Consider the following 62001-nt stretch of genomic DNA (forward strand, 5'->3'; position numbering starts at 1 on the left):
TCTTAGGGTTTTGTAGTTCGAGAGTTTTAATTACTGCTCCAAATTCATTGCTAGTTTTAGATCTGTTTAATTATTTCCAATCTTGTTTTAATTTTGATAAGTTACATTTTTGTTAGGATTACTATTGCTATTGTGAAGCACCATGACCAAAAGCAAGTTGGGGATGAAAGGTTGACACTTCTCTATTATAGCCCATTATTGAAGAAAGTCAAGGCATGAACTCAGCAGGAAACTGGAGGGAAGAGCTGGCGGAAAGGTGATGAAGGAGTGCTGCTTCCTTGCTTGCTCCTCATAGCCTGCTCATCGTACTTTCTTATAGACTCCAGGACCACGAGCCCAGGGATAGGACTACCCACAATTGGCTAGGCCCTTCCCCCTCAATCACTAATTAAGAAAATGTCCTAAAATCCTATCTTACGTAGGCATTTTCTCAACTCAGGTTCCTTCTTCTTAGCTTGTGTCAAATTGACATGAAACTACTCAACACAGGTCACAAGTATCTGAAAATTAATTTCTTTAAAGTCTTTGCTTTAGAGAATTATAGAGTTTTATAGTATGTACTCAAGACTTTCTGGATTTTATTGATACTTTTGCAACATTTCTGTCTTCTCTAATTTTACTGATTTGTGTCTTTTTATTCTTTCTTTTGGTTAATTTGCCAATCTTGTTTATTTTGTTAAAGAATGAACTCTTCTTTCACTGATTCCTTGAATTGTTATTTTTAATGTTCATTTCATTAATTTCTGCCCTGATCTTTACTCCTCTTTATCTACTGCTGAGGGATTTAGTTTGTTCTTGTTTTTCTTAGGCCTTAATGTTTTTCTTAGCATTAATCTATTAATTTGGGATTGCTCAAATTTTCTGATGTAGGTACTTAGAGTTATAAGCCTTCCTATTGGAGCCTTCCTTATTGTATTTCTAGGTTTCAGTATGCTGTGTTATCATTTCCTCAATCCTAGGAAATTTGGACTTTTCTCTTTATCTCTTCAGTGACCTATTTATTATTTATTTAACAGTGTGCTGTTTAATTTCCATGAGTAGTTTGTGTAGTTTCACTTGCTGTCAATGTCTAGCCCTTGTATCCCCTTCTGAAGTGGACAGATAAAATAAAAGATGCTATTTCAATTTTCCTGTGTTTGCTGAAATTTGTCTATGTGTTCTATTTTTTTTTTTAGAAAGCTCCATGAGGTACTGAGAAGAATATATACTCTTTGGTATTATCTGTTAAGTACACTTGATTTATGGGTTCACTTAACTTTGATGTTTCTCTATGTATTTTTTTTTTATTTGTCTACTGGTGCTAGTGAGTTTTTTGAAATCTCCCACTGTTATTGTGCTGGGGTTTATATGTGGCTTTGCATCTAGTAGAATTTATTTTATCAACTATGGCACATCTGTGTTTGGTGTATAAATGAGGAATTATAATATCTAATTCATGGATTTTTCCAAGTGTGGGGGAAATATCATTTACTGGAGCAATGGAGTACACATTGAATGTCTGTACCAAGTGGGACTGGAGGTAAGGTAGGAAGGCCAGGCCACGGTGTCCCCAAGGAGTAGTTCTGACACATGGAATGGCAGGGCAGCCCATGGATACTTACCTGCCAGTAAGTGAAATGGCTTTGGCAGGTGGGACCGGAAGTAAAGCCATACCACACCACGCACATACACACACACACACACACACACACACACACACACACACACACACACAGTTGGTGACCAAATTGAGGAGCTTGGGCTTGCTAGGCAAATGCTCTGTCAGTGAGATATGAGCCTCTTTATATAATGAGTTCAGTAGACATTTAGGTCAGAAAGGTGGCTTAATTACTTGTTCACTAAGGCTTGCATTTCTTCAAGTCGAAATTTCTTTCTTCTTTGGCTAAAGGCATCATTAATAGCCCTGGGAAAGAATCTAAAATGCGACTGGCTAGATACCAGCTCAGTTTGTGCCTTAGAGAAATACACTGGATCTCTGCCTGAGAACTGACTTGAAAATTAGGGAAACTCAGAGAAACAGACGATGTGTTTAAACTAGAGATACACAGATGGTATTCTTCATTGTATGCCTTCTGATTTTGAAGAAAGTGCTTTTGCTGTTGTAACTTATCATATCCAAAAATTTCTTCACTTGAGCCAGTGCTTTTAGTGGAGCTGTTGTTTGAGTCAAGGAACAATGGCTGCTGACATATTAAGCAACGGTCGTCCATGAGCCCACCAAAGTGATATATACTGACTGAAATAGTGTGACTATCATCTTTTAAGACCTGACGAATACGATCTTTGTGTGCGTCATAACCCATCCAATCCCCATAAGTTTATTTGTCCTCTTGTTTAAATATGTAACTCAAAATGTCTGCCCTTTTTTATTTTTCCCTATTCTTATTATCTGCTGTGGTATATTACATAACTTGTTTATTATTGATCTTCTTTTTCTTAGTAATGAATAGGTATTTTGTTTTTGTTAGTATTTTCTCTATAGCCCCTAGAACACAGTGGATGACAGAGTTTTTTTTTTTTTTAGTTAGTACTATTCTCATTTTCAGAGTCTCAAAGGTGTCCTTATCATTAATGAAGTGACTTTGAGCTTAGAATTTGAGATTCTCCTCAGTGTGTTTTTGGTTATTTCCCAGAGACTGATCCTTTGTTTCATTTCTAGATTCATTCAGGTTGTCATATGTCTTAGAATTTCTGTTGCTGTGAAGAGACACCACGACCACATCAACTCTTACAAAAGAAAACATTTACTTGGGGCTGGCTTATAGTTCAGAAGGTTAGTCCATTATTGTCATGGTGGAAATCATGGTGGCATGCAAGCAGACATGGTGTTGGTGAAGGAGCTGAGAGTTCTACACCTGGATCCCGAGGCAGCAGGAAATAGAGTGACACTGGGCCTGGTTTGAACATCTGAAAACTCAAAGTCCACCCCCAGTGACATACCTCCTTTAACAACTTATTCCAACAAGGCCACAACTCCTAATAGTGCCACTCCCTATGAGCCATTTTCATTTAAACCAGTGTACTACACATTTCAGCATTCTTTTCTTTTTATTGCTGACTTGTATTTCATTGTAATGAAACACTGTGGCTTATTCATCTGTTCTTTTGTTAATCCTTATTTTGTTAATGTCCAGTTTTGAGCTGTTGTGAAATCTAGGTGTTGGACCTTTTGTGAATTAAACATGGCATTATTTTTGGGGAACATATACTTGACAGTATAGTTATACTCTCTGGGTCATAGAGTAGTTCTATATCTGTATTTTGTCTTGCCAGATACTGTAAGCTTTACAAGTAAATTGTCACATTACATTCCTACTAGCAATATAAAAGCACTATAATGTTTTTTTTTTTCATATTTTTGACAGGACTTAGTATTATTAGTCTTTTTAATTTTATTGACAGTGACGTACCCATCCATCCATGTAAACGCTCATAATGATGGATTAGGCACCCACTGCATGGGCTAATTCCAACGTATCAGTTGACACTGGTGAGTATATCCATCTTAGGCTAACCTCGTAAAGCTGCAGGAAACCTTTGAAAAGATATTGTTGAAAATTCTTTCTGGTATCATCTCTGGATAGTAGGATTTGTTGGGTTTTGACCTTGTATTCAAGTAAACTGTTCCCTTGTTTTATATGTAACAGCTTGTGTAATAGCTTGTAGTCCGTGTGGATTGTCACTTGGAGGCCAAGGAGAGTGGAGTATGAAAGAGAAACCCCTCAGTTTGGCAGAGTTGGGCAAGCACAGGGCAGCGGTCTGGAAAGGGTTTGGATCCACAGAGGACTGTTGTCAAGGATTTTCTGACCAATCTTCACTTCCAACACGCCTGCCTAACAGGATAGGACCCAGTTTCCATTCTGCAGTTCTCTCGACAGTAGGCTGCCACTTGTGCTGAACTGGAAATGTTTGCATTTACATTTTTAAATTTATTGATCCTGTTGAGTTATGTAAGGTTCTATTTTATCCACCTTCGCTTGTAGTTTTGATTACATGTTTCTATATTTTTGGCTGAATTAAGTTCTTGTGTGATTGTCCTTTTATTTACATATATGCTGTATATAGTACAAATCTTCCATAAGCTTTTACTGTTTTAAACAACCAAAGTTATTTTTGAAAAAAAATTAAAGTAAGATATTTTATATATGTCCATGTATTTGGGATTTCCACAAACTTGCAGTTCCTTCTGCAGACTGTCACTTTCATCTGGAAGAATTTGCTTCTCACTACTTGCAGTGCTTGGTGATAAATTATTCAACTTTCATTTGTTTGACAATCGCTTTGTTTCATTTCTGGAGGTATTTTTACCAGATATATAATACTAGATTGACAATTGTTTTCTTTCAGAGTTTAAAAGATGTCATTTAATTGTCTTCTCATTTCCATTTTAACAAGTGAGTTGATTTCATTTCTGTTCCTTAAAAATTACTGAGCCTCTTGTCTCTGCCTATTTGAAGGTTCTTTTCTTTTTAATTCAATTTTCAGCTGTTTGACTACATTATACGCAACTATGATATGTTTTGTAATCCTTTTTTTGGTATGGTTTCCTTAACTTATTTTGTTTTCTGGTTCATCAAATTTATTGGATGGAAACATTTTCATTAATACTTAAAAGTATTTTTCTACCTAATTTTTTATTCATGTTTGGAACTGCATTGGACCTGCTTTAGATTGTCTTATAGACTTCGATACTACGGTATTTTTTTTTTAATTTTATTTTTCTTATTAGTTACATTTTGTTAACTCTGTGTCCCAGCTGTATCCCGCTCCCTCATTCCCGCCCCAACCCCACACTCCCTCCCTGGTCTCCTCCCTGCCCCTTTCCAAGTCCACTGATAGGGGAGGACCTCCTCCCCTTTCATTTGACCCTGTTTTATCAGGTATCTTCAGGGCTGGCTGCAAAGTCCTCCTCTGTGGCCTAAAAGGACTGCTCCTCCCCTGGGGGGTTGGGTGGGGAGGTCAAAGAGCCTGCCCTTGAGATCCTGTTAGAAATAGTCCTTGTTCCCCTTACTTTGGAAAACTACTTGGTTACTGAGCTACCACGGGCCACATCCGAGCAAAAGTTCTAGGTTATATCCATAGATGGTCCTTGGTTGAGTGCCAGTCTCAGAAAAGACCCTGTGCCCAGATATATTTGGTCCTTGTAGAGCTCCTATCCTTTCCATATCATACTAACTCCCCTTCTTTCATATGATTCCCTGCACTCTGCCGAGGGTTTGGTTATGAGTCTTGGTGTCTGTTTTGAAACACTGCTAGTTAGAGTCTTTCAGATGCCTTTTGCGGTAGACTCCTGTCATATGTTCAATGCACATCCCATTTGTCTTTTTAAATGAGGATTGATCATCTTCGCCTTTGTCCACTTTCTTGATTATCTTCTTTAGGTGTGTAGATTTCATTATGTTTATCATATCTTGTAGGTCTATATAAGTGAGTATATACCATGTTTGTCTTTCTCCTTCTGGGATACTTCACTGAGAATGATCTTTTCTAGATCCCACCATTTGCCTGCAAATTTCATGATTTCCTTCTTTTTGATTGCTGAGTAGTATTCCATTGTGTAAAAATACCACAATTTCTGTATCCATTCCTCAGTTGAGGGATATCTGGTTGTTTCCAAGTTCTGGCTATTACAAATAAAGCTGCTACAAACATGGTTGAACAAATGTCCTTGTTGTGTACGTGAGCAAATTTTGGGTATATACCTAGGAGTGGTATAGCTGGGTCTTGAGGTAGCACTACTCCTAATTGTCTGAGAAAGTGCCAGATTGACTTCCAAAGTGGTTGTACCAGTTTACATTCCCACCAGCAGTGGAGGAGGGTTCCCCTTTCTCTACAACCTCTCCAGCATGTGTTGTCACTTGAGTTTTTCATCTTGGCCATTCTGATGAGTGTAAGGTGAAATCTCAGGGTCGTTTTGATTTGCATTTCTCTAATGGCTAATGACGTTGAACATTTCTTTTTTTTTGTTTTTTTTTTCTTTTTTTTTTATTAATTACACTTTATTCATTTTGTATCCCCCCATAAGCCCCTCCCTCCTCCCCTGCCGATCCCACCCTCCCTCCCCTTTCTGCATGCATGCCACTCCCCAAGTCCACTGATAGGGGAGGTTCTCCTCTTCTTTCTGATCTTAGTCTATCAGTTCTCATCAAAAGTGGCTGCATTGTCCTCTACTGTGGCCTGGTAAGGCTGCTCCCCCCTCAGGGGGAAGTGATCAACGAGCAGGCCAATCAGATTATGTCAGAGGCAGTCCCTCTTCCCATTACTATGTAACCCACTTGGACACTGAACTGCCATGGGCTACACCTGTGCAGGGGTTCCTGGTCATCTCCACGAATAGTCCTTGGTTGGAGTATGAGTATCTGGGAAGTTCCCTGTGTTCAAATTATCTTGTTCTGTTGCTCTGCTTGTGGAGTTCCCGTCCCCTCCAGCTCTTACTATTTCCCACTTCTTACATAAAATTCCATTCACTCTGCCCATCAGTTGGCCATCAGGCTCAGCATCTGCTTTGACAGTCTATACTGCAGAAGCTTTCAGAGGCCCTCTGTGGCAGGTTTCAAGGTTGTTTCCTGTTTTCTTCTGGCTTTCAGAGGCCCTCTGTAGCGGGTTCCGAGGTTGTTTCCTATTTTCGTTTTCTTCTGATGTCCATCCTCTTTGCCTTTCAGGATGGGGATTGAACATTTTAGTTAGGGTCCTCTCTTTTGCTTAGTTTGTTTAGATGTACAGATTTTAGTGGGTTTATTCTATGTTGTATGTTTATATGAGTGAGTATATACCGTGAGTGTCTTTTTGCTTCTGGGACAACTCACTCAGGATGATCCTTTCCAGGTCCCACCATTTACCTGCAAATTTCATGATTTCCTTATTTTTCATTGCTGAGTAATACTCCATTGTATAGATGTACCACAGTTTCTGCATCCATTCTTCAGTTGAGGGGCATCTGGGTTGTTTCCAGCTTCTGGCTATTACAAATAAAGCTGCTACAAACATGGTTGAGCAAATGTCCTTTTTGTGTACTTGTGCCTCTTTTGGGTATATGCCTAGGAGTGGTATGGCTGGATCTTGAGGAAGCGCTATTCCTAGTTGTCTGAGAAAGCGCCAGATTGATTTCCAGAACATTTCTTTAAGTGTTTCTCTGCCATTCGATGTTCCTCTATTGAGAATTCTCTGTTTAGCTCCGTTCCCCATTTTTTAATTGGATTACTTGGTTTGTTGCTTTTCTGCTTCTTTAGTTCTTCATATATACTGGATATTAGCCCTCTGACAGATAGAGGGTTGGTGAAGATTCTTTTCCAATCTGTAGGCAGTTGCTTTGTTTTGATGATGGTGTCTTTTGCTTTACAGAAGCTTTTCAGTTTCATGAGGTCCCATTTATTGATTGTTGCTCTTAGAGCCTGTGCTGTTGGTGTTCTGTTCAGGAAGTTGTCTCCTGTGCCAATGAGTTCTAGGCTGTTCCCCACTTTTTTTCCAACTGATTTAGAGTATCTGGTTTTATGTTGAGGTCTTTGATCCACTTGGACTTTAGTTTTGTGCAGGGTGATAAATATGGATCTATTTTCATTTTTCTGCATGTAGATATCCAGTTGGTCCAGCACCATTTGTTGAAGATGCTGTCTTTTTTCCATTGAATGGATTTGGCTTCTTTGTCAAATATTGAGTATTCATAGGTGTGTGGATGTATTTCTGGGTCTTCTATTTGGTTCCATTGATCCTCCTTTCTGTTTCTATACCAATACCATGCAGGTTTTATTACTGTTGCCCTGTAGTACAGCTTGAGATCGGGAATGGAGATACCTCCAGATGATCTGTTGTACAGGATTGTTTTGGAGATTCTGGGTTTTTTGTTTCTCCATATGAAGTTGAGAAACTTTTTTTCAAGGTCTGTAAAGAATTGAGTTGGTATTTTGATGAGAATTGCATTGAATCTGTAGATTGCTCTTGGCAGGATGGCCATTTTCACAATGTTAATCCTACCAATCCATGAGCACGGGAGATCTTTCCATCTTCTGATATCTTCTTCGATTTCTTTCTTCAGAGACTTGAAATTTTTCTCAAACAGGTCTTTCACTTGCTTGGTTAGAGTCACCCCAAGGTACTTTATGTTATTAGTGGCTATTGTGAAGGGTGTTGTTTCCCTAATTTCTTTCTCAGCCTTTTTGTCTTTGGTATACAGGAGGACTTCTGATTTTTTTTTTAGTTGATTTTGTATCCTGCCACTTTGCTGAAGGTGTTTATCAGCTGGAGGAGTTCTCTGGTTGAATTTTTGGGGTCGCTCATGTATACTATCATATCCTCTGCAAATAGTGACACTTTGATCTCTTCCTTTCTGATTTGTATCCCCTTGATCTCCTTTAGTTGTCTTATTGCTCTGGCTAGGACTTCAAGTACTGTGTTGAAGAGATATGCAGACAATGGGCAGCCTTGTCTTGTCCCTGATTTCAGTGGGATTGATTTAAGTTTCTCTCCATTGAGTTTGATGTTAGCTATAGGCTTGCTGTACATTGCCTTTACTATCTTTAGGTATGTGCCTTGTATCCCTGATCTCTCCAAGACTTTAAACATGAATGGGTGTTTTGTCAAATGCTTTTTCAGCATCTAAGGAGATGATCATGTGGTTTTTCTCCTTCAGTTTGTTTATGTGGTGGATTACATTGATGGATTTCCGTATGTTGAACCACCCTTGCATGCCTGGGATGAAGCCTACTTGGTCGTGGTGGATGATATCTTTGATGTGTTCTTGGATTCGGTTTGCAAGTATTTTATTGAGTATTTTTGCGTCAATGTTCATAAGAGAGATAGGTCTGAAGTTCTCTTTTTTTGTTGGGTCTTTGCGTGGTTTAGGTATCAAGCTGACTGTGGCTTCATAGAATGAGTTTGGTAGTGTTCCTTCTGTTTCTATTTTGTGGAATAGTTTGAGGAGAATTGGTGTTAGCACTTTTTTGAAGGTCTTGTAGAATTCTGCGCTGGAGCCATCTGGCCCAGGGCTTTTTTTGGAGGGAAGACTGTTAATGACTGCTTCAATTTCCTTGGGAGATATAGGGCTATTCAGTCTCTCTACCTGATCTTGACTTAATTTTGGTAGATGGAATCTGTCAAGAAAATTATCCATTTCATTTAGATTTTCAAATTTTGTGGCATATAGGCTTTTGTAGTATGACCTAATAATTGTTTGGATTTCCTCAGTGTCTGTAGTTATGTCCCCGTTTTCATTTCTGATTTTGCTGATTTGGATAGCTTCTCTCTGCTTTTTGGTTAGTTTGGCTAAGGGTTTGTCTATCTTGTTGATTTTCACAAAGAACCAGCTTTTTGTTTCATTGATTCTTTGAATAGTTTTATTTGTTTCTAATTGATTGATTTCAGCCCTGAGTTTGATTATTTCCAGCCATCTGCTCCTCTTGGGTGTATCTGCTTCTTTTTTTTCTAGGATTTTCAGTTGGGCCATTAAGTTGTTTGTATGTGATGTTACGATTTTCTTCTTGAAGGCACTTAGTGCTATAAATTTTCCTCTGAGCACTGCTTTCAATGTGTCCCATAAATTTTGGTATGTTGTGCCTTCATTTTCATTGAATTCTAGGAAGTCTTTAATTTCTTTCTTTATTTCTTCCTTAACCCAGCTGTCATTGAGTAGTAAGTTGTTCAGTTTCCATGTGCGTGTTGGCTTTTTGTTGTTTCTGTTGGTGTTGATGTCCAGCTTTAGTCCATGGTGGTCAGATAGTATACAAGGGATTATTTCAATCCTTTTGTATCTGTTGAGGCTTGCTTTGTGACCCACTATATGGTCTATTTTGGAAAAGGTTCCATGCGGTGCTGAAAAGGTGTACTCTTTTGAGTTTGAGTTAAAAGATCTGTAGACATCTATTAGGTCCATTTGATTTAGGGATTTTGTGAATGCGTTTATTTCCCTATTTAGTGTCTGTCTAGTTGATCTGTCCCTTGATGAGAGTGGGGTGTTGAAGTCTCCCACTATTAAGGTATTAGGATAAATGTATGATTTAAGCTTTAATAATGTTTCATTTACGAATGTAGGTGCTCTTGTATTTGGGGCATAGATATTCAAGATTGTGATGTCCTCTTGGTGGATTTTTCCTTTGATGAGAATATAGTGGCCCTCCTTATCTTTTTTGATTAGCTTTGGATGAAAGTCTATTTTGTTAGATATTAGGATGGCTACTCCAGCTTGTTTTCTGGAACCATTTGCTTGAAAAACATTTTTCCAGCCCTTTACTCTGAGGTAGTATGTATCTTTGTTGCATAGGTGTGTTTCTTGGATGCAACAGAATGTTGGATCCTGTTTCTGCAACCATTCTGTTAGCCTGTGTCTTTTTATTGGCGAGTTGAGTCAATTGATATTGACAGATAATAGTGACCAATGCATGTTAGTTCCTTTTGTAATGGAGTCGGTGATCTTACCCTGTTTCATTGCTTGTTTTCTTTTCATTTTTGTTGGGATATTATCTGCATGCCCTGTTTTCTTGGGTGAAGTTGTTTTCGTTGGATTGGAGTTTTCCTTCTAGTATCTTCTGTAGGGTTGGTTTGCTGTGTAGATATTGCATAAATTTTGTTTTGTCATGGAATATTTTGTTTTCTCCATCTATGTTGATTGAAAGCTTTGCAGGGTATAGTAGTCTGGGTTGACATTTGTGATCTCTATTTGTGTTTTCTTTATTGATTCTAATTCTGTTTTCATGTCTTGCACCATTTCCTTCATCTGTTTGAATGTGGACTCCTGCTTTTCAATGATAGCTTCTATTTTTTTGTCCGTTTCCTCTTTATGTATCACTAATTGTGCCTCTACTTCTTTGGGTATAATTGCCTGTATTTCTATGAGAGCTTTGTTTATCTCTTCTTTATTTGCCTTCATTTGTGTGGACATTTCTTTGAGAGCTTTGTGCATTTCTTCTCTGTTTGCCTCAATTTTCATGGTCATTTCTCTGAGAGCACGATTTGTTTCCTCTTGGTTAGTCTCGACTTCTTTGGTTATTTCTCTGAGCGCTTTGTTCATTTCATCTCTATGGGCCTCTAATAGCTGGAGAAACATAGTTTTGAGGTCGTTTTCTTGTATATCTAGTGAATTGAAGTGTCCATTGTTTTGAAGGGTTGCTGGTGAGGTCATTATGTCTTGATTTTTGTTGGGAGTGTTCTTACGTCTGCCTCTAGCCATCTGGTTATTTATAATCCTCACTGGTTGTTCCTCGAGATTGTAGTTTAGGCTATGATCCTCTCTTTCTGTTTTCTGGACTGTTTTTTCAGGAAGATGAGAGAGGTTCACTGGTTTGGGAGTGTGCACTGTGTTTTCAGTTTTGCCTAAGTAAAGAATGTGACGCTGGCGCTATTCGCGTGCGCTTTTAGCGGGCGCAGTGTGCATGCGCGCGGATTCTCTGACTATTGCAGTGGCCTGCAAGTCACTATTACGCAGTTCTGACGGAGATCCAGGGATTGTTTCCCTGGATTACCCTGGTGGACCCGCAAGGCAGAGGCTACAATGTTGGGGTCGCTATCCCAAGAATCCCTCTGATGCCCACACTAGGAGTGTGGGTGGCGGGGATCTCGTCTGGTTGCTTCTGTGGAGAGGCCCTGGGTCTGGGGCAATCTCCCTCACTCACTCTCTTGCAGGACCAGTTGGAATGCACAGGGGTTCCCCTTGTTCACTACTCTCTGTTTTGGTCCTGCTGCGGAAGTGCACAGTAGGCTAACAGTCAGCTCTGTGACACTGGCCACAGGACTCGGTGTCCACCGTTCCTGTGTGCTGCCTCTTTGACCCTTCCCTCTGCCAGGAGGGGGTTATGTTGACTGGTTCCTGGGTGGCGCAGGAAAGAGTTAGGGTGAGTGTACTCAATCCCAGATCTCTCTGCCAGAAGCAGCCTAGTGGTAGAATCTATGTTTGCTGATCCCAAGAGAGTACCGGGTAGGGTTGAGTGTCCTCAGATCCAGAGCTTGGGTTTCTCTGCTAGGGGCCGCTGGATGAGCTGGAGAGAGGGTGCTGTGTCCTTGGCAGGCTGCCTCTCTGTCCTTCCCCTCTGAACTTCTCCTCTGCTAGGGCTAGCTTATGGAGGTGCTCTCAGGGGAGTGCCAGCAGGGGTTGGGGCTTCTCAGTTGGATCCCGGGTCCTGAGCTGGCGGCGTTTCTGTGCCGGGGGGGGGGGGAGCTGCTAGACCTTATTGTGCTGGACCCGGGAGAATCTCAGGACGTGTAGAATGATCCCGAGCTGTAGTTTGTTTGCTAGGAGCGGCTGGCAGCACTGGAGTTCTGGCACTGTGAAGCCGCTGTGTGCCTCTTTATCCTTCTGCTCCGCTGCGGCAGGGTGTTGGCAGCGTTTGGGGGAGTGCCCGAAAGGATTGGGTTTTCTCAGCCCCGATCTCAGGTTGGGGTACAGACAATGTGGTCTGTGGCAGATTCTGCTGGCCGCCTCCTGCCTCCTCCGAAGAGGGAGTAGGGATTTTGAGCTGAGCGCACAGCTGCAATCAGTGCGCGGTGCGGGAGCTCAATTGCGATGGCGGCGGGTACCCGTGGTTGGAGAGACCTTCCAGGGAAAGACTGGGTGACCCGTGAGCAGTCTGGCAACTTTCCTTCCCCGTGGGGTTTTTTTTTTGCGACTGGGACTCCCAGCCTTAGGCCTCCTTGTGCCCACTAATCAGCCTGGGAGATTGATGGTGAGAAGCAGGCTTGCAGCACCAGCCCGGAGACCCAAAGACCGCGTTAGCTGGGTTCTCTTCCGGGTTCTGGCTGGGCAGCCGAGAGTGGACCCGACCACTTCCCACGCCGTGGGAGCCTCCCCTCACCTGGGAAACACGATCAATCGCTGTTGTTTTAGGGCCCAGAGTTCAGTCTCCTGGTCACTGCACGGAGTGTGTTGTCCCGCTTCTCAGACACGGTGTTCTCCCGGTGCCGCCATCTTGGCTCCCCCGACATTTGTGATCTCTTATAGTCTCCATGATACTTGCCCAGGCCCTTCTGGCTTTCATAGTTTCTGATGAGAGGTCTGGTGTGATTCTGATAGGTCTACCTCCATATGTTACTTGGCCTTTTTCCCTTGCTGCTTTTAATAGCTTTTCTTTGTTCTGTAGATTTAGTGTTTTGACTATGATGTGATGTGATGTGTTTCTTTTCTGGTCTAGTCTATTTGGTGTTCTGTAGGCCTCTTGTATATTTATGGACATCTCTTTCTTTAAGTTGGGAAAATTTTCTTCTATGATTTTCTTGAAAATATTTTCTGGACCTTGGAGCCTGGAGTCTTCTTTTTCATCAATTCTTATTATTCTTAGATTTTGTCTTTTCATAACGTCCTTGATTTCTTGGATATTTTGTGATTGGAACTTTTCTGATTTTACTTTTTCTTTGAGAGAAGTATCAATTTCTGCAAGTGTGTCTTCAGCTCCAGAGATTCTCTCTTCCATCTCTTGTGTTCTGTTGGTCATGCTTACTTTTGTGGTTCCTGATCTTTTCTCCAAGTTCTCCAGCTCAAGGGTTTTCTCAGTTTGTGTTTTCTTTATTGATTCTAATTCTGTTTTCATGCCTTGCACCATTTCTTTCATCTGTTTGAATTTGGATTCCTGTCTCTCTATGATGGTCTCTATTTCTTTGTTTGGCTATGTTTGCCTGTGTTCCTTTAAGGATTTCGTCTATTTCTTCTTTCTTTCCCTCCAATTGACTGGCCAACTCTTTGAAAGATTTGTTCATTTCCTTCTTATGAGCCTCAAATAATTGGGTAAGCATGGCTTTAAGGTCATTTTCCTGTGCTTCTGATGAATTGGAGTATCCATCAATTTTGGGGTTTGCTGGTGAAGTCATAATGTCCTGATTTATGTTGGAAGTGTTCTTTTGCCTACCCCTGGCCATTTGCTTATCTGAAACCTTTCCTGTTTGTTTTTGGATTCTGTAGATCAGACTGGTATTGTCTCTCTCTGGTGTCTGGAGAGTTCTTCAGGAAGCTGAGAGAGGTTACTTGGCAGAGATAGGGGTATCTGGGCTCTCTGCTCTCTGGTTTGGCCCTGATTCTTTGATGTGCTCCACCAGCTCTGTGCTGCTGTCACTGCCAGGTTATGAGGTCCTGCTGCAGCTTCCCCAAACAAGTCCCTGGGTGACCGGAGACCAAAATTTTCACCTCCTGCAATGTTACCTGTTGTTTAGAAAGCCTCACCGTTGTTTTCCTGGGTTAGAGGGACTTCCACTCACCAACTCAGATGTTTAGCTCTTCCACAGCTCAGAAACTGTGTGTGCTAGTTGCCCTTTTGGCTCCCAATACTACAGTATTTTTAAAACTAATTTTCTCCTCTGGATTTAGTATAGTTGATTTTTATTAATTATGTCTTTGATTTCGCAGTTACTTTGCGTGACTTTACCTGGTCTGGTACCAACTCAACTAACAAAATTCCTAACTCCCTATAAAAAGTTTCAGTTTTAAAATTTTCATTTGGTAGTTTGTTGCTTTTTATACTCTTTTGGCATAAACCATTTGTTAGCACATTTCCCCTTTTATGTAAATTAAAAATGTAATTGAAGTGGTTATTTTAAAGTCCTCACATCTAATTCCAGGCCACACTGTTCTGCATTTCCTTTTGGATCCTGGGGCACTTCTTATTATATTATTGTGTTTCTAGTAATCATCAACTTCCTGACATTCAAGATTTGGATACGTTACAGGACCCAGGGTCATCTCTTTCCCCATGATTTCAAATGTTAATTGTCAGAAGAAATTGTTTCTAAAAGGCAAATAGGGAATTCTGCAGAAGAACCAAACATGTCTGCTCCCTTAGGGAGTGAAACACTGAGAAAATGGTCCTGAGGGAGCCTCTGTCTTCATAATCAGGCTACTGAGATGTGCAAACTAGAACGACACTTTTAATGTGTTATGCACAGGGCAGGAGCCGCCTTCTTATTAGAAACTGGAGGGGTCACTGGACAAACAGCAGCTGTAGATCAAGGATTTTTGAATACAGACAATTGCAAGATAATCTGGAGTCTGAGCTATTGCCTGGGAAGGAAGAAGTTCTGGGTATCCAAGCCGTTGTTTTCTATTCACCAGGTCTTTATCTTCCCCAGAATCCTTCAGAGGAGAAACAGTAGACAGAACATTCCTGCTTAAGTAAAGAAAGGTATGTGCCTGTATGAACTTCCCTTCTGCCTGAAGTCTGATGGGTTTGTGACTTTGAGTACCCTGTGTCTCATTTGAAAAGATTGCTGGATGGTCCCATGTTCTTAGAGCATCTCATAATAACCCCTATATAAGTTTTAGCTTAGAACATTTATTGTTACACTTAGGTACAGTTAAGAGATTGTGGGAAACACAACTTCAACTTGTTACTCTACAGTGCTGATTCAGAGCCATGATGTCTTCTTTATGTTAGAGTTCACTGCAGAGAAAATGTTCAGGTTTCAGTAACTTGTATAAAGGCTAGAGAAGGGAGGGCAAGATAAAAGGACTGACCTTAGACTCTTAAAGAGTCTCACAGTCTGATTCTGGAGGTTAAGTGAAGCCCTCTACTGTGCTCTGGAAGTTAGAGGTAATTGATAGTTCATTACTGCCCCCTGTAAACAGTTTAAACCTTCCCACCACAATTCAAACCTCTTCTTGATTCCATTTTCATGAATAGGACTTAGATTTGTGAGGACGGTCCTGTTTCTTTGTCTCCACTGGTCCTCTTCTCTGTCCCTCAGGCCTCCCTCCAAAGAAGAATGACCGCCAAGAATTCCTGTGTGACAGAGTTCATCCTCTCAGGCCTGACAGACCAGCCGGGACTCCGCATGCCCCTCTTCTTCCTGTTTCTAGGTTTCTACTTGGTTGCCATGGTGGGGAACCTGGGTTTGATCTCCCTGATAGGGCTGAACTCTCACTTGCACACTCCCATGTACTTATTTCTCTTCAATCTTTCCTTAATAGATTTCTTTTATTTATCCACCATCATCCCCAAAATGCTGATGAGTTTTATCTCAACAAAGAACATCATCTCTCATCCAGGCTGCATGACACAGCTATTTTTCTTCTGTTTCTTTGTTTTCTCTGAGTCCTTCATTCTATCAGCCATGGCGTATGACCGTTATGTTGCCATCTGCAAGCCACTGATGTACACAGTCACCATGTCTCCCCAAGTGTGTTTACTCCTTCTACTGGGAGTCTACGTGATGGGCTTTTCTGGAGGCATGGCCCATACAGGAAACATAATGAATCTGACCTTCTGTGCGGACAACCTTGTCAATCACTTCATGTGTGACATCCTACCTCTTCTTGAGCTGTCCTGCAACAACACCTTCACAAATGAGCTGGTGGTCTTCATTGTTGTGGCTTTTGGTATTGGTGTGCCCATCGTCACCATCTTCATTTCTTATGCCCTCATCCTCTCTAGCATTCTTCACATGCATTCCGCAGAGGGCAGGTCCAAGGCCTTCAGCACCTGCAGCTCCCACATTATTGTGGTTTGTCTTTTCTTTGGTTCTGGGGCTTTCATGTACCTCAAGCCACCTTCCATTTTGCCACTTGATCAAGGAAAAGTGTCTTCCTTGTTTTATACAATTGTGGTGCCCATGTTGAATCCTCTGATCTATAGTTTGAGAAATAAGGATGTTAAAGTTGCCTTAAGGAAAACCTTGGGCAGGAGAATATTTTCTTAACAGAGGAGCAGTATCATGAGCTGAAGTAGGAGGCTTGGTCAATGAGCAGTATTCATATGGAAAGAGCTGTGCTTGGAGAAGGAGATGCAAGGTTGCAAGGAGGGGTTCAAGGTCTAGTTATTTTTTTCAACTTATACAAGAAGAATTTATGACACCAGAGAGTGAGCTCAGGTCTTTATGGATGCTAGTCAATTAATCCACCATCTTGATTTGTTAGGCCCAGAAATGGCATTTCAGATTTTATATTTGAGCAAGATTTTAACAGAGCTGACCCTTACTCTCTGTCTAAACTCTTCCAGTATTTCTTTTTTAAATTAAATTTTTATTTTATTTTTAATTACATTTTTATTTTTTAATATTAATTACAGTTTATTCACTTTGTAGCCCAGCTATAGCCCCCTCCATCATTCCCTCCCAATCCCACCCTTCCTCATCTCCTCCCATGCCCCTCTCCAAGTCCACTAATAGGGGAGGTCCTCCTTCCCTTCCATCTGATCCTAGCTTATCAGGTCTCTTCAGGACTGGCTGCATTGTCTTCCTCTGTGGCCTGGCAAGGCTGCTCCCGCCATAAGGGGAGGTGGTCAAAGAGCCAGCCACTGAGTTCATGTCAGAGACAGTCCCTGCTTTCCTTACTAGGGTACCCAATTGGATACTGAGCTGCCATGGGCTACCTCTGAGCAGGGATTCTAGGTTATCTCCATGAATGGTCCTTGGTTGGAGTATCAGTCTCAGAAAAGACCTTTTTGCCCAGATATTTTGGTTCTGTTGGTCTCCTTGTGGAGCTCCTTTCTTGTCCTCTTACTATCGCCCCCCTCTTTCAGAAGATTCTGTTGGTATAATATTCTTTTGGAATGTATACACCTTACCCTTTTTCATTCAAATGCTGATTTCTCTCCCCCCACTATCTGGTTTCAATCTGGACATTGAATTGTGATACTTATTCTAAGCATCACCTATCTCAAGTTTGTGTAAACATGCCACCATTGTTCTCTAATTTGTCAATTAAAACAACCAGCCACAATGTTGAGCAATGGAGAGGATAGGGTGGGACATCCTGGTTCAGAGTGGGAGGAGAGGAAGGAAGCAAGAGGAGAGGAAGAAGTAGGAGGGGGAGTGGGAGGAGCCAGGAGGAAGGAGGAAGGAGGAGGAGGGGGAAGAGTAGCAGAATCTGGGAGAGCAGAAGCTGGAGTAGAGGTCTTGGAAGGATGTGGAGAAATGAGCTGGACCCAAGATATCGCTAAAAGCAAGTATAATGGATAAAATCTGAATGGTAGGAAACCATGTGGGCTTGGAGGTTTAGGATGGCATAACTATTGCCCAGCATTGTGCTTTAGGTTAATTAAACAAATCCTAGTCTCTGTGTGGTGATTTGGTTATACAGCAGTTTAGGATTAACCACAGCCTAACTAAAAGGTAAATCAATAGTAAACATTAATGACTAAATACAACAAGATTCCATGCAGTCTGCACAAAGTTTGGTTATGAGTCTCAGCATCTGCTTTGAAACACTGCTGGATAGAGTCTTTCAGAGGCCCTCTGTGGTAGGCTCCTCTCCTGTTCCCTGTTTTCTCCCTCTTCTGATGTCCATCCCATTTGACTTTCTGAATGAGGATTGAGCATCTTACCCAGGGTCCTCCTTCTTGCTTAGCTTCTTTAGGTGTACTGATTTTAGTGTGTTTATCCTATATTTTATGTCTAGTATCCACTTATAAGTGAGCATATACATGTGTGTCTTTCTGCTTCTGGGATACCTCACTCAGGATGATCTTTTCTAGTTCCCACCATTTGTCTGAAAATGTCATGATTTCCTTGTTTTTAATTCCTGAGTAGTATTCCATTGTGTAAATGTACCACAATTTCTGTATTCATTTCTTCATTGAGGGACATCTGGGTCATTTCCAGCTTTATTACCAATAAAGCTGCTAGGAACATGATTGAGCAAATGTCCTTGTATATTTGAGCATATTTTAGATATATGTCCTGATCTTTTTTCTAAGTTCTCCAGCTCTAGGGTTTTCTCTGTTTGTGTTTTCTTTATTGGTTCTAATTCTGTTTTCATGCCTTGCATCATTTCCTTCATCTGTTTGAATGTGGATTCCTGTCTTCCTATGGCGGTCTCTAGTTTTTTTTGTTCCTTTCTTCTCTATATGCCACTAATGGTGCCTCTACTTGTGCCTCTATTTGTTTGGCTATATTTGCCTGTATTTCTTTGAGAGATTTGTTCGTTTCCGCTTATTTGCCTCTAATAACTGGATAAGCATAGATTTAAAATAATTTTCCTGTGTTTCCAATGAATTGGTGTATCCATTGATTTTGGGGTTTGCTGGTGAAGCCATAATGTCATGGCTTTTATTGGATGTGTTCTTATGCCAACCTCTGGCTGTCAGCTTATCTGTAACCTTCACTGTTGGTTCCTGGAGTCTGTAGTTCAGACTGGGTCCATCTTTCTCTGGTGTCTGGAGTATTCTTCAGGAAGATGAGAGAGGTCCACTGGTTTGAGAGGGTGCATTGGTGTTTCAGCTGTATCTAAGGGAGGTCGGTCCACAGGTTAAGGACAGGGTGCTAGAGAGTATAGATACCTGGAATGTGAGACAGGGGGTGGTGCAGGCATAGCAGGGGTTGCTGGCTCTGGTGGTGTTCGTGGACACAATGCACATGAGTCGATTCCCTGACTACCTCAGTGGCCTGCAGCTCTGTCTGGGCTCCAGGAGTTGTTTGCTGGGACTCCACCTGTAGACCCGCAGAGCAGGGGCTTCAGTGTTGAGAACACTGTCCCAAGAAGCCCTATGTTGCCCACAAGTGGGTGTGTGGGTGGGAGGGATCTGATGTCTGGCTGCTAGAGTAGAGGGACCCTGGATCTGGGGCTCTGCAGGCACTTGCTTGAAGGCACACTCACTCTCTAGCAGGTCTAATCAGAGAGCAAAGGGATTCCCTCTGTTCTCTACTCTTAGATTTGGGCCTGCTGGAGCAAATGCAGGTGTAGGAGCTCCAGCAGCTCAGTGGTGCTGCAGCCACAGAACTTGGAGGCTGTTAAAGCGGTCCACTGGGAGTCCAGCCACAGCAGCAGAACTGGGAGGCCAGTACAGATGCCTGCTGGGAAAGCCCTGGGGAGCCCCTACAGCGGTGTGCCACTTGGGTTGCCTGGTGGACCTGGCGAACCTATGTGGCCTGGCAGACCTGAAGGACCTGTATGGCCTAGTGGAGCTGGCAGACCTGGGTGACCCAGCGGACCTGGGTGGCCCATACAGCCGGCTGCCTGCCACTGAAGGACTGGGCAGCTGGAACAGTCGCTGCCTATGAGGCCCTCCAGGACTGTGCAGCTCCTTGTTGACCCCGGACTCAGAAGGCTCGTATAGCTGGCAGCCACAGCTAAGAACTAAGCAGTCTGTGTCTGCTGTCTCAGTCACTGAGCAGGGAGTTCTATGCTAGGAGCCATGGGCACTGTTGGCCACCTCCACTGAGGAGGAGGGAGGCTCAGCAAGGGGAAGTGCAGAGGATTGAATGTTTGCCACTCTCATTCCCCAGAGAAGTCCTCAGGTGACCTGGATCTAAATGGTCTTAGCTCATGTGTTGTCCCCTCTCGTCCAGGAAGATATGTGCGCCTTGGTTGCTGCCATCTTGGATCGCCCTAATTAGTATTGTGAGCACTTTTGGCTTGTTGATTTGATCCAGAAATCAAGAAGAGGGACTTAGAGTTCAGACTGTGTGCGGACACACACCCAGTATTTCTTTTAAATAGGAAACTATACTTCTTTATTGAAAATGAGCAAATACATAGTTAACAGTCATTTTCTCTTTCATTCATAAATTATTTTTCTATAACTTACAAATATTGAGCAAAACAGAAATCTCATAATGGTAGCATGGTCAGTTTTCAAAGCCTGTGTCTCAACTTGTGAGATTCTGATGTTTATTCAACTTTTAATATTATGTAAGTTTTAAAAATAATCTCAGATCATTTATTCTTCAAAGTTGTTTAATCTGCTCTAATTTAACAGATATTGGAGACACAGAAATATTTTTATTCAAGGACAAGAAACTATCTGTTACCAAAAAGAAACTCAAGTTCAGAAACTTGAATTCATGCCTGTTTTGTTCGTCTTTATGCTATTTTTTTGTAATATTACGCTTCCTTTAGGATTTTCTTTTTAAAATAATGTTATTAAATTATTCTATCTTTTGAAATTTATATAATTTACCCTTTTCTCTCATTCTGCCAGGGCTCCTATGTACCTCCTTTATCTCCCAAATTCACGACCTCTTTTTGCTTAATTATTACATACTCCTAAGTATGTAAATGCAACTTGATTACTCTGAAAATGTGATCTGTAAATATATGATGTGAAATGCAATTTGATTATTCCTTATACTATTATTAAATCAGGACCAACCCCTTGGCCCTTGGTAAGATTTCATTTTAAAATGATGATAATCAGTAGAGTCTTTCAGAGGCTATCTGCGGTAGGCTCCTGTCCTGTTCCCAGTCTTTTTCTGCTTCTGATGTCTATTGCTTTTTCCCTTCTGAATGAGGGCTGAGCATCTTCCCTAGAGTCTTCCTTGTTGTATAGCTTCTTTAGGACTATAGATTTTAGTATGTTTATCCTATATTATGTGGCTAATATTCACTTATGAGTGAGTATATACCATGTGTGTCTTTCTGCTTCTGGGTTACCTCACTAAAGATGATCTTTTCTAGTTACAACCAGTTGTCTGCAAATTTCATGATTTCCTTGTTTTTAATACCTGAGTAGTGTTCCATTATGTAAAATGTACCACAATTTCTGTATCCATTCCTTCTTTGAGAGACATCTAGATTGATCGAGGAATCGAAGCAGAGGCTGAGACTCATAGCCAAACTTTGGGCAGAGTGCAGGGAATCTTATGAAAGAAGGGGGGTATAGAAAAACCTGGAGGGGACAGGAGCTCCAAAAAGAGAGCAACTGAACCAAATAACTGAGCCCTGGGGGTACTACAGAGACTGATATCCCAACCAAGGACAGTGCATGGAGAGAACCTAAACCCCTGGCTCAGATGTAGCCCATAGAGTCCATTTCCAAGTGGGGACGCTAATAAGGGGATCAGGGGCTTTCTCTGGCATACTCTCTCATCTCCTCCTCCTGGGGGGGGTGCAGCCTTGCTAGGCCATAGAGGAAGACAATGCAACCAGTCCTAATGAGACCTGACAAGCTAGGGTCAGAGGAAAGGGGAGGAAGACCTCCCCTATCAGTGGACTAGGAGAGGGAAATCAGTGGACTAGAGAGAAGAGAGAGGGAGGGTGGGATTGGGAGGAGATGAGGGAGGGTGCCACAGCCAGGATACAAATTAAATAAATTGTAATAAATGATAATAATAAATAATTATTGAAAAAAAACACTATAATCAATTAAAATCTTATTCTACTTACAATGATATAATGTAAATTCTCTGAAATAAAATTTTGGGGTGGTTATAGGGATTCTCAGTGGTTAAGAGCACTTGCTGCTCTGCCAGAGGACCTGCACATAGTTCTTAGCATTCAGGTTGGGCGGTTCTCAACTGCCTCTAGTTCTAGAGGATCCAACATCTTTCTCTGTCTTGTTAGTGCACCTACATACATGTCTCTCTCTCTCTCTCTCTCTCTCTCTCTCTCTCTCTCTCTCTCACTCACTCACACACACACACACACAACCTTAACAAATCAAGCAAATTCAGAGCAGTGCCCTTGAGGTCCCATGGATCAGTGTCATGATTCAACAGTGTTTGGAACAGCTCCTGGGATTTCCTCTTTGTTAGCTTCAGCAGCTTTATAGTCTCCCTAGTCTCAGCCTCATGGACCACCTCCTCTTTGTCTTTTGCTTCTGGAACCAACAATCACCATCTCTTTGTAATTAGCTCTATACTGCAGTGTGCTGGACAGTTAGCCTCTTCATTTAGGTGAAATACTCAGACTAATGGACTGGGAGAAAACTGTTTCCCAAGCAGCTGTAAAGCTGTAAAGGCCACCCAGATGTAACTCAGAAGAAATCTGTCTTTCACCGTCAGTCACTCTGTTTCCAGGTCTGTCCGTCTGTCTGTCTGTCTCTGTGTTTCTCTCAGTCTTTCTCTGTCTTGTCTTCCTGTCTCTGTCTTTCTCTGTTATCTGTGTAGCTCAGGCTGGGCATAAGCTCCTGCTCTTCCTGCCTATGATTCTTGAGTGTGAGAGGGACGTGCCACTGTGCAGAGTGAAAGTTTTTTTTAAAGTAGTAAAGGATTACTGCATCTCTATTGATATATAATAGTTTCTCTATAGAACTTGTTTATTAATAAAACAAAAGTACTATTTTTAAAATTACTTACAATGCTAGTGTCCTAAGCATACATTTTGTCTGCCTGTTCTTACCCAACCCTGACCCAAATTTCAAAATAGCCATAAATAAAAATTCACATTTAGAGGACCTGGTGACAGCAAATCTTTTTGTTGCACAAAATACATTCATCAGAGCACAATTCCCAGTCTAATAATAGGAGCACCAACAACAGGGAAGCACTGCAATTGTTGCCTTGATCTGAGTATAGTTGTGAACAAGTATAAGCTTGTCTGTTTTCTGGGAAGAGGGAAGGGTGTCAAATCCAGACACAGCCCTTGAGGTGGAACACCTGTAGTTCGGCATGAGAGCATCCGAGAGCATGACTACATTCTATCTCCTGGCTTGGGCTATTTGAAGCCGCTGTCTGTTACTGTTCTCTCTCCATCATTTGCAATGCCTCAAAACTGAATGTTACAGTTAAATGTTAATGTTTAATGAAAATGGTTAAAACAATAACTTACAACATTAAAGCAAAACTGACATTATTTCTAGGAGACGTTTAAGAACAAAAAGTAAACCTTTCACCATCTTAGTGTTGATAGCTGAAAGGAGGTTTAAAATTCTCAGGAAGTTTAGAACAAAACTCTAATCACAATGACTTGGGCTTGTGGGTAAGTAGGGATGTGGGGAATGTTTGAGAAGAGTAGTGGGAGGGAATAGGATATGATAAAATTATATTAGATGAAAATTAATAAAAAATAACTACAAAAATTTAGACTCTCTTTTTTCATGTGTACTATTATATTAAGAAGACAATAAGGTCACTGACTTCAAGAAAATACACCTTACAAAAGACGTGTCCAGACTCTGTTTAGGAAGCACAACCTCAAATAAATGATGAATGAACACTATGAATATGAAAAAGTGTTGATACTATGAATGGTCAGACAGTTGCAGTTAGAATCCGTACTGTTACATATGAAATGGAACTGGATTAATTAAGGACACTGACAACACTAAGTACTAGGAGCTCATGAGGCCCTCGTTCATTACTGATGGAATTGTCAAATGGGAAAACCACTTTAGCAAAAGCTATGGAAGATTTTGTTCTGCTATATTCAGGTGCTCTGGGTTGGATAAAATATTTCTCTGAAGTATTTACCAAAATATTAGTCACAAAGACTTGTGCAGGGATGTTTCCAGGAACTTTGCTTTGTCAGTCTTGTTGGGGCGCAAAGCTGAGCCCTCAGATGGCGGCGCAGCTGCCAATACACTGGAATGGCTACCTTAGCTCAGACACTGCAGATGCCATGAGGAAACAGAAACCCAACCCCCAGCCTGTCTCAGAAACTTGGCGACTCAGGGACCTGGCTTGTCAGATAACTGCACTTTCCCAGGTCCTTCTGCTGCCCACAAACTGACCTTATTGTCCCAGGCACAGACCCGTTTTAGCCTGCTCAGTCCATGAATCCTGTTCTATCCAAGGGGGAAAATGTCGTGAGAGGAAGGGATCTGGCCTTAAGCCTTCAGGCACACCATAAAGTATACTTGATCTCCCTGGCTGGGCTGTTTTTTTCTTGTGACATACCCTGGAAGTTTGTCTCCCAATGAGCATTTTTAAACTTTTCTTGTAGAGTAGTATTGTTTGGTGGATTTGCTGTACTTGCCAAAAAGTTTCCAAATTTGAGCTGGTCAATGATCAGTCTTCATGAGAAGGTGCAATGGTGCCATGAATGGTTCAAGGTCTAGTAATTTTTTTTTCTGTTCTTGCATAAGAAGCTTATTCCACTAGGAAATAAAGCTAAGTCTTCACGGATACTGGGCAATTGCTCTATTAGTGACCTGAATTGATCCAACAGACTTTCAATTCTCTACTTTTTTTTTTTAATTTTATTTTTCTTTTTAGTTACATTTTGTTAACTCTGTGTCCCAGCTGTATCCCGCTCCCTCATTCCCTCCCCAACCCCGCACTCCCTCCCTGGTCTCCTCCCTGCCCCTTTCCAAGTCTACTGATAAGGGAGGACCTCCTCCCCTTTCATTTGACCCTGTTTTATCAGGTACCTTCAGGGCTGGCTGCAAAGTCCTCCTCTGTAGCCTAACAGACTGCTCCTCCCCTGGGGGGGGTGTCAAACAGCCTGCCCTTGAGATCCTGTTAGAAATAGTCCGTGTTCCCCTTACTTTGGAAAACTACTTGGTTACTGAGCTACCACGGGCCACATCCGAGCCGAAGTTCTAGGTTATATCCATAGATGGTCCTTGGTTGAGTGTCAGTCTCAAGATATGATAAACATAATGAAATCTACACACCTAAAGAAGATAATCAAGAAAGTGGACACAGGCGAAGGTGATTAATCCTCATTTAGAAAGACAAATGGGATGTGCATTGAACTTATGACAGGAGTCTACCACAAAAGGCATCTGAAAGACTCTACCTAGCAGTGTTTCAAAACAGACACTAAGACTCATAACCAAACCCTCGGCAGAGTGCAGGGAATCATATGAAAGAAGGGAAGTTAGTATGATATGGAAAGGATAGGAGCTCTACAAGGACCAAATATATCCGGGCACAGGGTCTTTTCTGAGACTGACACTCAATTCTCTACTTTTAAACAAGAGTTTAACATTGCTTTGTTCTTTCTAACCATTGCTTTGCCTAAACTTTTTCCAGATTTTTCAGTTTTATGTATATTTTATATTTTTATAGACCAGTCATTCTGCAAAACAGAATTTTTTCTTTTAATCAGAAACATTTTAATTTTGTCTGAGTTATCCACTATTGGGAACTCAGAAATACGCTGTTTCTCAGGGCATGAAAACTGTCTGGGTCCACAAATGCACTCAAACCCAGGCGCTTCGATTCCAGTTTACTTTGTGTTGCTTTATGCTTTTGTTTCTTGAAACATTATCATTTTTGCTGATTTCCCTTTTTCAGCTTTGGCAACACATTAAAATTTGATTTCACTGACAATAAATCAACATAACTTGTCAAAAACATTTCTCAACATTATTATTATTGTTAAGAAGGAAGAGACAAAATTTCTTTAGGTTGGTCTTGGTCAAGTGAAAAGGGAAAAATAAGACTGTTACATGGTTCTCACTGAGTTAGATCGAGGTGATGAGGTGAATTTAGGTGGTTAATCCTTAATGGAGAAATCTGTGATTCAGGATAGCCAAGTCAGTTTCTGGGTGGCTTAAGGGAGCAGTGAATAATTTTGAAGGGGGAGTGCATTGTTTATCAAGGCAGCACCAAACATCTGCTTATTAGGAGAGACAATTTCTGGGATACCTCACTCAGGATGATCTTTTCTAGGTCCCACCATTTGCCTGCAAATTTCATGATTTCCTTGTTTTTAATTGCTGAGTAGCATTCCATTGTGTAAATGTATCACAGTTTCTGTATCCATTCCTCAGTTGAGGGACATCTGGGTTGTTTCCAGGTTCTGGCTATTACGAATAAAGCTGCTACAAATATGGTTGAACAAATGTCCTTGTTGTGTACTTGAGCATCTTTTGGATATATGCCTAGGAGTGGTATAGCTAGATCTTGAGGAAGCACTATTCCTAATTGTCTGAGAAAACGCCAGATTGATTTCCAAAGTGGTTGTACCAGTTAACATTCCTACCAGCAGTGGAGGAGGATTCCCCTTTCTCCACATCCTCTCCAGCATGTGTTGTCACTTGAGTTTTTGATCTTGGCCATTCTGATGGGTGTAAGGTGAAATCTCAGGGTTGTTTTGATTTGCATCTCCCTGATGGCTACGGATGTTGAACATTTCTTTAAGTGTTTTTCTGCCATTCTGCAATCCTCTACAGAGAGTTCTCTGTTTAGCTCTGTACCCCATTTTTTAATTGGATTACTTGATTTGTTGCTTTTTAACTTCTTGAGTTCTTTATATATACTGGATATTAGTCCTCTGTCAGATGTAGGGTTGATGAAGATCCTTTCCCAGTCTGTAGGCTGTCATTTTGTTTTGATGACAGTGTCTTTTGCTTTACAGAAGCTTTTCAGTTAAGTATACCAGAAGCAGAAAGACACACATAGTATATACTCACTTATAAGTGGATAATAGACCTATAAGATAAGACAGCATAAACATTCTAAAATCTGTACACCTAAAGAAGCTAAACAAGAAGGAGGACCCACGGTAAGAAGATCAATCCTTACTTAGAAAGACAAATAGGATGAACATTGGAAGTAGGAGAAAACGAAAAGCAGGATAGGAGCCTGACATAGAGGGCCTCTGAAAGACTCTACATAGCAGTGTTTCAAAGCAGATGCTGAGACTCTTAACCAAACTTTGGGCAGAGTACAGGGAATCATATGAAAGAAGAGAGAGTAAGACCTGGAGAGAACAGGAGCTTCACAAGGACCAAATATATCTGGGCACAGGGGCTTGTCTGAGACTGATTCTCCAACCAGGGACTATGCATGGTTATAACCTAGAACCCCTGCTTGGATGTAGCCCATGACAGCTCAGTATCCAAGTGGGTTCCCTAGTAATGGGAACAGGAACTATTTTTGCCATGAACTCTATGGCTAGCTCCTTGACCTCCTCCCACCCCCTGAGGGAGGAGCAGTTAGCTAGGCCACAGAAGAGGACATTGCAGCCAGTCCTGGTGAGACCTGATAAGCTAGGGTCACATGGAAAGGGAGGAGGACCTCCCCTATAAGTGGATTTAGAGAGATGTAAGGAGGAGATGAGGGAGGGAGGGAATGAGGGAGAGGGCTACAGCTGGGACACAAAGTAAATAAACTGTAATAAAAAAAGAAAAAGAAAAAAAAGAGTTTATTTGCATTGAATTTTAAGGATGAGCTAGACTTTTTAGTGGTTTAATGCTTCTACTTTTAGCCTTTTTATTTAGCATTTTTGGTGTCATGGTGAGACAATTTCTATTCTGCTGAGCATCTCAAATGCTAGATAGTTAGACATATGAATTAAAAAATTAAAGAATAATAGACTTGGTTATTTTATGCTAATAAAAACAATTTCTTCTTTCTCAGTCTTTCTTGAACTGTCCTCATGTTGGGTCACAGGGGAAAAATATAATTCAAACACCAGAAACCATGTAAAATAGACTCTTGGACAAGCCTGCTTGTTCAATCTCTTTCTTGTGACTGCTTCACTCAGTATAAAGAAACAGGAGTTTTACAAACGAATGGCTCTGATGGTTTTGTTGCCCTCCTGCTTGCTGGGCAAAATCGACTTAGGGTCGATGTTGCGGAAACAGCCATCGAGGCAGGGGAATAGTCTTGAGGCCTCCCTGAGCTAGAACAGAGGAGCAGGAAAGTCTGGACGTCACTTACTCATCTGTTTATGCCCTCTATGTTCCTGTTTTCTCACTGGAGCCTGCCACAGTCGTGGGGCAGCAGTTGACTGGGTAACCCAGGTTACCCAAGTGTTCAGACTCAACCTCTCTGCCTGTGTCTCTTCTCCTCATCTTTAGATGCCTGTAATTAGGGAATGAAGCACCCTCCCTAATAGTGCAACACCCGGGGAAGCTGTCACCTGGATTTTTGAAGCATTACAGTGTTCTGGAGTGATATTTCAGGGTGTAAGTGAGTCTTGAGGAAGAAGCTCCTAACCCCCAATTTCATCCATCTTCAATAATCAGGAAGGAGAAGTGCTTTATCTCTTGACTGTGGTCACAGAAAGAGGTGGTGGGGCACCAAGGAGCCATTGGTGGAAAGTGTGCTAAGCAGCTCCCCAACCAGGAAGGGCAGAAACTTTAATTTGCGCGTGACCCACATTCTTTTGGTAGAGGTTGTGGGTTTGCTGAGTTAGAATCTAAAGCAGCAGAAGTAGCTGCTTATTTATATTTCTGTAGCTTGGGTTTTGGACAAAAAACAAAGGCAAGTGGTAAATGAAGGAAAGAAAGTGACAGTGGTGCCTGATCTGTCTCTGCTTATGTCCAGACTCATTATTTAGAAAACATAATCACCCAATTATAAACAATGTGTAATCGGGCTAAAGAGACAGGAATATAAATGGTATATTATTGATATTATAAATGATAATGGAGATGTAGATAAAATCATCCTGCCTTTAGATATCTATAACATTGGATAAATTAAAGACACTGCCAGTACCAAGAACTGATCAGTGTATGAGGCTCTGATTTATGGCTGACTAAAGTGTAAAAACTTGAATATGAACATTTATAGCATCTTTATTTTTCTCAGCTTTCAATTGGAAACAATCCAATTTTTCCTTAGCGGCGAATGAACATGCAAATTTCAATACATTAATGTGGGTGAATACTATTTAGCAATGGCAAGGGACAGATACACACAGGAAAAAATCTCAGCATGAACAAACCTCAAAACTTTATGCTGAGGGAAAGAAACTTCACATTAGAGTGACAAACGTATAATTTTAAAAATAGGCCAAAATAATATAGTCAGTCAGTAGCTGTTTAGGACTGGAGTGTGGGGTGTGGTTTAGGAACTTGCTCTTCTTTAAAATTTTATTATTTTTTATTTACTTTACAGTCTGATTGCAGCCCCCTCCCTCCTTTTCTCCCAGTCCTAACATCAACTCCCTCTCCATCCCCCATTCCCTATGCTCAGAGATGAGGAGGGACCCCATGGGTACCAAGGCATCCTGGTACATCAAGTTGCAGCAGCAGCACAGGATTAGGCACATCCTCTTCTCTGAGACAAGGCAGCCCAGCTATGTGAAAGGAACCTAAAGGCAGGCAACAGAGTCAGAGACAGCCCCCTTCTAATTGTTAGGGGGCCTACATGAAGAACAAGCTGCATATCTGCTACATGTATGTAGGGGCCTAGGTCTAGCCTATGCATGCTCTTTGGTTGGTGGTTCAGTCTCTGTGAGCTATCATAGACTCAGGTTAGTTTATTCTGTAGGTCTTCTTTTGGTGTCCTTGACCCCTCCAGCTCCCTCTATCCTTTCTCCCACTCTTCTACAAAACTCCCAGATCTCTACCTATTGCTTGGCTATGGGTCTCTGCCTTTGTTCCCATTAGCTGCTGGATGAAGCCTCTCAGAAAACAGTTATGTTAGGTTCCTGCCTGCAATCATAGCAGAATGCCATTTATAGTGTCAGGGTTTAGCCCTCTTCCATGGGGTGGGTCTCAATTTGGGCCAGTCATTGGTTGGCCATTCTCTCTTTTTAAATTTAATTTTATTTATATTTTTATTTATTACAATTTATTCACTTTTTATCTTCACTGCACCCTCCCCTCATCTCCTCCTAGTCCCACCTACCCTTCCACTTCTTCCCCTATGTCTTTTTCTTAGTTCCCTGATAAGGGAGGATCTCCTTCTTTTCTATTTGACCCTAGCTTATCAGGTCTCCTCAGCACTGGCTGCATCATCTTCTTCTGTGTCCTGGCAAGGCTGCACCCCTTAGGGGAGGTGATCAAAGAGCTGGCTACTGATTTCATGTCAGAGACAGCCTCTGTACCCCTTACTAGGGAACCCACTTGGAAACTGAGCAGCCAATGGGCTTCCTTTGAACAGGGAGTCTAGGTCCTTTCCATGCATGTTCCTCGGTTGGAGTATTGGTCCCTGTAGGTTCCCCCTGGGTTTGGCTCTCTTGTTCTTCTTGTGGAGTTCCTGACTCCTCCAGGTATTTATATCTCCCTCTTCTTACATAAGGATTCTGTTGGCCATTCTCTTGATCTCTACTTCATCTTTATCCTTGTATTACTTGCAATGCAAGACAAATTTTGGGTTGAAGGTTAAGTGAGCAACTTCCTCTTCTATAAACACCTTCCAGCTTCCAGAGGGAAGCTTCTTAAGATACACAATGTTCTTAGGGAAGATGAAACACTCTATAAGAAAGGAAGCTCTTTAAGTTCAGGAAGTTAAGAACTCAATTTCTCCAGGAAGGCCCTAAAATTGATCTAATTTTTTAGAACCTTCCCTTCTCATCTGATTATAAGCAGCAAGTATCCTGGAGAGACACTCTCAGACAAGCTGAGCTGCCTTGAAGAGACAGAGGTGGACAGGCCACCTGAAAGAAGCAGAGAACAACTGACCTGCTAGGAAGAGACAGTCTCCAATCTGTTGAGATGTCTGAGAACTGTGTTGTGAGCTCCAGATTCCTAGCTTTCATGAGGTGTCATCCATGCTGTAGTTAGAACCTGGCAGTGCAGCTATGTATGAGGCATTCCTGGTCCTGTAATTCTTCATCCATAGTTTTGTAAGTAACCCCAATAAACTCATTGGTTCACCAAGTTGAATTTGGTAATATCCTTACTTTGTTCTGCCATTGATCCCCTATCTGGAATGAGTAGACATTTGCTCATGGTTTCCCCTAAAATAATGTCATACAATGGGAGGAGAGATAACTTATTATAGTACAAAACTTTTTAGGAAAATGAAATTGCCCATTTTGATTGCATTGATATATAAGTTGTTAAAACTGCTGTAATGGTTACATAATATGGGTTCGTTCATTTGAATTTCAATTATACCTCAAGAAGGCACACTTGCATGTATCTGTGTACAACTATGAGAAAACTAGGATACACAATATAAAAATAAATTCCTGAAATTCAGCATAACTGGTCCAAAGATAAAACTTTAGTTGTATCTCCTGGGAAGAGATAATAACATCTTGACTGACCTAGAAAGTCATTAATAGGTAATTTCCTAATGCTAGTCCCAGGAGCCAAACACCTTATAATATTACTATCCAGTCAGATGCTTTCTGATAGTGAATAAAGAGTCCTATTTTCCACTCATCAAAGAATCAGCACAGTTGGGCCTGTCAGTCATCTGGATAAGACTAAGTCCCCCAGAAAAAGCTATTTGATCTAGAAGAAAGTTACAATTGGTCAAAGTGCTGAGAATAAGTAACTGTTGAGTGTCCTACCCAATGCAGGACATCTATAGCTCGTCCTCCCATGCTTACGGAACACTGAAGGAGGAAGAACAGAGAGAATGTAAGAGCTGGAAGATGGGAGGAGAGCTATTAAACAGTGTCTCCTGGACATCACATGGCTGTCACAGTCATGAAATCACAGCAGCTGTGGTTATTTGCACAGTATGTGCACAAGGTCTGTCCTGTCAATAGTTCATCATGGTTGGAGGAGGAGTTTGGAAGGCTCCATCTATTCCTGAGGAATGGTAATAGTGTTGTCATCCTGAAATATCTAGAATCACCTAGGAGATCTGCCTCTGGACACTTTGTGAGATGACACTGTGTCATCTAGATTAAGGTTCCTCTGAGAGTGTCTGTGAGATTGCTGTGATTAGGTTAAGGGAAGTGAGAAGATCCATTTCCTCAGTGAGGATTCTAGACTGTATAAAGTGGAGAAAGTTAGCTGAGCACCACAATTAATTGTTTGCTGTTTCCTGAGCAATGTCACAGCTGCTGCAATCTCCTGCGGCCTTGGCTACCTCACCACAGTTCCTCTGTGGAGTAAAACCAACCCTTCCTTCTTTAAATTGCTTTTGTCAGAAGACTTCACCACAGGAACAGGAAAAGTGACTAAGACAGGAGCCAAAATAGAATTCCTCAATAATACAAAATATGGGAGAACACAACTGAGTGTGTGGGTTTCCTTTCCTGTGGATAGTCTCATGTGTCCCATAGATAGGCTCACACAAGGGTCTATGCTCAATCATAGAGTTTTGCATCATTTATTTCTTTATGTTCGGTCATATCTTCGTGCATATAAAATTGTTAACCAATTTTGTTAATAAATTAAAACTTGCTGGAGAGGTTGTGGAGAAAGGGGAACCCTCCTCCACTGCTGGTGGGAATGTAAACTTGTACAACCACTCTGGAAATCAATTTGGCGCTTCCTCAAACAACTAGGAATAGCGCTTCCTCAAGATCCAGCTATACCACTCCTAGGCATATATCCAAAAGAGGCTCAAGTACACAATAAGGACATTTGCTCAACCATGTTTGTTTGCTTTATTTGTACTAGCCAGAAGCTGGAAACAGCTCAGATGCCCCTCAACTGAAGAATGGATGCAGAAATTGTGGTACGTCTACACAATGGAGTATTACTCAGTAATAAAAAATAAGGAAATCATGAAATTTGCAGGTAAATGGTGGGACCTGGAAAAGATCATCCTGAGTGAGCTGTCCCAGAAGCAGAAAGATGCACATGGTATATACTCATTCATATAGACATGTAATATAGGATAAACCTACTAAAATCTGTACATCTAAAGAAACTAATCAAGAGGGAGGACCCTGACTAAAATGTTCAATCCCCATCCCAAACCAAAAGGCAAAGAGGATGGACATCAGAAGAAGAAGAAAACAGGAAGCAACCTAGGAACCTGCCACAGAGGGCCTTTGAAAGGCTCTGCCCTGCAGACTATCAAAGTAGACGCTGAGACTTATGGCCAACTGTTGGGCAGAGTGCATGGAATCTTATGAAAGAAGTGGGAAATAGTAAGATCTGGAGAAGACAGGAACTCCACAAGGAGAGCAACAGAACCAGAAAATTTGAACACAGGGGTCTTCTCAGAGACTCATACTCCAACCAAGTACCAGGCATGGAGATAACCTAGAACCCCTGCACAGACGTAGCCCATGGCAGTTTAGTGTCCAAGTGGGTACCATAGTAATGGGAAGAGGGACTGCCTCTGACATGAACTGATTGGCCTGCTCTTTGATCACCTTGCCTTGATGGGGGGGAGCAGCCTAACCAGGCCACAGAAGATGACAATGCAGCCACTCCTGATGAAATCTGATAGACTAAGATCAGAAGGAAGGAGAGGAGGACCTCCCCTATCTGTGGACTTGGGGAGGGGCATGCGTGAAGAAGGGGGAGGGAGGGTGGGACCTGGAGGGGAGGAGGGAGGGACTTATGGGGGGATACAAAGTGAATAAAGTGTAATTAATAAAATAAAAAATAAATTAAAATGTCTCTGCTTCTCATCAAACTACATATTGTCCTTCCCAGAAATTTCACTTGTGGTTGGGGATCGTCCTGACCAGTCTTACCCACATGACGCTTTGTCGCTCAGGGATGATGTCTTTTGTGTCATCAACACTTGTAAATAAAAATAGATTTTATGGTATTTTTGTATTAATTAGTACAACTCCGTTTTACTAACTAATACTCTTCTTGGACCCAAGTCCTTTAAAAAACAACTCTGCTTTGAAGAATTTTGTGCTTGGCAGCTCTCTAGTTCCTTTGCAGCAATTTCTGCCACTTTGTTGATTGAACACTGACAAGAAAGGGAAAAGTTTCTTTCGCAAACACCTTGACTGACAGGCAGAAACTTTCTGGCATCATTGCCTTTTAGCATGTCAACATAAAGTCTTCCGCCTCAATTTCTGTCAGTCTAGCTCTGTGTAGCTCATATTGCTTTTGGTTTTATTAAAGTGAGACTAAGATGGTTGCTTATCTAAACTCTGATGAATTATTTCAGATAGTAAAAAAGAAGAATCCCTAAACTTACAGGTTTGTGATGAAGATATTTATTGCATAATATTTATGTATAATTCTGTTACACTTAGTGAGTTTTGAGGCATTGAATATATCCATGATTATCAATGATGTGTTAATGTGCACCAAAGCTACAGGCCTTAGAACTCACTGTGAAGAAAGTTTTGATCTAATTGAGACTTAAATAAAATAATGAAATACTCAAAATAAAACTGAATTAAACTAAGTGAAGTGAAATCTATATGGGAAGATAAGCACAAGAGAGATTTAGCTCAGTTATTTTCAATTCATCCTTAAGTTCTTAGTAACATTTTTTCCTTATTCTTGAAATTTTTACCACCTTGTCCCCTAACATTTTATAAATACAGCTAATAATTGCTAAGTAAACATTCACTGGGGAATAATTTAATCTGCATAAACAGCTGCACATAATGATCGCTTCTGAGTGAGGAGGACACTGTCCCTTAAAAGTGAATGAACTGACAGATTTGTTCGCTTAGGTGTAGAATATACTTTGGATTTATTTTCAGATTTATTTGCTTCAAGTTCTTGCTGTCAGTTTGCTAGACTTGTTTTAATCTCCTGGCTGATTTTTTTTTTCACTTGTTACATATTGACATTTTTGACTCATTTCTCAGCTATTGACTATTTTGTCTAAAGGTTCTTCCTTGAAGCTGTCTGTCACTTTTCTTTTAATTTGCCTCTATTAATGTGTGACTAAGTGCTCTCTTTTTGTGTCGCCTTTACATGTACAGGCCAGAGGTTGATGTCAGTGCCTTCCTCTAGTGTTCTCCCCTTATTTTTTTTGAGATCAAGTTTTTCAGGAGCTCGCACTTTGGGTAGACTGGCAGGCCAGTGAGCTGTGGGTGTCTCCTTGTTTCTGGATCAACAGCACTGGGGTTAAGGATGTGCTTTGCCCTGAACAGCTTTTACTTGTACATTGAGGATCTGGACTCAGGTCATTGTTATAATTTTATTTCTGTATCTGTGATAAACCACCTTGACAAAAAGAGATAACAATTATGAAAAAGGAGCCCAATAATAAAGAGAGTGACTGTTGAGAAATATGCTTTATGGAAAAAAGTTGTGTTCATCTTTGTATCTAGGTTTTGGGAGGACTATGAGACAGACTCTTAGAAATTTCCCAAAAGAATTTTGCTACGTATGGAAGAGTATAATTGAAAGTCTTTGAATTAAATATACAAACACGAGAGTCTTCCATATAGAGGTATTAAAATCATAAAACAAATCCTTAGGTGCTTAATCTGGCTTTAGAAGGTTTGGAGGTCACTGGCGATGAACTCTTCCCCTCAAAGTAATTTTGGACTCTATCTCCCACTTCCCTGGTAACTCACTAATTTTAAAGATGGGAAAATACCACAATTTCACTTTTTTGAATTTGAAATATCATGTGAAGGAGGGAGGAAAGCATCATTATCACTTCCTCCCCCATTTAGATTTAAAATACTATGTGAAACTGGGAAGTGAAGGTAGCAGGGATTTGTTGAGGTCCGTTATGGAAAGGCTATTTTCTTCTGATAAAGCAGGGCATTTTATAGATTTATTATTATTTAATGTTTACCCTTAAATCTTTTACATATATGTCATATGATATTTGGTCCCAAGAATGGGATTTGAATCTTACCTGTGTCCCTAGTAGAATCATGCTGTTCTAAATACCCTAAAGATCACATGATTTCAAAGACCTGCTATTGTCCCCTCCCAGGAGTTAATACAAATGGAGCTGTCAGTCATGTATACAAGAAAACAACCCTCCAAAATTTGCAGCTTCAGGCCAGGCTTAGTGGTTCATGCCTTTAATTCCAACACTTGGGAGGCAGAGGCAGGCAGATCTCTGTGAGTTCTAGGCCAGCCTGGTCTACAGAGCCAAAGGTACACAGAGAAATCCTGTCTTGAGAAACCAACCAACCACCACCACCACCATCACCACCAAACCCTGTAACTTCAAGAAATATGGTATATCCGAAAACATGATGAAAAGTCAAGAGGAATAACTACCCCCTTAATGATTTAATACCTTACAAATCTATTCCCAAAGGCTCCCCTGCTTCACGGAAATCTTCTTTCTTCTCTGCTTATTTTTTGAGTTCTAACTCTGCATGTATATTTTATTTTTATTTTCTCTCTTAGTATCTTAAAAAAAAAAAAAACAGCTTGACAACTTTTTTTTATAGAATTAACACTTTTTTGTATGACCGAAAAGTCTCACATCTGGGTAGTTGTGTTAGAAAAACATGTTCACACAACATCTTGGTTTTGTTTTTGTTTTTGTTTTTGTTTTTTGAGATAGGGTTACACTCTGTAGCCAAAAAGCTAATTTTGCTTGCCAAATGTGGTGGTTAATATTGGAAGCATGGAAAAATCTAGAATCATCCAGGAGACAAGCCTCCAGCATGTCTAGATTATCTAGATTAGATTACTTGAGGTAAAAAGACCCACTTTAAGAGTGAATAGATTAATTCTATTTATTTTCTCAGATATTGTCTGAGGTGTGGCCATGAAAATGAACTGTCTGATGCTATCTCTTCTCTCTGGCCAGGTTTGCATTATTTCTTCTTTTTGCTATTTTCTTTTTCCTTTTATGAAAATAGATTCTTTTTCACATATTTCCTGATTACATTTTCCTCTTACTCTACTCCCAAATACTTCTCCCCTTTCTCTCATCAGTATCCACCTCCTTTCTTTTTCTCATTAGAAAACAAATAGCCTTCTAAGGGATAATAATAAAATAAAATAAAATAAAATAAAGTAAAGTAAAGTAAAGTAAAGTAAAATAAAATAAAATAAAATAAAATAAAATAAAATAAAAGTTAAACCAAAAATTGATATATTGGAACAAGACAAAACAAATAAATAGAAGGAAAAGAGCCCAAGAAAAGGCACCAGAAACAGGTATAGATGCAGAGACACACTCATTCACATACTTTGAAATCCCATAAAAACATTAAACTGTAAGCCATAATATATATATATATGTGTATATATATATATATTCATATATATATATATATATATATGAACTGAAGGGTCAAAAGAGAGAAAAATATGTAAATGGAATAAAATAAAAATAAAAAATTGAAAAATAAGATATAATTAAAAAAAAAAGCCCTGACATGACATTATGAGATAAGGAACCTCCAACGATGCTGTGGAGTTCATTCTGTTAGCCATTTATGCTGGGCATGGGGCCTATCCTTAAGAGTAGTTTGTTTTCCCAGTGATACTTCTTTGGAGAAAATGAAATTTTCATTTGTAAGTGGTTATCAATTGGAGGCAGGTTCTGGGTTCAGAACGGGGCTCCAGGACCCCCTCTGGTGCAGACGTGTGCAGGCATTATGTGTGTTGCCCCAGGCTCTGTGAGTCCATGTGCGCACCAATCTTGTTAGTTTAGATGGTTTTGCTTTCTTGGTGTCCTCTATCCCCTCTGGATTTTATACTTTTTCTGCCTCCTCTTCTTTAGGGTTCCCTGATCTTTGAAGGGAGGGATTTTATGGAAACATCCCACTTAAGGCTGAGTGTTCCAAGGTCTCTCACTATCTTTCTGTATTTGGTCCCATCGGCAGACGGAAACCTTTCTGATGATGGCTGATCAAGGCACTGATCTAGAAACATATTAGAATGTCATCAGGAGTCATTTTACTGTAACCCTTTTTGTTTTTGACCAGTAGCATTTGTTTTTTTCCTGGGTTTCTTGGTTATCTAGTCCCAGGTTCTTGGTCACCCCAAGCAGTGCTGGGTATGGGCTCCATCTCATGGAGCGGGCCTTAAGTTAAACCAGATTTTGGTTGTCTTTCTCCCATAAGTTTTATGCTGTTATTGCTCTGGTATAGATTGCAGGCTGGACACCATTGCAGATCAAAGCATTTGGGACTGGGTTAGTGTTTATGTTTCCACTTTGGTAGGGTGCAGAATACCTTTCTGTAGTAAATACACTAGAATGCAGGGGTGAAGGCTCTATGAAGCCTGTGCTTCTTTTTATGAAAGGCATAACCTTAGAGTGTTTAGTGGTTGGTTCCCAACTCTACTTGCAGTCCGTGCTCTTCCAGAAGCCTAAGAGCATGTATGCAAAACATTTTATATAATCCAATGTTGAAATAACATGTAGTTTAAGCTAAAACAAATAAAAGAAGGAAGTCAGTTTTCTTAGACTCAAGCTCTGGAAGCTGGCGGTATCGCTGAAAAAGAGAACATGTCAACCTAGTTGTTTTTTGCTTGCTGCTTGTACTGGAGCAAGTCATTAGGTAACATGGCTTTAGAGAAGCCTGTCTGAGATTCTTTTGGAAATGAAGTTGTCATGGCAACTGTCTCTGAAGCAACAGACAAAATCCCCTCAGAGCTTCCAGAGAACCTCCAACGTCTTCTCTGCACTTGGATCGGAGGAGCCTGCCTTATGCGCTTATTTTAATTTTGTTTTAATGAATTGCCTTTATCTTTCTTTTTTGGAGTGGGATTGGAATCTTTCATACTCACTCTGGGATGGGGGCAATTCTGATGAAGGATTGCCATTGTCACTATGAGCCAAGAGTGAGCAGGTTCTCACTGATATACACATGTGGTCTCAAAACATACACAGACCAGTGTGCTGTGATTTTAGGAGAAGATGGACTTCTGTTTTTCTAAAGGTTTGTCAACTTCTTCAAGACCACTTCTGTCATTATTTTGGAACAAAACCATGCTTAATGTTGTTGCTCAAACTTACCTAAATTCAGAGATTTATTTCATGCCTATGTGATCAGTCATCTTTAAATATAATACAGTCTGAACAGCAGCAATGAGCCAACTTCCCACAGAAAACTTTACTAGTCCCTATATTTATATTATTTATGAAGTCACTTCTTGAAAACGGTTTGACAATATGTGCATCACCTGCTGGTGAGAGGCAAAGTTGGCTGTTGTCTATAATGCACCTTGAGTTTAAGGAGCTCAGTGGGATTGACTGAGGATTCTGTAGTGTATTATCTGGGTGCTCTGGCATTTTAAGCGGAGAGGGATAGGTCTTCCTCATGAAGGTGCTGTGAACCATAAGGATGACAGAATTATTTGTGCATTGCTGTTGGACACTTTGTCTCCACATGAGGTACCTGGTCCAGATGTGGTATTTTGCATATAGTAAGCACTTCAGGCAGGAATAGCAAAACATTTTCCCATAGTCCTTTGTTTTTAATTGTGCATATAAAAAGGCAACATGAACGAACAAACATTATTAGAAGCCACATAATGTATTATCAAGGCTGTATGTGTATATGTGAAGGAGGGCAGACTTCTGACAGTGGATCTGTGAACCCTCTGCAACTAGCTCCCTGAGATCTCTAATCCAGAACCAAAGTCCTCAGACCCCTGTTACCCACAATGCCAGGAAAGTATGCTATTGTTTTGTGTAGAAGTCTCAGGGCAAAGGAAGGATCAGAGAGCATGTTCTGCAGTTCAGCCAGGGAAGCGAGAAAAGCTAGAGGTTTTGATCCAAAAGCAAGGAGGTAGAACAGATGGGTAGGAACTCCACCTTATTTTTCTCTCAGAGCTATTTGTGTCCAGAAGCTGTAGAAAGAAGCCATTTGGCTATACACTGAAAGGGGAAGTGGGTGCCTGTCCCACAGTGTCTTGAGGAGACTAGTTAGAATGTGAAAGAAAGGCATCTGAAGGTCAGAGTTTGCCCACTGTTCTATCTCACTAGCTTTGAGGCTTTGTACAAGTTGCTTAGGCCCAGAGTCCTCACCGGTAAAATGAGCAGCATTGTAATGCCACAGAGCATTAGACACATTCAGTAGCTATTTCTCTTCTTTTATCTTAGCTTTTAATGAATAGTTTCACACATTTATGCAACTGCTATTATCATCTAATAATTATGGTACAGGACAAGACTTTGGGTTACACAAATTCATCCTCATGCTCTGCTTACTATGATCCCCAACATGGATGGAAGGCCTGGACAAGGTCAAAAGGCTTCCATTTCTGTAGACTCACTCTGGAGACGGGACTCAGATTTTAACCAGTTTCATCATGTCTGCAGAGGGAAGGGCTTGCATAAGAGGGGATTCTAATAAAAGTTTGTGTGTCTAAATTGTCTATCCTCTCTCGGTTGCTACTCTAAATTGTGAGGACCCTCTCTGTTGTATCAACCTTTACTCTTCAAAACAAATTTCACTGAAACATTTCCCAGGATAAAAGCATTTAGGAACCATGGAAACAGAAAGACAAGAACAGGGAAGGGCCATATTGTTGAAGCTCTGCAATCTCTGGATGCTGTTTTCAAGAATGAGGAGATTGGAGTTTTCTCTCTCCACAACTCCTTGTTTCTTTCCTTGAACCTTCTTGGGGAGAAGGCTATCCAGGAAAGCCTCCTTCATGAAAGTTTGCTGCCCAGGTTTCACTGACCTACTGGTCAGTGATCTCATTGTCTCATTTCCTTCTAACATTGTCTTTCGGAGAATTTTAGGTTTTAATATTATTCCCTGAAAGCTAATGAATCTGCTTCAGATGATTTCCTTTGCAGGGTGTATGGTGTATGACTAAGCTTTTCTTTTATTGTCTGAGTCCTTCACACTGTCAGTAATTATCTGTAAATTCCTGGTGTACTTGGGCTTCATCCCTTTTCAGATCTGTTTATGTCACTAGTTTCTTGAATATATTGACAATGACCAGTTTTGGAGCTATGGCATGCATAGGAAACAGTGTTTTCTGACTCTTTTTTCAGGTAGTCTCATCAATCACTAAATGTGACATAATTTTTCTCTTTGAGCTGCCCTGTACTAGTTCTTTTTTTTTTCTTCCTTCAGATAACCTCACACTGTTTTAGTTGGGAAGGGGAACCATGTTCACTCCTTAATCATGGACTTCATGTATTTCTCATATGCTTCTTCACTCACTAATTCACCGAGAGCCGAAGGATCACAAAGGGTCATTTTGATCAGCTAATCATCTTCATAAGAGGATTTGTTGACGAGCCCAGGTGTTCAGACCCCACACCAACCCAGGAAGGTGTACCATTCCTGGACATACTGCAATTTCAGGTCAATTCTTGAAGTGGATGGTGTAGGCTTAGATTGTTCAAAAACCTACTTTATTTAGGGTTCTTAAATGCTTCTACCTCCCTTCAAACCCAGTGACCAAATGTAGGGGAGAAAGAAGGTTATTAGGAAAAGGGGGTTGTGGACCTTTTTTCATAGTTCCTTGGGGAGTTCAGCTCTTCCTTGCCTAGATACCAGCAGTCCAGTCAAATAACAAACACCCAACAGTAACAGGAATGATTAACAGAGGCATGATTCAGCAGAAACAGCAAGAGTCTTTTTTTTTCTTTTAAATTTAAATTTACTTTTTATAACTTACTCACTTTGCATCCCAACTGTAGCCCTCTCCCTCATCTTCTCCCGGTTGGTTCCACACTCCCTTTCTCTTCCCCCTTCTTCCGCTCCCCTATTTCTCAGAAAGAGGCCTGTCGAAATCACCACAAGTCAGTGAAAGTGCCAACACTCAGCCAGAGTACCATGAGAAGTTCTCTGGAGCCTTTCTCTCTGAGAAGCGAAGTGTAGAAAAATGAAGACTGGCGAATGGATATGAACCGTTGCACAGCATAGCGATGCGAAAGCAACTCTGTCTGTGGGCTTCTATGTATATTCTCTGAGTCCTCACAAGGCTATTTTTTTTTCCAGCTGGGAAAAAACAATGCCCCTCGCATGAGAGAGGGTCCAGCGAAACATCGTGCACCGTCACATGCCTGTTTTCAGTTGACCAAGATCATGTGGCCTCTCACCAGTTTGTTTTCAACTGAGGATGAACTGAAACATTTACACATTCCACATTTGGAACCAAACCAAACCAAACCAAACCAAACCAAACCAAACCAAAACACATAAAATATACCAAAACTTTCACTATAGGATGGAGCAAGCCCCTTACTCCAACATTCCAACTTCAACAATGTATTTAATATATTGTTCTTGGATAGAGGATTTAATAGATGTTCAGCTGATGAGAGCAGATACCACATTTGATTCTAGCCAAAACACCAAGAAGCAAGCTGCAATAGCTCTTACACCAAGAACAGATTTTTTTTTTTTTAATTCTGCAGCCACTGGCATTGAGGTTTTTATTGCTGCCTACTTGATTTCTTTCTTTCCCTGTTCTGTCCTCTCCTCTTTCCATCATCCCCCGATCCTTGTTCTTTTCTTTTCTTCTCTCCCTTTGCAGCCCCCACTTCATTTTTTCTAAAGACTGTCTGTGTAACTTCAGGTAGCCTGGAGCTTGCTATGTAGAACAGGCTTACTTCAAACTTGTGATGACCCTTCTGCCTCTGCCTCCTGTTCCAGGGTTGTAGGACTATGCCACCACAAATGACTTTGATTTTTATTTCTTATATTCTGCTCCTCTCCCAAATTATTTCACATCAGCTCCCCAAAGAGTCAGTTTAAAAATATAGTCTAGTCAGTCCCAGATAATTAGTTTTTCCTCTTCTTTGGGTGAGGAAGTTTTATGTACCTCAAACTTCATTAAACACCTGGGATGGGGGAAATTGTTTTCTCTATTCTTCACCACTGCTGTGTCCACATTTAATCTGAGGAATAAAAGTGTCAAAGTCTCTGAACTCTCTTTAACAGAGTTATCTACTCTTAAAAAGGGGTTATTTTATTGAGAGAGAGAGAGAGAGAGAATGTGTGTGTGTGTTTGCCTGTGTGTAGTTCAGCGATCTGCTGAGGCCAGAAACCCCCTGAAACTGGCCTTACAGGTGGTTGTAAACCACCTGATGTGGATAGTGGGAACTGAACTGTAGTCTTAGATGAGCTGCACGTGCTTTTAATGGCTGAGCTATCTTTCCAGCCAGAATATACATTATTATGGTCTTTTTTTTTTTGGTTTGTTTTTGAAACCAACTAAGGGATCTAAAAAGAGTTTTTTCCATTACTGTGGATTTTATTATATTCATAATTTTTTTCAACAAATAATCAAGCTCCAGTGGCTTTTATCTTATATGCAGAGGGAATTTTTAAACTTTTTCTCTTAATAGATTTATTCCTTTTTATCTTTATATTTTTTCTTATTTTTTTAAGATACAATTTTTGTAATTACAGAATAATTGATGTTAAATGTGTGTAGGAATCATTTTAATTCACCTCTTTATGTGACAGGGTAGACATACTTTGGAGATTAAGATTTTTGTCTGTTAACCAAAAATACCTGGTGCTGGCATTGGAAGCCTGGGTTGAATCTCAATTTATTATGGTTTTTATTATAAAGGTTTTTTTTTTTTTGCTTTCTTTTTTCCTTGGAAGATTTCATCTCACATGCCAGTTGACCTGACACATTTAAGTAATTTCATGTTATTTTTTGCAGGATAATTTTAATATATCACACTTTGCAGGAGCGTAGGAGGTGAAATATTTTGTTGAGTTGGCCTCGGTAAAGTGACCAGATTGATATTGGATGAATTTGTAATGTGTGTGAGGGAGGAATGTTTGGTTTCATATAGGAGGAAACATGGTGTCCTTTGACTTGGTGGGTGGGTGGAGTTGTAGCGAGACAGTTTAGTAGAATACACCTTCTAAAAGAGAGGCATATGATAAGGAAGGTGTATTAAAATATATGAAGAGATCAATATATAAAGAGCTCCTTTGAACAAAATAGGGTATTGTTACTGCTCTTGCCCATCATAACTTGATGGTAAGACCCTGTTGCTGAAGACATCACACAGTGGGGACATAGGACATGCCAAAAGCAAACTGGTTCTGGCTGAGAAACTTTCTTCCTGCTGCTTTCATAGAAGGTGCTATTTAGACGGCTGGGGCAGAAGAATCATCAATAGTCTTACCCAACTCTAAATCCTGGGAGCCTTAATAATCACAACTGGGCAAGATACATCCACGAATGTGATCATGAAATGAATGTTATGGAGCAACAAACCACTCTTTGATGGCTTACTCCACAGGAGAAAATGGATGGTTGGTACCGTATTTGGCCAAGAACCTATGGCTGGAAAGTTCATAGGCTCCCAGGGTGAACCTATTACAGTTATTCTGGCAAATGGACATAGCATTGAACCAAACTTTAAATACACAGCTGAATATGTAGATTATTGCAGCTCATCAGAGAAACTTTTTGTGAAGTAGACAGTAATTAATGCAGAAACTCACAACTTGTCCACTATATGTGATGACTGTGGAATTCTCAGCTCCAGATGACACATCTATCTCACACACTTCCCTCCAAGGTCGGGAAACACTGTAGAAGAGGGGGAGGAACATCTGGGAGGACCTGCATAAAACAGTGTCTTCTGGGACAGGACTGTTGCAGTCATGAATTTACAGCATCTGTTGTTGTCTGCACAAGACCTTCACAACATCAAGCCAGTCAACATTTCATCATGGAAGGGAGAGAGGCTGATGAGCCCTTATGCCTACCTGAGGAACTGTTGACAGTTAATGGCTGTAAAGTCAATTTTCTTTAAGGCTGTGGCCAATTGTAGATTAATCACCAGTCAATGGATGGTCCTATACCCATGTATATATAGACAGCACAACCTGAACTCAATGAGTTATTAAAAAAAGAAATGAATGAAGCTTTGTTGGGGGAAGCGGAAGGTAGGATTGGGAAGAGTTAAGGAGAGGAGTAAATACGATCAAAATAATACTTGTGGGGTAATGTGTGATCAACACATTGTATTCATAAATGAAATTCCTAAAGAATTAATACAACATTAAACAATAGTTACTAAAACACATTAAACACATAAAGAAAACTTATATCTTGAAAGAAATAAAAATATACAGTTAAGTCCTCCACAATGGTTTGAGTAGTTTTTCTTTTTCATGGTAGTATCTTTGACAGAGAGCAATTAATGGAATAAGAAGGTTTAGTTTGTGTGGTGGACGAGAGAGCAGGGTAGAGGAAGAAATATGGGGAGGGATAACTAAAACTAAAGACATTTTCTTTTTTTTTGTCATTTTATTTTTTACGTTCTTTTTTAATTAATTACACTTTATTCACTTTGTATCCCCCCATAAGCCCCTCCCTCCTCCCTTCCCAGTCCCACCTTCCCTCCCTCTTCTTCATGAATGCTCCTCCCCAAGTCCACTGATAGGGGAGGTCCTCCTCTTCTTCCTTCTGATTTTAGTCTATCAGATCTCATCAGGAGTGGCTGCATTGTCATCTTCTGTGGCCTGGTAAGGCTGCTCCCCCCCTCAAGGCAAGGTGATCAAAGAGCAGGCCAATCAGTTCATGTCAGAGGCAGTCCCTCTTCCCATTACTATGGAAGCCACTTGGACACTGAACTGCCATGAGCTACATCTGTGCAGGGGTTCTAGGTTATCTCCATGCCTGGAACTTGGTTGGAGTATGAGACTCTGGAAAGACCCCTGTGTTCAAATTTTCTGGTTCTGTTGCTCTCCTTGTGGAGTTCCTGTCTTCTCCAGATCTTACTATTTCCCACTTCTTACATAAGATTCCATGCACTCTGTCCAACAGTTGGCCATAAGTCTCAGCGTCTGCTTTGGTAGTCTGCAGGGCAGAGCCTTTCAGAGGCCCTCTGTGGCAGGTTCCTAACTTGTTTCCTGTTTTCTTCTTCTGATATCCGTCCTCTTTGCCTTTTGGGATGGGGATTTAGCATTTTAGTCAGGGTCCTACCTCTTGATTAGTTTCTTTAGATGTACAGATTTTAGTAGGTTTATCCTATATTACATGTCTATATGAGTGAGTATATACCGTGTGCATCTTTCTGCTTCTGGGACAGCTCACTCAGGATGATCCTTTTCAGGTCCCACCATTTACCTGCAAATTTCATGATTTCCTTATTTTTTCATTGCTGAGTAATATTCCATTGTGTAGAAGTACCACAATTTGTGCATCCATTCTTCAGTTGAGGGGTATCTGGGCTGTTTCTAGCTTCTGGCTATTACAAATAAGGCTGCTACAAACATGGTTGAGCAAATGTCCTTATTGTGTACTTGAGCCTCTTTTGGATATATGCCTAGGAGTGGTATGGCTGGATCTTGAGGAAGCACTATTCCTAGTTTGTCTGAGAAAGTGCCAGATTGCTTTCCAGAGTGGTTGTACAAGTTTACATTCCCACCATCAGTAGAGGATGGTTCCCCTTTCTCCACAACCTCTCCAGCATGTGTTGTCCCTTGAGATTTTCATCTTGGCCATTCTGATGGGTGTAAGGTGAAATCTTAGGGTCGTTTTGATTTGCATTTCCCTAATGGCTAATGAGGTTGAGCATTTCTTTAAGTGCTTCTCTGCCATTTGATATTCCTCTACAGAGAATTCTCTGTTTAGCTCTGTTCCCCATTTTTTAAGTGGATTACTTGGTTTGCTGCTTTTCAGCTTCTTTAGTTCTTTATATATACTGGATATGAGTCCTCTGTCAGATAAAGGGTTGGTGAAGATTCTTTCCCAATCTGTAGGCAGTCGCTTTGTTTTGATGACAGTGTCCTTTGCTTTACAGAAGCTTTTCAGTTTCATGAGGTCCCATTTATTGATTGTTGCTCTTAGAGCCTGTGCTGTTGGTGTTCTGTTCAGGAATAAAGACATTTCCACAATGAGCAAAACTGACATCAAGATAGACAAATAGAAGCAAAAGTATAGATAGAGATGAACACACATAAGTTGGGATATTTGTTGTTTATTAAGTTTTGAAGAATTTTGTTTTAATGTTATTCAGGTCCTCCCTCACTCCTCTCCACATTATTTCCCCTTGCTCTCACCCAACTTTGTGTGCTTCCCCCCTGCCAATTAGCTGCTGTTCATATAGTCTTAAATGTGTGGTCTTCTACAGGAACATGCTTGATCTAATAGGGAAAATGCTCTTGAAGAACACTAACTCCTTTTCCTGGCAACTATCAGTTGTCAACAGCTCCATGGATAGGGGTTGGGCTTTGTGCCTACCTCCTTTCTCCATGCTAGGATTTGGTCTTGTTTGAACTTGCACAAGGCTGTGCATGCTGTCATATTGCTGTGAGTTCACATGTGTAGCAGCCCTACCAGGTAGAGGGGACCACCTTTTCTTTTAATTACAGTTTTATTTTTTTATATTAGTTACAGTTCATTTACTTTGTATCCCAGCTATAGCCCTCTCCCAATCCCATCCTCCTCCCTCATCTCCTCCCTGTCCCTCTCTAAGTCCAGTGAGAGGGGAGGTCTGCCTCCCCTATCATCTGACTACAAAGGATAGTATTTTTTCTTTTTAAAATGTTTTTTAAAATTAATTAATTCAATTTGCATATCGCTCATAGGCTGCTCTCTCCTCTCCGCCCAGTCCCACCTCCCTCCTGCATCCCCTCTCTCCTATTCCTCAGAACAAGGAGCCTCCCCACCCAGACAACCCAGTTCATCTATTCACATGAGGACTGAGTTCCTCCTCCCCTGTGGCCTGGTAGGAAAGTCCCATCAGAGGGAAGTGATCAAAAAACAGGCAACATAGTCTGTGTCAGAGATATGCCCCACTCCCCTAACTAGTGGGCTGACAGGAAGCTTGAGATGCCCACCGGGCTTATCTTCTTGGGGTCTGTGCATTGTAGTTGTCTATCTTGTAGCCTCGTAAGGAAGCCCATCAGGGGAAGTGATCAAAAAGCAGGCAACACAGTCTGTGTCAGAGATATCCCCACTCCCATAACTAGAACATTGTAGTATGTCTATCCTGTACTATATGACTAACATCTGCTTATAAGCAAGTATATACCATATGTGTCTTTTTGTGTCTGTGTTACCTCACTCAGGTTGATCTTTTCTAGTTTCATCCATTTGCCTGCAAAATTAATGATTTCTTTTGTTTTTAATGGCTGAGAAGTATTGTATTCATTCACCAAATCTGCTGGGAGGATGGGGTATGATATAATGTCCCATTTAGGGCTGAGCATGCTACAGTCTCTTATTCTCTGCACCTTGTAGTTGTGGTTCTGGGTGTTAATCACTGCCTATTGCCATTGAAGTTTCTCTGATGAGGGCTGAAGCGTTTACTTAATCTATTGACATAACAATGAGTCATTAGAAGTCAGTTTAGTACTGTGTCCATTTAGCATCATAATCATAGTAAGTTCACCGTTAGGGCCTGTGATCTGTTTAGCCACAGGTTCTTGGACCAACAGTGGTCCAAGCTATGTGAGTTCATGTCAGAGGCAGTCCCTGTTCCCCTTACTAGAGAACCCACTTGGATACTGACTGCCATAGGCTACATCTATGCAGGGGTTCTAGGTTATCTCCATGTATGGTCCTTGGTTGGAGTATCAGTCTCAGAAAAGACCCCTGGGCCCAGATTTCCTAGTTTTGTTGCTCTCAGGTACGAGTTGCATCTTTTGGAGTGAATCTTAAATCCAAACAGAAAGTGCATGGCTACGTTCATGATATTTATGCCATTATTGCATCTGTGGGCATATCTTGCCCAGCCAATCAGCTAAATGTAAAACCCTCCACCTTTATTCCCCTTTATCAAGTTGTTTTGGTTATGTTACATTAGATCCTTAACATTTTAATAATTTTTAGTTAGCCCATAAATTTCTAAACCTCCCCTGCTCATATTTTGACAAAAACTGCCTTAAATATATGAAGAGTAGGCATTTTATAATCTCCTTATAAATAAATGGGAGTGACTACTTTAATTTGTTTAATGTAGCAACTCTTAAAATATTTCAAGTTTCCAAATAACAACCAAAGAACAAATTTTTGTGCTCTTTTGTTTTACATTTCTCTTACTATGAGAAAGATAGAGATTTTTTTGAGTGTTCATGGCTACTGAATTCTTACATGTATTTTTTTTTTTAATCATTTGCTCTTTTGCTTCTTAGATTTCCATTCTTTTGTCTTCATTTATATGTTAGGGATATTAACTTTTAACTTGAGGTATAAGTTACATGTATTTTCCTTTATTTTGTGGTTGGCATTTGATTGTCTTTTATTGCTTAAAAACTTGATTTTGATTAAATTTATTAATATTTTATAATTCTGATATTTTAACCACAGTTAGAAATGCTTTATAGCTTCTTAGCTTATGAAGTGATTTACTTAGATTTCTATTCTGTTTGTATCCTTTCGTGTTTTTAACAGATAGATGTCTGATTTATTTATAAGTTTTACTGATGTGCAGTATGACTGGATCTAGCTTTATCTTTTTCATATGTTATTCACTTACTCCATTGCCATTTACAAAAAATGTCCATCTTTTTCTAATTTTGAACTCTTACTTTTATCACATAGTAATGTCAAGGAAGTTGGGCTGTTTCTGAGTTTTTCATCCTGATTCATTGTTCCATCAGTCTACCAGTAAGCCAATCTCATCACACTGATTTGACTATAGAAACTTCATTAGGTTCTCATATTGTTAGGGTAACTTCCCACATATTTTTCTTTGGGGGGTTTGCTGAGTGTTCCTGTGTACCTGTAACTTCTGTAATTAATTTAGTTTAACTCCAACAAAAAGTCTGATAGAATAGATTCATTAAAGATCTTTTCTTAAGTTGATGAGTAAACTAGGGGTAGGGGCTTCCACACCTCTGTATTTTGAAGCTTCTCTGTATTTTGAAGTGTGATACAGCTTCCTATTTTTTCACACTTGTACCAGAATCATTGGCAATGTTTAATAATTCACTTTATTTCTCTTTTGCATACGTTTTATTGCCGTTATGTTCTGGAATGCTATTATTGTGACTGTAATGAGAGTCTTAGTTTTCATTAGGTTTTCTCTTTGTTATTTGGTTATATGAACTATACTAATAGATATATTTTAGTTTTATACTTTGTAATATAATTTTTCATTTATGGGGATTTTTATTTTTAATTTTTTGGTTGACATAATAACTGTGTTTATGAAGTTCAATGTGATGTATCAATTCATGTGTTCATTGTATAATGATCAAATCAGGGTAATTAGCTTAATTGTCACCTTAAACATCCTTATTTCTTTATGGTAAGTACATTTAAAACATGGTAGACCAGGCTGGCCTCAAACTTACAGAGATCCACCTGCCTCTGCTTCCCGAGTGCCAGGAATAAAGGCATGCACCATGGCGTTCAGCTTTTATTTTTGTCTTCTAATTAGGAATGAATTTCAAATTAAGTTGCAACTTTTTGATCTAAGATTTCTCTTTTGGTTAGTTTGGATCGGAAATGTCCTCCACAGACACATATGCTAAGGTCTTGGTTCCCAAAGCATGAAGCTTCTGGGATGCAGTGGAATACTTAGGATGTGGGGCCTGGTTGGAGAGAGTTTGGGCTATAAATGTGTGGCCTTGAAAGGGATGTCAGGACCCTAGCTCCTCTTCCTTTTAATTTGATTCCTCATTGCTGGGAGGTACATAGGCTACCTCTGTGCTTCTGCCATGGTGTTCTCAGCAGCTCATCCCTTTATCCCCCTTGCCAAAAAAAAAAAAAAAATTCAAAACCAACCAACCAACCAACCAACCAACCAACCAATCATCCAAACAACCACAATCACATATTCCCAGTGACCATGGACTTAAACTTCTGAAACCATGAATAAAAATTAACCTTCCCTCTTTCAGCCAGGGGGTGGAAGTAATCACACTGTTTGAATTCAATTAATCATTTAATTACTTGTTAGTGAGTCTTTCATTTTTGTATAACTGCAAGATCCCAGCTGGCTGTAAGAAGCAAAGTTCCCATGCACCCTCCACTCCCTTTCTCCCACTGGTATGGTTTAGCAACACTTCAGTACAATATAACAACCAAAATATTGCTGTTGGTACAGCCAACATACATAACAATTCTTTGCCACAAGGATCCCTTGTTTCCATTGCCTTTTTATATCACACCTTCCTCCTCCAAGAAGGAACACATTATTCATGCACACGGCAACTTGGGTGAATTTCAATAGAAGTATGCTGTGTGAAAAAAAAAAAAGCCAATCTCACAGATTAAATACTGTATGATTCCATTATATAACTTGGTTAATAAGAGGAGAAGATAGAAATGAGAAGCATGTTAGTGGTTGTCTGAACTGAAATTATACCTACTCTGCCCACTCACCTTTTAAACACTGCTTTCCTTCTAATTTTTATGGGAAAAATATGTAGCATTATTTAAGAAAGTAAATCTATATAAACAGCATCATCGTTTAGTTAATACCATGTTTTGGAGGAAAACATTTTTAGCAATTGAGTATAATTTGATATTTATGTGCACTTAAAATGCAAAAATTATGGAAATATGAAATAATTACTGAATAGAAGTATGAATCATTCATATAGTGAACTTATGCCTTAGCCAAAATAATGGAGAACATGTACTGAATCTTGCCTTCCAAAGTGAGGTATATTTAGAAAAATGTCACTGTGGTTACGTGTGATCCTTTCCTGCTGTCTCTGTGCAGAACATCTCTGCTTACATAGAGCCAATGGTAAGATGACATTTACTCCTCTCTCTTTTCATGCAATGGTTTTGAGTCTTCTTTTGGGGTAAATTTCCATTGTTATTTGATAACATAGAATCTGGAAGCTTTAAAGGTTGTAGTCATTTTTACTGAAAAAGCCATCACTATGAAGCATTTTGCTCTGGAGAGGGTATAGATACTTTAACTGAGTGATTGCCAGGTACCTAGACTATGGCAGGGAGCCTAAATAGGGATTCCAGCTTCAACTCAGCCTTTCTCTCTAGGCTGGGTCTAAAGAGGTTTGTGCTTCATCTTGGGATGTGCAGTCTTTTTGGGAAATAAAATTCCACACAGAAGTAAAAACATGCTATTACAGAGGTGTTTAGGTGAGTGTTTGAAGGAGATGTATCTGGGTTTACTTTGAGGGCTCTGATATATACAAATATAAAGGAAACCCTCTTTGATTTATCCCTCTGTGGCCCAGGCATCATAGATGGATGGTACTTTCTTCAGTTGTAGATGATTTTCCAGGCTCAGACTTGTCTTGAGATCATGGTCCCCATCAAATTCTGTTGTCCAAATACCTGTTTGATAAGCTGGTATTCTTTTTTGATCCTGTGCTTATGACTGACCATCTTTATCTCAGACAAACTATTCTTTTATCTGTTCTAGTACCTAAACCCAAAGTTTATCTTTTCGTTTAAATTAGGTAAATGTATTTATCCCATTTCACTTCTTGGTTTCCAGCACTAGACCAGTGATTTTCAAATTTTAGTGCACATAGTAGCCACCTCCTTATCCATGGGGATGTATTTCAAAGCTTACCCTATGTACAGATATCTTTTATAAAGTTCAGTTTATAGATTAAGCACATTGAAAGATTGACAACAATGACAAAATATTAAACAATGAAAACAATATACAATTGCTTCTTGGAATCCATGAAGAGTAGTTGCACAACCTGTCATGATTATCAGAACCCAGCCTTGCCTTGAGCTCTGGAATTAAGTCTCTTGTACAAATGGTACAGTATTTTGGATATAATATATGCAAAACTATGTGCAAAATATCCTGTTTAATTTAAACCATCTCTAAATCATTTATGATACCACACAGCATACAAATGATATATTAAGTGTAGATGTTCAAGGTCCTTTTAAAAATATTTTTTTATTTCATGTACGACTGACTTTACATACATAATCCACATAAGAAGTAGGAGACTGCACAACAATAAAACTTACTTTAAATTTATGAGTTGATTAGTCATGGACCTTCATAGCTGGCATTTTTGAACAATTGTTGACCATTAGTAACTGAACCTATGCATACAGGTGTACTTCTGTATGGAATATCTGGCAGAGCATCTGAAATGCAGATTATGGATTCCCCCCCTCCGGAATTCCCCCTCTGGTTTGGTAGGATTTGAGTAGTACTTTGGAACAAGATAAAAATTATCATTTTGTGTGTAATTATGTACATGTGTGGGTGCGCATTCTGTGGCACACATACAGAGGCCAGAGGACAAGTGTTCCTTCTCGATGTGGGTTCCAGGTATTGAACCTAAGCTGCCAGGTTTGCATGGCAAACATCTTTACCAGCTGAGCCATTTTGCTGGCGTGGACGTAAGAATCTTTATTCCTAGAAAGTTCCTGGGTAACGCTTCTGCTCTGGAAGCAGGGTCAGAACACAGTTACCAGTCTCCTTCAGCCACATGGCAGCCATTCCCGTTACCTACTCACCTGCTACTTTCTATAACAATTCCTGTGGGTTAGAGGTATACTGATTAAACAGTGTTTTTGTGTTTAAGGAAATTATGGTATGTTCTGAATTTTAAGCATTTTCCTACTGAAAAGTGATTAAAATATTCTGAGTGGTTTCATCTTTCCTGTGACCCTGGGGGCAATCTGCTCTCAGTCTTTCTATTTGATTTCCTTCCTCTTGTGTGGAAGGATCATAGACAGGGTTTACCAGTCACGGTGAAGATTCGTGTCACAGTGATTTCTTCAGGAGCTGTGATGGCTAATCCTGGTTGTCAGCTTCACTACATCTGGAATCATAAAAACCCAAGCTGCTGGCCACTGATTTAGGGGATTTTATTATTTGGGTTATTTGAGGTGTGAAGACCCACCCTAAATCTGGTCTGTATCTTCTAATGGCAGCCCATGTAAAAGAACATAGAAGAAGGAGGCTTTTTGCTTTTTGCCAACTTACGTTCAATCTCACTTGAAAGTTCACCCTATTGCTGCAGCTGGTACAAACCCGACGTCTTCAGGATTCCAATGTAGAACGAAAACCAGCAGCTCTGCAGGAATCCTCTAGGACTCCAGGAGCAGGCTAGGACTGCAGAGACAACCAGTCTCAAGGATTTGGCAACTACTGGATTCTCTGCCTTTCTTTTGTGAGACATCTATGTTGGACTACCAGGACTATATCCTGTAAGTTAGTCTAACAAGTCCTCCTTTATTATCAGGTCTCTCTATTTTGTTCCCTTAGAGAACTCTGACTAATACAGGAGCATTATAGACAAATCCTCTAGAAGAATGCAGAACTGATACAGGTTGAAGAATACTAAGAAAGCCACAATAACAAGAAAATTCTTGGATCAGTTGGCTGTGGTTCTCACCTGCAACCCACCCTGGCATCTCAAGTCAAAGCACATAGAGCACATGGGGTCTTTGAAGACTGACATGTATCAGAATTGTCCTGAGCGAGGTTCAGGCATCTGTAGTAGTTACGGCTTGCACATGTCAATCATGTTCGTGGTCAACACATCAGGAAATACAGAGTTCCAAGCTCTCTACTCTCTTCTGGCCAGGAATTAGAACTTAGGCACCTTGAGTGGAACTCTCTGGAAAGGAGCACCGTGGAATATTACTGCCAACTGGCGTGCATCAAAAGGAGAATGGTACCTGGGAGTGGGTGGTTGGGACACTGTCGAGTGATTGGCACTTTTCTTACCTGGCACTAAGCAGAGGAGCACTACATCCGACTTGGTCATTTATCATTCTTGCAATAAGCTTCTCTCCCTTTTGGATGTATTTTTTGCTCTTTATGCATCATCATGAGCAAAATTCATAAGAGCATATGTTTCTTTATCCTGATGTTTCATCTGTTGAGGAAGATTTTGGTTTTGATATTGCCTGTGGAAAGAAAGAAGACAGAGAAGTTTGCTCTTGGTGGTGATCTGCCTTCCTCTGCCTCTGCGCAGATACTTTGAGCTGGAATCACTAACTGTGGGGACGTAGGTTGGCCCCTACGTTTACATTTCTGACCAGATTTGATAATTTTCAACAGATTCAACTCTCCTGAGGGTCTTGCATGTATCTTTTCTTCTCATGGCCCTTTTGTCTGTCATGTGTGATTTTTGATATTTGCCTGTGACTCACCTCTTTCTCATTTTACTTCGGTTATCCAGTTTTGGTTGCAGGGTTGTGTTTGTGGTTGAGTGTTTTCAGCTCATCTCATGTGAGTGTTTGTGTGTGCTGACTCCACCCATATGGGAGTATTCTTGTTAGTTTTCTGTTGGTTCTTGTTAGCATGCACACAGTAATGATGTCTCCTTTCTTGACCTGGGATCCTTTGTGATTTTTGTATCTTACACATAGTTCTGCCATAGTTTAAATTATTTCCATCTAACCAGACCACATGAGTTGTTTATTTTCTAGGTGTCTCTTACAACAGAGGGTCCAATTCATCAACAGTGGTTATTGTTAGCAGTGCACCCATAAAAATGCATGTGCAACACAGAATGGGTCTTTCAATCTTCTCTGAGCATCCCACATCTCACTACACAAATAGTCCTCTTTTGAGGATGTAAAATTTGGGAGTCAGACTCTCAGTCTTTTGCAACCTCAACAACCTCTTTCCTCCTCCACACACTCAGCAATTCACCTTGGACTTAAGTATGAGTATCAGCTTTTGTTTTCTTTTTTAAAAATTTTAGTTCCTCTGCTGGCAATGCCATCCTCTATCCACTGTGGTGGACCCACTTACTGGAAATGACTTTCAGGAATATGTTCCTAGTATGTCATAAACCTCACATACAATATCAGAATATATGACAATAGCTATAATATAGTTTTATCAATAACAGTATAATACCAATATACAATTGTATATTATTTCTGGGTGGAAATTAAAGTAAAACAAATTAAATACACAATTCACCAGAGCTCTGGCCCGATTGGTGAGTTTTGCCTGTGCCTTGCTCAACCTTCAGATTTGGGCTGGGAGGCACATCCTGTTTACCAGCCAAGTTGCTCTTTTCACATCACACTTAGAGTCCATAAGTAAGTCAACATGTCCAGTTCTCAATGGAAAAACACAACCAACATGAAAGGTCAAGAAACGATCTGTTTTCCCTAAAATCCACCAATCTTATAAAAAATGTTTTCCAATGAGAATTACCTAGGTGGACCATGGACACAGACCTTAAAATAAGAATTTCACCAAAAGAATGCGAGGATTTTAAGGAAGACACAAAGAAATGGGTCAATAAACTTAAAGGGAATAAATGCCTGAGAGATGCCCAATAAAACAAAGAAAATGGCTGAATGAAATGAAATGGGGGAAAGCCAACCCCTGTCACTATTAATGAATGATCCTCTGCTATGATTGCAGACAGGAGCCTAACGTAACTGTCTTCTGAGAGGCTTCATCCAGCAGCTGATGGAAACAGACGAAGAGACCCACAATCAAACAATAGGCAGAGCTCTGGGAGTCTTGTGGAAGAGTGGGAGGAAGGATTGAGGGAGCCGGAGGGGTCAAGGACACCACAAGAAAACCTACAGAATAAATTATCCTGGGCTCACAGAGACTGAACCACCAACCAGAGAGCATGTACCAGCTAGATCTAGGCCCCCTATGCATATGTAGCCGACTTGCAGCCTGGTCATTATGTGAGTCACCTAAAAATGGGAGTAGGGACTGTCTCTGACATGAACTCTGTTGCCTGCCTTTAGATCCCTTTCCCTTAGTTAGGCTGCCTTGTCAGGCCTCAGTTGGAGAGGATATGTTTGGTCTTACTTTAACTTGAGATACCAGGGTGAGTTGGTACCCATGGGGGGCATCCCCCCTTCCCTGGGAAAAAGGAGCTAGGGGCTGCAGAAAGGGGGCAAAGCAGGAAGGGAGTAAAACTGAGAGGAGAGAGAGGAGGGGGCTGGGATCAGGCTGTAAAGTGATAAAATAAATAAACAAAGAAAAATAAGCACATACAGTGACAACTATAATTCTTATCTGTGCTTGCCGGCAAGCGGAGGTCGTTGAGCTTAGTGAAATGATAAACCACAGACCAATCCTTCATAGAATGTTTTACTAATGTATGCAAATCACATTTCTTATATATTAGAGAACTTCTAGATGATAAAATTTTCTGTGGCCATAGGTATTTAGTAAAAGGGTTTTTTTTTTAATAAAAAAAAAGTGGGGAATGGTGGTGCAGGTCTGTAAGCCCCAATGCTGGGAGATAGAGACAAGCAGAACCCCAGAGTTTTCTGCCTAGGTAGTCCTGCTGAACTGGTGAGCCCTAGGATCGGTGGGAGACCCTGTCTCAAAAATGAGTTGGAACACAATTGAGCAAGACATTTGCTGTTGGCCACTGGCACCCTGATGCATCTGCACACATACCAGCATATACACACGAATTTGCAGAAACACACACACCCCTCCGCAAATAACGTGTACACCAAGAACCAAAACAACACCAAATATCGTACAATTTGTGAGACTAAATAAGGAGAGTGAACTCTGTCCTGGAGATAGACAGCATGCTTGAATTGTATCTCTGGCCAAGCCAAATCTTCAATCTCAACCCAGACGCCAAAATGAAAGCTTTAGAGCATTTAAGCAAATTTAAAGTAAATTGAGCATAAGCGAAATGGGTGGCCTGGGCTCATATACCCAGTCTCTCCTCTGTACCTCATTAATGAGAGGGCAAGATAAAGCCACTGGGATCCACCTTGTTCACGAGAGCCTTCTGACACCACCACCAGCTGAAGCCCAAGCCTTCCCCTGTAATTACCATGTCTTGGCCCAAAGCCTGGCAACTCATGGTTCTGTTCTTAGCATTGACAGCTCCAGGACTGAAACTATAGCTGTCAGGCTCTTGTTCTGCCTGTCCTGGGATTCCATCCAGATGGCCCTGCTTGCAGCAATATTGTGATTCTTGTACATACTGTCAGGTGCCATCCTGCCTTGCCACACTCGTCCTCAAAGTGGCTGAGCCTGGAGTGGCTCTGGCATCACATGCTCCAATTCTCCTTGCCACTGAGACACAAAGTTCTACTCCAGGCATTTGCTGGCATTGCATAGATGACTAAGACTTTATGACTGTTCTTCAGCACCCCACATAACTACCCCTACACTCTGACATCTAGCCATCAAGGAGGAGGCTTTCCAGCTCTGTCCCAGCTACATGACCTTTAAGAAAAATATCTAGTGTCTTCAGCAGTAAGGTCTTACAACCCAGTTCTAATGTGCAATCATTAGCAGTGGTGACAGCCTGATTGATGGGCCTCAAAGGCCACCCTGACCAACAGCTCATTGAGTACGTCTGTTAAAACTTAATTTATTATTATATTTAAAGAATTAGGTTACCAAATATTATTAGGTTTTCTTATTTCTTTTGACATGTCCTTAGTTTAAACTGACCTTGTCTATTTCTGTCAACTAAAATTTCCTGATATGATAGGACCCTGAATGTGCTTTGACCACACACATAGACGACTTCATGATTGTAGGGTTTGGAGAGATTGTTGTTGGTGAAGTGCTTGCCCCATAAGCATTAAATTTATGTACTTCAGTAGTCACATCATTACAAGTCTTCTCTCTCTTTTTTTTCTTTTGTTTGTTTCACAAGAGAAAACCAGGCAAGTTTATTAACACATTCAGTGCAAACTGTACAGGAGATCCCCAACAGAAAAGAACCCGAAATAGCAGCTTAAAACTTGTTTTACTTTTAAAAACTCAGAAACAAGACAGACAGCAGGTTTGGCTTTCACAAATGGGAAATTATGGAAATAAGCTAATAAACAAGGCTTGTCAGTTCCTCTGGAGCCATGTCTGAAGTAGTTAGAGATCTCTTTAATGATTAACTTCTTTCTATATTTCTTTGCAGGTGTGGGGCGAGACACCTTTATAATTTTAGTTTGGGGTTTAGGCAAATTGGGGAAGGGCTCAGAGTTTTTCTAACTCTGCTTCTGCTCAACAGTTTTCAGCTCAAAAATGTTATGTCATAGAGGAATGTTTTGGTATGATGTATTATGGTTTCCATCATATCATAGAAAAACAATGAAGAATTACAGGCAAGAGAAAAGAATTCCAATTCCTACTTTTTCTACATCAAGTATAAACCATATCTATAAAAGCCTTCTGAACATTGGCAAGAAATAGGGAAATGTTGACTTTCTCCTGAAATTCTGCTAGGCACTCAAGAGGAGGTGAACTTCATATTCCCTAGCTTCCTTTAGGCTCAGGGAAAAGATATACAGGCTTTCAGGGTTCTTAGGGAATATATTCCTATATTCTTAGTGAATGCAATTTATGAATTGCATTCTTATGAACTGCAATTTATCAGTATGAATCTTTCTAATTTCTAGTTCAAGGTAATCTCTATACAAGTCCGCTGATTTCTGCAACTGTTTCAATCTCTCTTTATTAGCTTTGTCAGCAGTGAAAATATTCCTGGATATTTGCTGTCAGCACTTCCAATTCTTGATTTTTGCCTTTTACTTCTGCAAACATCTTTAACAGGTTATCTTTCTTTTCTTGAATGAGCTTATTCTGGTTACTGAGCTGATTGTGATATTCCAGAAACATCTCAATCATTCTTTCTTCTTCCTTTAATTTCACAGACAGCTTTTCTGAAAGGGTTCTAAGTGAGTCCTTGAAGGCACCTCTGACAGCTGACTCTGATGATCACTGAGGTTGTTTCTGAACTTATCCCCAAATTAGTTTATGCTTTTCTTGAAGAGTGCCAGTTCATCTTCAACTACTGTGTAAGACGCTTGGTGGCCAGGAACGCTGCCATCTTCATCAGACCAGGCGTGTCCGCAGAAACTGGCCCCACCAGTCCTCAGTCTGCTGCTCCTCAGCCACGCTGACTTTCTATCTACAAGTCTTCTTGATGGCCCCCAAATGCTCTAGAACTATATTCATAAGTCACAGAAACAGAATGATGAACTATAAAATTGGGAGGAAAGAGATCTCTATAAGAGACATTAATGTGCTAATGTTTGCTAGGTAGATATGAATATAATTATGTGTGCCCTGATATTATTATTTGGAAAATGGGAAAAAATGAAACATCTTTGAGACTTTTTGACTCTAATTGTTAAACTATTTGATTCTAATTATTAAATTATTGCTCAGGTAGGAAGTGAAGACCTCTTTGTAAGCTACCAGAGAAGCATTCAGATTCCGAGACTTTTTTGTTTATTAATGGCTAATGGTGATGGTGAATCATTTTTCATCTTTTGTTTCATAGGGAAGCCAGCACTAGCCAGTCAGTTCCTTTGTTTCTAGAATTATTATTTTCAGAAGTAAGAATCATTGTACCTTCAACAATATTTGCCTCTACAGAGACATAATTGCTGGTTGTCATCTTCACTGAACATGCTGTAGAGTGCCAGATACTGTCTTCATCCAGCTTGTCAGCCTGTCTTACAGGCTCTTCACCCAACTGAGAATGGTTCAATCTCTCTAGTCCTTGTTTTACTGTTTTTCATTGGGCCACAGTTGATACGATTGCTTTGGTCCAGGTGCTCTGAGAGGTGGGTGCCAAGAAAAGAGAGGTTATTCCATCTGTCAGAGGAAATAAGGGAACTAAAAGAAGCTTGGAGAACCATCTGACTGCCAAGGCTAATGATACAGCTGTCAGAGGATCCTTAAATAGCTTAAGTCTCACATCTGGCTTTAGTACCCTGTCTACTTTACTGTCAGTCTGTCTTAAGGAGAAGCTACATTGTTTGGAAATGTGACTGATACCCAAAACCCTTTAAATAAGGAACTGGGTGACCTCATCCATACTTCCTAAAGTAGCCTATCTGAGTGGTATAGTTTTATGATTACTCTAAAGACCTTAAATACAAAAGATGCTCCACCATACAACAAGAACACTTGTGCATAGTGGCTTTATTTGTAATAGTCAGAAACTAGAAACAACACGTATGTCCCTTAACTGGAGAATGGATAAAGAAACTGTGCTACATCTACACAATGGAATACTATTCAGCTATCAAAAACAAGGACATCATGAAATTTTCAAGGAAATGAATGGATCTGGAAAAGATCATCCTGAGTCAGGCAATCCAGACCCAGAAAGACAAGCATGGTATATACTCACTTATAAGCAGATTTTAGCCATACAATACAGGATAACTGTACTACAATCCCCAGACCTAAAGCAGCTAAGTAACAAGGAGCACCCTAGGGAGGATGCATAATTCTCTCTTAGAAGCAAATAGAATAGACACTAGAAACAGTTGAAGAGAGGGATGGGAGCCCATCATAGATGTCCTCTGAAAGACTACACTGAGCAGGGGACTGAAGCAGATGCTGAGACTCACAGCCAAACTTTGAATAGGGCACAGGGAGTCTTATGAAAAAAGCAGGGATAGAAGGACCTGGAGGTAACAGAAGCTCCACAAGGAGACCAACAGAGCCAGCAAATCTGGGCCCAGGGGGGCCTGTGGAGACTGAGGTATGACCCACGGACCATGCATGGAGAGGACCTAGGCTCTCTGTACAGATGTAGCTGATAGGCAGCTCAGTCTCCATGTGGGATCCCTAGTAAGGGCAACAGGAGCTGTCTCTGACATGGACTCTATTGCCTGCTCTTTAATCACTTCCCTCTGGTGGAGTGGTCTTACCAGGCCACAGAGGAAGAGGATGAAGCCAGTCCTGATGAGACTTAATAGGCTGGGGTCAGTTGGTAGGGGAGGAGGGCTCCCTCTTTCTGAGGACTAAGGGAGGAGGATGAGAGGGAGGGAGGATAAGACTGGGGGGAGATGAGGGAGGGCGCTACAATCAGGATGTAAAGTGAATAAATAATAATAAATAAGTAAATTTAAGGGGTAGCAGCCTTACCAGGCCACAGAGGAAAACAATGCTTTCAGTCCTGATGAGACTTGATAGCCTATGGTCAGAGGGAAAGGGAGGAGGACCTCCCCTATCGGTGGACTTGGGGAGGAGCATGAAAGAAGATGAGGGAGGGGGCTACAGAGGGGATACAAAGTGAATAAACTGTAATTTATAAAAATTTAAATAAAATTTAAAAAGTGAAAAAACAAATAAATTTAAATAAAAAAAATCAAAGAACTAAAACTTAAAATACTAACTTATGTATATTTCATTTAGAAAATTATTTATTTATTTATTTATTTATTTATTTATTTATTTATTTATTTATTTATTTATTTATTTATT

General features: G+C 40.5%; 1 protein-coding gene and 2 pseudogenes across 1 annotated transcript; 1 reads left to right on the forward strand and 2 right to left on the reverse strand.

Annotated features, from left to right (window-relative positions):
* The first annotated feature begins 15660 nt into the window (after positions 1-15660).
* LOC129687565 (olfactory receptor 8B12-like) lies at positions 15661-16602 on the forward strand. Its single transcript, XM_055622024.1, has one exon. The coding sequence runs from the start codon at positions 15670-15672 to the stop codon at positions 16600-16602; it is 933 nt and encodes a 310-aa protein (XP_055477999.1). The 5' UTR covers positions 15661-15669.
* A 25510-nt stretch (positions 16603-42112) lies between these two features.
* Positions 42113-42285, reverse strand: LOC129687862 (U2 spliceosomal RNA; annotated as a pseudogene).
* Positions 42286-58917: 16632 nt separating this feature from the next.
* On the reverse strand, positions 58918-60178 carry LOC129687549 (kinetochore protein Spc25-like; annotated as a pseudogene).
* Positions 60179-62001: the final 1823 nt, after the last annotated feature.

This window comes from Psammomys obesus, unplaced genomic scaffold (assembly GCF_907164565.1).
Source record: "Psammomys obesus unplaced genomic scaffold, mPsaObe1.curated_primary_1811, whole genome shotgun sequence".
Lineage (NCBI taxonomy): Eukaryota > Metazoa > Chordata > Mammalia > Rodentia > Muridae > Psammomys > Psammomys obesus.

Excerpts from the sequence above, each read along its gene's own strand:
- LOC129687565 (XM_055622024.1), top strand. The coding sequence starts at position 15,670 with ATGACCGCCAAGAATTCCTGTGTGACAGAGTTCATCCTCTCAGGCCTG.